General features: G+C 39.8%; 2 protein-coding genes across 2 annotated transcripts; one reads left to right on the forward strand and one right to left on the reverse strand.

Moving 5' to 3' along the window:
* Positions 1–14,959: 14,959 nt before the first annotated feature.
* Positions 14,960–17,212, reverse strand: LOC122671723. The gene is made up of 3 exons (XM_043869110.1): positions 17,033–17,212; positions 15,886–16,071; positions 14,960–15,225 (listed from the first exon to the last, which is right to left on the reverse strand). The coding sequence occupies exons 1-3, from the start codon at positions 17,093–17,095 to the stop codon at positions 15,043–15,045; spliced, it is 432 nt and encodes a 143-aa protein (XP_043725045.1). The 5' UTR covers positions 17,096–17,212; the 3' UTR covers positions 14,960–15,042.
* Positions 17,213–23,062: 5,850 nt separating this feature from the next.
* LOC122638246 (protein PTST homolog 2, chloroplastic-like) lies at positions 23,063–58,829 on the forward strand. Its single transcript, XM_043831116.1, has 8 exons — positions 23,063–23,764; positions 23,876–24,045; positions 24,447–24,638; positions 24,722–24,954; positions 48,490–48,635; positions 48,720–48,867; positions 58,388–58,456; positions 58,573–58,829. The coding sequence occupies exons 1-8, from the start codon at positions 23,100–23,102 to the stop codon at positions 58,678–58,680; spliced, it is 1,731 nt and encodes a 576-aa protein (XP_043687051.1). The 5' UTR covers positions 23,063–23,099; the 3' UTR covers positions 58,681–58,829.
* Positions 58,830–67,248: the final 8,419 nt, after the last annotated feature.

The following is a 67,248-nucleotide window of genomic DNA, read 5'->3' on the forward strand; positions in this document are numbered from 1 at the left end:
GGTGTCACTCTGGCTATCGTTAGATCTGTTTAAACGTGGGTACCACAGAAAAACCCTTCTTCAAATCTCACCGTAGATATTTGCATCAAATAGACTCAACTGTGAAACTATAGGATACTGTTGGGAGGACATCAGATTTATGTGCAATGCCACTCCACTGGGTAATTCCATGACCAAAGCAAGCAAGCAGCAGGGGTAATGATGTGGGACCCCAAGGAAGTGGGGTCCACATCCTCCAAAGAAAGCTGACTGGGCAGGAAGAGGACCTATCAACATCTGTATTGGTACCGAGTGTCGTGCTGGTTGTTGCCGACCGACTACGGAACACGGCTTATAACTTGTTGTCTCTTCTTTTGTTTTCTACTCAAAGGAGGGAGGATTCTCTGAGCCCTCACTTGAAAGGAATCTCTAGGCCATGGTTTTAGTGCACGATATCGGTTTTAACCGATATAGAAGATACAGTATCGGCATAGATTAGTCGTATCAGAAAATTTTAACTTTGGTTTTTCTTTAAAATTAGGTTGTTGTTTTTTTATGATTTTACCCTTTGTCCGTACTGTTTCACTGATATAATATTGGCCAGGTATCAATATTAGTCACTTTCAAAACCATGCAATATTGGCTGTATCAAATGATCCAATACCTCAAATACCTCAAATCATGCTCTAGACAACACGGCTTGCAATTAGGTTGGGTTCAAAAAATTGTATAGACAAATAGTTGATGGTAGATCTCAAGGTCCCTATTTTTTTTTTTTTTTTTTTTTGGTAAACGAAGAATTTATTGATGAGAGGGGTGAATACAGCCAGTGGCTTCAGTCACACATAAGTCCTGAAGCCACTGAATGGAATTTGGCCAATCTGTCATGCACCCAACTGATAGCACCTTCTTGGCTAGGGCATCCGAAACACCATTCATTACCCTAGGAACAAAAGAGAAAGAGATAGAAGAGAAGGAGGATTTTAGTCTAACCACATCAGCCACTAAATCCTCCACCTCCCACCCCGGGGATTTTGACCCATCACAGAACGCGATAGCATCCCAACAATCTGATTCCACAATTAAGCGATCAATGCCCAGCTCTAAAGCAAAAATAAGAGCACTACGAATCGCCATAATCTCTCCTTGAATAACCGAACCCAACTTCTGAGGGATGGATCTCGCCTTAACCACAGCACCAGTATGGTCTCTGAAAATTACTCCCAAACCCCCTTTACTCAAATCCACAGTGAGGACCGCATCGCAGTTTGCTTTAATAATGCCCACCATAGGGGGAGACCATTGAGAGCACTGATGAGGTCTACTACTTCTCGAAGTGTCACTTGGCTTCTGCACTGAACTATTAAATTCCACAAAAGCCTTATCGGCCAGTTGAATCACCTCTGACGGAGACCAAGCCTTGCCATTAAAAACAAGCTCGTTACGAGCGCGCCACAAATACCACCCTATAAAGGATGCTCTCGAGAGAGATTCTCTAGCAAGCTTTTTATCTTCCCTAAACCACACCTTCCAGCCTTGTATCCAGTCAACCAAATTTGGCTTATCACCTGGAGGGGAGAATTGGAGAGGACTGCCAAACCAAACACTGCACGCAAAAGGGCAATTGAAAAAGATGTGGTCACCAGTCTCAGGGTGGATACCACATCTAGCACAACTTGGATCTATATTAACATGCCGAGCTTGAAGACCAGCACCGGTTGCAATAGCTTCGTTACAAGACCGCCACAATAAAGACTTGATCTTTGGGAGGGTTTGCAACAACCAGATGCGATTCCAAACCTCGTCAGGTATGTTTTCCCACCGCCGGCTCCTAGAAGAAGAAGCTCTAGCCGAGAGGTCCTCCTCCTCCCTCTTAACAAGCAGTCTATAGGCCGACTTGACTGAAAAATGCCCATCATTTGAAGCACCCCAGCACCTTTTGTCCTAAACAGTAAAGTGACTTAGGGGAATTTTAAGAACTGCATCTAAATCAGAAGGGTGAAGCACAGATTGCAACAAGTTGCAAAAAAAGGGGTTTCATAAGGTTTGAAAAAAAGGCTGGGCAGCATGTGTCATCCTTTATCCTTTTCTTTTGGAAAAGACCCTCTCGCCCTCATGTGCCCAACCCTGTGATTGGTGGATGTCGTTAGCTTATTGAAAGCTTTTTTCCCCAAAGCTAGGTCTATGATGAAAGCTGGCATCATACTCAACCTTCTACCATAAGTTTCAGTCCAATTAGAACATAACAATGAAAAATGTGGCATATACATGGGACTTTGGGAGCGCTTACCTCTTTTTAATTAGGAAAAATAATCCCTATGAAATGATATCGCTGCCCTTATTGGAGGAGGACAGATAGATCTTATGAAATGAGATCTTTACCCCTATTAGAGGCCGAGAGATAGGCCAAACGTTATGGGAAAGTGTTTTTTGGGGTGGGGGGGGAGTACCCCTTATATCTATCTCTCTAGTCTCCCTATCAATTAATATATCTGTCCCCATGGAGATAGATAGACGCAGCGGTGCTAACTGTGCCTACCTGGAACATTTTCCCCTATTTTCATTTAAAGAGAGGGCTTGATTTGGTATGATTTCTATTTCAATTTCATGTGGTGATCTCTATTTTAGAAATTGTTTGGTTTGATTTTTACACCTTATTTCAATGAAATAGAAATTCTTAAATAGTTGAGAGATGTTTCAATTTTGGAAATGAAATTGAAATTGATTAATTTCACTCTTACTCTTCAATAAGCACATGGTTAATTTGGTGGGCAAAGAAGTAATTTCAAATTATAAATAAAACACTACTTTTCTTCTTCTTCTTCTTGTGATGGTCTCACCACCACCAATGCCACAACACCACCACCACCATGCTGCCACCGCCACCGCCACCGCCACCGGTCCACCACCCTTTTCCTAGCCCCGCCCATCTCCGCTCCTACCACCACCACCCTCCCCAAAGAAATATATAGAATTTGTTCTTAGAAATTGAACTACCAAATGAAATTCTTATTCTTGAAACATTTCAAATTGATGCAATCAAAACAATTTCAATTTCTTAATAAAAAATCTATTTGTTGTCTACTTCATAAAATCAATCTGAATTTGAAATAGAAACCATACCAAATCTGGAGCATATCAATGAAATGATGGTTTCATACATTAAGGGATAATTTTTTATTTTTTATTTTTTATTTTTATTTTTGGTGCAATAAGGGGTAAAAAGATCATTCAATATGAAGAGGAGAGATAGAAAGAGAGAAAATTTCCATGTTGTTAATGGAAACGCTAACTGGTTATGTGATTCTTGGATAAGATACCCCTCGAACTTTTTCTCCTCCTTCGTGAGTGCGTTTTTTCCTCCTTTGTGAGTGAGCTTCCCCTCTGCTTCCATTATTGCCTAGGCAAATGGAGCTTAATCAACATCTCTCAGTACCACTTGATCCACCCATACCCCCACTTCCACCGGATATCCAAGATGATTCCGAGGATGACGCTATTTCACTGGAGGATGAGTTTGAGGAACTTCTTGCGGAAAGCAATGCGCTTACTCTCATAGGCGGCTCCTAGAAAGGAAACCATATCGCCGTCAGGCGATCTGAAGCTTTAGTCGCACTGGAATCTAAAGTACGGCGTAGAGATCACACCACTACTCAACCACAAGTTCTTATTTCATTTTCACCATCCAATTGATATTCAAAATGTTACGGAGGAGGGCCCGTGGTCGGTCGCGGTAATCTCCTCCTCCTTGAGCCGTGGAATGGGGATAGTGCGAGTGGTGTGAACTCAAGCGAGTTCCGGGTACAATTCCATGAGATTCCAAGGAATTATTCTCTCTTGAATTTGCCTACAAGCTAGCCGGGAAGATTGGCAAACCCAAAAAAGCCATGATTATCAAAGGCAATCACATGGGGATACTCGGAATATCTACGTGAGAATCCTTCTAGACATCACTAAACGCTGAAAGCAACTCTACAAATCAAGAGCCGCTCAACCTCTCTACGACCAGTCCAGGTCGGTATGAGCGTCTACCAATAGTCCGTTATTACTGTGGAACTATTGGTCATGAGGACCGAAGATGTGATGCCTTATTTGAAGCCCGCCAACTACATCATCGCACTCATGGTTGCCCCTCGATAGCCTCTCGCTCGGAGGTGCCATCCCCTGCTCTTGGATCTCCGCTAGAACACTGCTCCCCCTCTCCGTCTCGGTTGAACACACCCAATGCATCGTTCGGACACCAAGCTCCACAACCTCACCCACAAACCCACCAACCCAACCTACTCCCCATCACCCTCACTCGAGAGAACTCCGGCCACCATTCCATGGCGTCGAGGGCATTGGCACTCGAATTGCCCAAACCGAATTCCCCGCCACGGAGATCACCACGTGGCAACCACAGATTGGGACTAGTGCACGCTGTCACGACCACCACTCTGTTGACGGACCGTTAGGCCGGACCCACCTGGCATACCCCCTCTCCATCATTCTCGCTTTTCCCCGCACGTGATTCCTTCCACCCCTCCTCACCTTCTACCCATGGCTAATCGGATGGTGGTCCCCTCCTCGCATGGCCAAGACAATGCCACACGCATGCTCCTCAATCACCTATCTCAACACCCCGACACCGCCACAACAATTCTCTCCTTACTCCCCATTTTGTCTAATGTCCATATCTCCCAAAGAACAGGTAGCCCACCGGTGGCGTTAACACAACCTACAAACCACCCACCACCTCACATAACCCAACTCCTCAATTCAGTCACATATCCACCACACCCGGACCTGCACTCCTAGCTATTCCAACCAACATAAATCAATACCCTATTCACATTCAGCCTGCAACCTCACAAGTGGCAACCAACTACAACCCAACTCCCTTAATTGCGGAACTGGCCAAAACCAACTGAGCTCGAACTTTTTGATACAAAGCAAAGGTCCAAGCGCGAAACCGAGCTCTAAACAACATCTTGAACCATCAAGACAATCCAATGCAAAGCAGAGCATTTTTATACTACGCCCTCTGGCGGCACGGGGAAATCAGCCCCAGTGGATCAATGAGATACCTAAGCTGGAATTGTCGGGTCTTGGGAGCCCCCGACATCCACATCACTTACAAATCTCTCGAGAAGTTCTCGGCCAAGTAATTTTTCTCATGGAAACTAAAGCTAAGGACACAATGTTGGTTAGTTTGTGTCGGAAGTTAAAGTACTCAAATTTCTTTTCGATTGTACCCCAAAGGAAAGTGGAGGTCTAGCTCTTGTGGACTAATCAGGTTATGGTGGAAATTGTTTCTTGATGATCGGATTATTGATGCTCAAATCACCAATCCGGACTCTTCTATCACTTTCATCACGGGGTATATGGGGACCCGTTAAGAGCAATAGGCAAAAGGTGTGGGATAAATTAATCTCCATTGGTCACCAAAGGCATGAGCCATGGATTTGCATGGGGATTTCAACTCTTATATGGCTTGGTATGAGAAATGCGGGGGCAATCGCAAAGGGGCTAGAGACAGTGCTAATTTTAGGAATATGATCAATGCTTGCCACCTCATGGATCCGGGAGCTCACGGACCTCAATATACATGGAGTAATAGACGAAGAGGACATGCAGGAATTCGCATCAGATTGGACCGAGCACTAGCAAACTATGCTTGGCGTGCAATCCATGGAGACGCCACTGTGTGTATCAAGGCTGCTATTGGGTCTCGATCATAATCCACGCTCATAGATGAAGAGGGAGGTATCTCTCGGTCCTCGACCCTTCCGGTTCGAGTCCATGTGGCTCCGACACCCGGATGTCTCAACGATTGCAAAGAAAGCTTGGGCAATCAAGGGCAAAGGGACTGCAGCTCAATCTCTCCATGGAAAAATGACAATTGTAAACCTGTGTTCCAACAAAGTGGAGCAGAGAAGTGTTTGGAAAGGTGCAAGCTAAGATCCAATCCTTGTTAAAAGAGTGGAAACACTTCAAGACCGCCCAACTAATGAGGCGAATCATGCCAAGGAGGTGGAAATCTCCAAGTTGTTGGAGGAAGAAGCGGCGAGGCAAGCGGCGATGTGGCCAGAAATCTCGTATTGCTTGGGCGCAAGATGGAGACAAGAACACCGCATTTTTCATGCTTCAACGCTGATCCGGCGGCAAGAACAAAATACTTAAGTCGCGTCTTTCATCGAATCTGGTCCTCTAATGAACATGAAATTTTTTATGAAGTTATGGATCATTATAACTTCTCTCTCGCTGATCCTATTCTGAACCGGCCATTGAGGAGGTTCTCTCGGTGGTCCCCTCTATAATTGATCATGACACAAATGCCACCCTCTGCTCCATTCCCACTTTAGAAGAGATCGAAGGCAGTCTTTGCCATGGGCCCTTTGAAATCCCCAGGCCCCGATGGTCTACCTCCCTCTTTTACCAACATTTTCGGGATATGACCAAGGCCGACATTGTTAGATTCGTAGAGGAATTTTTACCACTTGCCTCCCTTCCCACGATATAAATGACACTCTCGTGTGCTTGATCCCCAAAGGTGCAAACCAGAAACCATTGATCAATACCGCCCCATAAGCTTATGCAGTGTAATTATGAAATTAGTTACAAAAATTATGGCAACCCGCCGAATCGATTCTTAACTCTGTCATATCCCCTCCCGTCGCATTTGTCCCCGACCGTATGATCTCGGATAATATTTTGACAACGCATGAGCTGTTTCATTACATTCGGGAAGAAAGAAAGGAAGACCAAATTTATTGCCATTAAGATGGACATGAGAAAAGCTTATGACAACATGAGTGGACCTTTATTGACAGAATGCATAGAGCTTTGGGCTTTTCGGATCATTGGATATCTATGGTGATGAGTTGCATAACCTCCGTGAGATATCATATGTTAATTAATGGAGCTAGTAGAGGCACAATCACCCCTTCCAAAGGCCTCCCGGCAAGGGGACCCCATCTCCCCCTCTATCTTCATTATTTGTGCTCAAGCCTAAAGTTGTGTTCTCTCTAGGGCTGAAGCATTGGGTACCATTTGCATTAAGATCGAAATCGACCCATTCCCATTTGTTATTTGTTGATGATTGTATTCTCTTTTCTAAGGTCAAGTGCAAGAAATCCATACTTTAAAACACTTGCATTGATACTTATTGTAGCCGCCGGGACAAGCCATCAACTTGAACAAATCCTTGATTACATACACCCAACACTCCTCCACGTATCAAGAGATGGTTCTCTAAGATCTTGCATATTAAGTATGGCGATGGCCCTAGGAAATATCTAGGTCTCCCAACCGAGTTTGGAGTGTCTAAAGTTCAGCTATTTAGAGAGCTTGGGGAAAGAACCAAACAAGAGACTTCAAGGATGGAAGAACCATCTTCTTTCTCAAGCCGGTAAGGAAGTGTTGTTAAAGGCGGTTGCTTTTTCAATGAACAATTTCGCTGCCTCTCATTTCAAGCTACCAACCACTCATCACACCCAACTTAAAAAGATGGCTTCGGATTTCTATTGGGGTGGCCAAGATGCGAATAAGAAACTCAAGTGGATCTCTTGGAAAAGGATGTGCCTTTCTAAAGAATCGGGGGGCTTGGATTTCGAGATTCTCAACTCGCATAACAAAGCTATGCTTGCTAAGGTGGCCTGGCGGCCGTGGCGCAACCAAACACAATGTGGGGAATTTAATGAAGCAAATCTATTTTCCCAAATGCTCCTTTCTTCGCAAGGTTCAAAACCCTCTTGGGGGTGGAGAAGTATAATTGAAGGGAGAGATGTTCTTAAAGCTGGTCTTCTACGGGTGGTGGGCAAAGGCAACCAAATACTGATTTGGGATGATAATTGGTTACCTAGTAACCTAGATTTTAAAGTGCAACATCGAAACACCAAGATTGCCCTCTTATTTGGGTTTCTCAACTTATTGATCCTACCAACATGGTGCGGAAAGAAGAAGAGCTTAATAAATGGTTCCATCCGGATGATATCGAGTGATCTTAGAAGTCCAACTTCCTTTATTTCCAAAAGAGGACATTCAAATTTGGGGTGGTACTCGAAATGGGATATTCACAGTTAAATCGCTTATCACTTTTTGTGTAATCAACAAGCTCTCAAAGACAAGCTTAAAGCCTCACCCTCCGGTACTATTATCCCTCAAGTGCCCAAGCCGGTATGGAAATTAATTTGGGGTTGTAAGAGCATTCCCAAGATTAAGACTTTTCTTTGGAAGGCTGCGGTTTTGGCTTAGCAACAGGAAGGCCTCCACCATCGGCAGATTACCGTGGACCGACTTGTCATCGATGTAGTGAACCTATTGAATCCATCGATCACATTCTCTTTCAATGTGAGTTTGCTCGGGCGATGCAGTTCGGCTCCCCTCTTACTATTAACTTTGGATGTGAGAATATGACCTTAGTGGAGTGGATATCTAGTGGACCAAACTTCTCGCTAAGGATAAAGCTAATGGTCATTTAGTCATTAGTCTCTGTTCCTTTCTCTGCTTGGTTCATCCGGAAAGCGAGGAATAACTCCATCTTCAATCAAACAACTACCTCTCCTTCGGTTTGCTCTATGGCGGTCAAGGCCTATGAGGAATTTTGGAGCTCAAAGAGATACACATTGCCAAACCAAGCTTCACCTCATAGCACGCCAACAGATACAGTGGACCCCTCCTCCTTACCCCTCTATGAAGTCGAATCTGACGCGTCTATTCATGGAGAAGGTAAGCTATCCGTATTGGCTTTGTTGTAAGAAACTCAATGGACTCTGCACTGGCGGTATCGGATCCCCTGCATTTCACTACTCCTCTTCAAGGAGAAGCTTTGGCTATTAGGTCCGGATTACTACACGCATTGGGTGATTGCATTGAGGACATCATGGTAGAGTCGGACTGCAAAGAATTGTTGGATCTTCTTTCTCGTGGCAAGGATTCCTCTCCTCCCATATACATTCTCCCCATAGTTGAGGACGGCGTATACTGTCTACTATGTTTTGTAAATGCCGGTTTGTTTATATTCCAAGGTTAAGCAATGTTGTCGATACGATACTTGGCCAAGAAGGCGTTGTCTATTACGGGTATGACAACTTGGCGGTTTCCTCTTCATGGTTAATCAACCTTTGCAAAGGTGATACCATGTGTAAACCCCGTCCCTCTGAATAAATGCTCAGTTACCAAAAAAAAAAAAAAAAAAAAATGGACCTTTGTTTTCTACCCCAAAAAAATAATGTACCTTTGGTTTTTTCCCTTCAGTTTGTGAGCACCGTAGTGCTCTAGTCGTGTGGTATACGGACTCGGCTTTTGTCCAGCACCTTGCCCAGGTTGCATGTGCAGTGTCGGACACAATGAGGCGTGACAAGATCGTCTCAGCCCTACCTAAGCACCTTGCCCGAGCAGGGGGTGAGGCGGTCTTTTCATGCCTCATCAAGTCTAACGCTGCACATGCAGTCTGGGCAGGGTGCTGGACAGAATCCTTTTGCATTGCACACAGCCACACACAGTCTAACTGACTGGGAACTTGAAAAGACGTATCAAATTCCAAAACAAAAAATAATCTGCCAGTTGTTACAGTGAAAATGTTGAAGACTGAAGGGAATCCTGAAATCCTCAATGTATGATTTGAATCAGTTGAAATGAAATGAGAAAAAGGGCAAAGGGCATTTCCCTTAAAAATGAAAAAGATATTGGAAAGAAGATTGTTCTCATTGCGGGTTTCATAATCATGCTCCTTTTACATTTTCTAATTACCACAATAGTGTAAAAGTTTTTTAAAAAAATTAAAGAAAGGAAAGGGAAAAAGATCTTACATTAGAAAACTCTGAAATCTTAATTTGATGCCTTTATATTCCAGTTGAGTCTCTCCATCTATTAGCTTAAGCTCTTGAATCGACATCCAAAGCTTTTTATTTTCAGTATTTTCACTCCATCAAATTTCCCAAATAAAAATATGTGAAATCGCCTTTTTCAATTGATTTGTAGTAAAAGGTCAAATTCAAATTGCTTATTGTCTCTCCATTTCATCACTTTGAGAATGTTTGTGACAATGATGAGATGGATATTTTGAGACATAGGGTATATAATAAGGGTGTCAATTGGGACGGTTCCCAGTATTTGGGATGGGACGGTACCGGTATTGGTATCAAAAGTACCAATCTCAGTACCGTCCCATTTAGTTAACGGGACCAAATCTAGATCTCAGTCCCGATTACTAGCGAGACGGGACGGTACCGGTTCTTAAACGGTTCTAGGCACTGTAGAAAAAGGGAGAAGAAGTTTAATTTTTTTTAACAAGACGGGTTTATTAGTGTTGTGGAATTTTTTCACTATCATGAAATCTAAGTTGTCTGCTATTTTTTGTAAAATAATTTAAATTATGAAATTATAGTTTTACTTCTTCAAACTCCCTAAGATCACATGTAATAATAAGCTTTTCATTTTTTTAAATCTAGAGAAATCCTACAAAATGGAAGAATCCCGTTGTGCCTCCTCTGTGATTTTCCCAAACAAAACTCTACTTATCACGCGTCACATGGTAGTATGGTACAAAGTACGAAGTGCAAAAAAGAAGAACCTGGTAGATGTAATTGGTCGAGGGAGGAGGGAGGAGGGAGGAGGGAGGAGGCAATAACACTGTAGCAGATTCTGTGTGGAGAGACTTCAAGCTATGACTATGGATTTGTTGTTCCTCTTCGTATTCAAAAGGCAATTAGTGAAACCTTAATGAATCGTAATTCTTATACCTTTTTTTTTTTAAAAAAAAATCTTGTATACGCTTTCTTTTTAAACGGTATTAGTAGTTTCGGTACCGGTACCGTTGGGAATCCCGTCCCAGAATCATCCCGTCCTATTTATCATTCGATACCAAAATTAGATATCAGTATCGTTCCATTTACTAACGGGACGGTCCGATACCGGGTTTTAGCGGGACGGTATTGGGACGGTTCCCTGTTCCGATCCCAAATTGACACCCTTAGTATATAACCCGCTTTGTGTAAATTTAAAATTATCAAAAAGCCATTAGGAGAAGTTAATTAAGGAAAATGCTTTAAATAAAATCTAAAATCCACTAATTGAGTGTATTTTACCATAAAATATCCTCTATTTGAAAATGATGTGAAAACAACGTAACTTGATTTCACTATCATTTTATGTGTTTTTTTATCATGTGGGTCCCATAGAATTTATGGTGTTTAACTTCGAGGAAAGAGCAGATGTGATGACTAATGGGATCTCTACAGAATGGATTAGTGCATATCCCATGATGACTAATGGGAACTCCATCTGTACCTTTTTTCCATCACAGATGAATAATGTGTTAAGAAAACAATACCCAGATGTGGCGATTTGTAGAAGAAAATGAAAAATTAAATGAGAAAAGCACACAACTCACAAAATGGGAAGCTACATCCTCGTTCGAGCAATATAACAGATTTTACTATTTTTGAAATGTTATAAAACCTCTCATACCACCCTCCCAGAAGAAAAGCACAATATGCCCCATAACCCAAAAAATATAGAATTGAACCACTTTCTGGACCGAAATCAAGTTTCACCAATAACACAATGGAGATCATAATTCCGTTTCACAATTCACACAATGAATCATATACATCAATATGTTTAAATTTTTAAACCAGCACAAACAAAATCAACAAGCCTTCCTCTCACTATTCATAGTGAAGGGAGGAAATGGAGAGAGAGGGAGGGAGGGAGGGAGGGGGGGGGGCACTATATACACACATTCACACATGTGACAGGAGTCGATCCACTGACCTCCCCTGGCGCCTGCTCTTCAAGCAGAAGCTGCAAGCCAGTGCGCTAGACACTGGATCCACACTTGCAGAGTCTGACGGTGGTAGTGTGAAGACTTCTTTTTTTTTTTTTTTTTCTCTTAATTTCTTCATTGAGCACTTCATTAACTGACCCTGTAAACAAGTCGGTGACTTGCATTTTTTTTCCCCTTTGGAAACACCCTTTTACCAAAAAAAAGGGAATACCCAGTGCACGAGGCTCTGACACTGCAAGGTCTAGGGAGGATCATAATGTATGTAGTCTTACCCTGCTTTCATAGAGAGACTGTTTCATACTCAAGCCCGTGACCATTTGATCGCAATGGAGACCAAGTAAGATCCTTTTTTGTTTTACATTTTTAGGATTTCATCTCATGTCATTATTATTATTTTACCCCCTTGGATGGCGAGTTTTGGCATATTTCAATCACAGAAAATTTGTCCAATGAAACCTGATGCATAATGAAGGTGGGTTTTATGTTTATTGCCTTGGTTGCTGCTCATATACATATCATATGTTTCTCTTTTTTATTGATCGACTTTCATGAATGCATATTTACTTTTTATAATCATGTGAATTTGCAATTTGCCTTCATATTCAGGTAAGACAAAATTGAAATGCACAATTTAATTTTCTGTTGAAGACAAATGAAAAGATTGCATATTAAGGCTGTGTTTGGTATGCATTCTCGCAATAAATTCCGGGTGGGTCTTGAACGTATTCTCAAGCGAGAGAATAGAGAAGAATCAGGTTTCAGAATGCGTTCTAGACCCATAATCTATTTTGAGGATGCATACCAAATACAACCTAAGATTAAAACATGAAACAAGGATCTTGTTGAAGTGGACAAGCTTAAGGTGAGCTTCTGGTGAACCCAAATTTTAAGAAATGGGTTAAAACTTGAATTATTTTCCCCCAAAATAAAAATCTAATAGAGAACCCTTCCTAAGAATTTTATTTAATACTGAAATATTTACAACTAATATCAACTACTTAATTCCTATATGGTGTCCTAGTTTAAGGTACTACTAACAGTAAGACAATTTTGAAAAGCATACAAAATAAGATTTTTGAGTTCAGTAAGGTCCTGTTTGGTCAGAAATAAAGTAAAGGGGTAAGAGATCGCTGTCTGGGTGAGTAGCAGCTGCACCTGCGTGGGGGCCAATGAGAACGCAAGTAGGAGGATCAATTGGAATGAGATTTTTGAGTTCACTGGGGTCTGAATGGTAAAAATGTGCGATCCTATGTCTGGACGCAGGTACCACGCAACCGGTTAGCATTCTTTTTCCCTAAGGCTCCTTTTGTTTCGTCTGTTTACCAAGTATCAATACGATCCAACCGATCTGATACCGATCCCTCAATCCATGGTTGGGCCAGCCCGATCCAGATTCCCTCCAAGCAAAGTTGGTATAACTACTTAGCTAGTGGAATCATTGCAAACCATGTACTTTTAACCAACCCCACTACTGAGCCCAGAAATTAAGAAAAAGGGTAGAGAATGATTTCATCCTTGAAGTCCAAGCAAAGGTAGCTGTTGGGTGACTCTGTCTGGTATAAATAAAAGAGCTCAGTCCCTCTCACCATTCCCCAAATAGCTTAATATTCTTTTGCCAGAGCCAAAGGAAGGAAGGATCTAAAGAAGACAATGTTTCAGGTGAAGAAGAGCTTGATCACATCCTTTGTTATCTTCATTCTCATTCTCACCTCTTCAGTCTCTTCTTCTATCCACCCCGTTAATGATGTTGTCCACTCGTCGTCGTTTGAGAAAGAGCAAGTGGGTAAGTCCCAACCAAAATGGCAAAGGAAGCCATGGATGAATCATGGGAATTTTCGTGGTCCAAAGAAACACCTTATTAGTTCATCTGATGAGCCTCCTTCTCAAATCAGAGAGTTGTCTGTCTAGCTTCTGCATCATTCAATGTGGAGGTGGTTTGTGTTTTAGTGTAATCAAAATTGGTTTTTTGTAACCCACCTACCTCATGGGTTTATTACTGAGTTTGATTAGATATTGTACGTTAAAGAAAAGAAAAAAGAATTTGAGTGTTGAATTATGAAATCTGAAGATGGATTAGTTACTCACTTCTGTTGAATTATGAAATCTGAAGATGAATTAGTTACTCACTTCACTCTGTATATTTTCATGTGCAAGTAAAGAAAATAGTAGCCTAACTTATCAACTTGGTTGCTTCATTAATATGCCATCCTTGCCATTCCAAGAGAAGTGGACTTTGAATTGTCTGAAAATTCAGTTTCTGTTTCTGGTTTTTGTTTCGTTTTGTAGACTGTTCAGGTGACTGGTTCTGATACACCACCAAAGAACTCTGATCAAGGTTTTGGAATCTTCTGACTAACTGAAGTCATAAGCCCCACATTTGTATTATTTCCCTCTCTATTGCTCTGGTTTTGCTCTGTTCATGGGTTGGAGCAAGGTTCACAAGGGTGAATTGGGTTTGCCAAAATCGCTACTGAACATGTTCAATAACTGAAAACTATTTCAATGCTCCTAATTTTTGGATCCATTTGATAATAACTCACTTAAAATTATCATCATTCAAGGTTAGGATCCCAGCCTAAGTTTGAAATCAGAATCATGACTGCCAAGTGGATTAATTCTGGTTGAATCCTAGTTCAACTAGATCTTGTACCAGCAAGCCTAATACCACAAGTAAGGACAGTCATTTGCTCAAGTTTTAGCCAGTTTTCCATTAAATTCTTTTGATTTTCTTCTGTTATGATCAGTTTTTTTCAACTACTGTTACAGTTTTTATCTGGTTCCCTAAAAAATGATGTTGTGCTCATAGTTTTAAATATCAGTATCGGCAATACCAATACCAATACATATCAGCCGTTTCGGCCTGGATCAGACAGTTTTATTACTTTATTTTTTGGGGGACAAATTAACCCTTACTACGAACCGTTACACCAATAAGCAGTAGAAAGTATAATGACAAAGAAGCAAATAGAAAGTATCACCAAGTAATAGCTTGTCCATAGAATCAAGAGTCTCTAAAACAAATAATAAAGCAAGCAATCATGAAGATGAGATTTAAATACAAATACATGACATTTGACTTTCCAATGATTTAATTACATGATTACAGATAATCTACCTTCTTTCTCTTTCAAGTTAACTAATACTAAACAAGAGTATGAAAAAATAAAAAAAAAAGGGAAAAAGGATTAGGAGGAGAAGGGGAGGGGGAGAAAAGAAAAAAATACATGGAAGCACTTAATAATAAGAGGATAGTGAAGACAAATCTCGAGAATGACCAGCCAATAACAGTCATTTTAGACCACAGATGTATTACATTCTTCCAGCAGATTGATGATATTGTGCTCTGGTGCACTAAGGGAAGGTAAAATCATGCGATTGGATGCATCAGATTCAAGGCTCGTCCCTTCCTTCATAACTGGCAAGTCAGCCCTCCTTCGTGTATTTGCTGGCATTTGTTCCTTCCATATTCTCGAATCCTGAAAATCAAGGCACTAAAGATCAGAAGCACAAGAAGAAGCCTTTGCTTGCCTGAGGCAAAAGTTTCTTAACAAAGATTTTACTGGCATTTTCCAAGCATATGAACCAGAGGTAGCAACATGTAAGGAATCCATGAATGGATCAGAGATCTCCAGTAAATTAAAGATACAAACAGAACTTTATAGATTCAATAATAATAATAATAATGACAAAAGAAATGTTTTAGCATGAACACCCAAATCAATGTCTAATTTGTTCTATCAGATAAAAGGTCCATCAATAAATCTGGATTACATCACAGTTAGAATTTAGGAAGGTCACCTCTCCTTACGGGCAAAGACAAACTGCCCCCAAAATGAATTCTGAAAATTTCTAGGCTTAGTGGAAAATATTTTCTTCATTCAACAACCTTCATAGTTCAGGCTTGTAATTTATGACAAAAGGTTCACACAGAGTAGGATGGTACACACACACACACACAAACAAGTATTTTTTGGTCTCCAAATCCGACATAAGAAGGAGAAAAAAAGAAGAGAGAATATTCAAAACAAGTGACTTTCATTCTTAGTTTTACAGTATAATTAGTGAAATTCCTAGTTACTGTCAATAAGCAAAATTTAAGAAACATCAAAGAGTTCAGTAAAACAATTCAAACTTACATTGAGAATGGAAGGTTCTGGTAAGGGGCATTTCACTGGCCGATCATTGTCCAGAGGCTCAATTGGGTGTTCAACTGGCTTAAACTCTACAGCCACTCCAATTCCATGAGAGGTAGCTGCAGCAGCAGCAGTAGTAGTAGGACGAGTGGCCTCGGAATTCAGTGGTGGAGCCCTTTGCCTCTCATCCTGCAACATAATAAGTTCTCTCAGTTTAATAAAATTAATCCTTACATGTATGATTCATAGATGTATAAGACGAAGAAAGAATTGAAAAAAGAAATATGAACATAAGTGAAAACAACCAGAATGAACAAGTTTTGGGGATAAATCAATGGAAAAATGAAAGTTCAGTGGTTTTATAGTCTTCCCAAAGGATTAAGAACAAGATTCAATTATGATACCCAAAGAAATTTATAAAACTCCCCTCAATAAAATTAACATGACTGATCATACAAGGAAGCAACTAGTTCAGATAATGAAAGGCCAAGAAACTAAAAAACAGACTAGATTGAAGCAATTCAAGACGAAAATCCCCCCCCTCCCCCAGTTTCAATCTTTCAGGTCAATCTCTTTCAACTTATGTACAAAGAACAGGGCTAACATTAGATGAAATAAGTCAACGAAAAAACACAGTAAAACCAACCTATCATACACATTGAAATGGAAACTAAGTGCTCACTCTCCAGAAATAAATGAACTGTCAAATATCATCCAAGAGAAAGAGGAAATTTAATTACAGGGAATCCAAATCAATTTGAGAAAATAGAGGTCAAAACTGTACACTGAAAAGGTTCAAAAGTTGAGTTTAGATGAACAAATTAGACCAAATTAGAATGAAAATAATGAATGGAGAGAAACATTCAAAGTTAGTGGAGGAATCAAAAAACAGCCTCAAACAAAGACTAGAGAAACAGAAAAACAATCACGGAGGATCAAACGAGAAGGGCCACAGAAAAAAAACAAAAGAATGAAATTGGGGATTTTCATTTAAAGAAATGAACCCACAACAAAATCAAGAAGTTAGCCATTTAAACAAAAAACACCCAATTCACAAGTCAGATCAATTAAAAATATAATAAGAAAAAGGGCAAAAAAAGAAAACTGAAACGCCTTTCTAGCAAAGAACATCAAGAGGTGGGATGCTTACAAGTGTACTTTGAGTCCGTCTGAGCCCAGTTCTCCCAGAAAATCGTGAGAAGATACCCACCATCCTCTTCCCTCTCGTATCCAATCACTAATTACACAAAAAGGGTCTTCTAATCTCTGCCTTTCTTCTTGTTGTACAATTAAATCTCTCCCTCTCTCTCTTGGTGGAACGGAGAACTGGACAGACTTTTTTATATAATCTTCTGGGTTCTGATGGATGCTTGCTTGGTGTAACGGGTTTTGTTTGGATTCTCTCTCTCTCTCCGTCCCTCTTGATCAGAGTAGAGAGTGAGAGAATTACCAATTATGTATTATTGTATTAGGGAACATATGAAAAAGCTGCAAGAGAAAAGAAAAGGACGGTTGGCAATTGAGAATCCCATGACAGAATCCATGAAAACTTGTAAACGCTCCAATGGATTAACATAAGGCAAAGCAAAGCGAAACGAAACGAAGCGAAGCAAAGAGACGTCAGCAATACACTCAATCAGAGAATATTACTATGTGTCAGGCCTGGCCTGGCCCGCCTGGGAGGATTGATTTTACATCCGGAAGTATTTCTTTCCATCCGCATCATTCCGTATATTAGCGGAAAGAGGATCTTTATCACCACTAATTGGCTGTCCGATCCAGTTCCTCAGTTCCTCTAACAAAAGGGGCTGAAATGACCTCTTTATTCATGCCCATACATTCTGTCCGGGTGGGATCAACCATCCCCCTATTAGAGGAACTGGGGAACTGAGCTGATCAGTAAACTGAAGGAGATAATTTTCCACGGAAAGAGCCCCTGGGAGATTATAAAACAAAAATGTAACTCTTGACAAGAGTGACAAAACCCGGCCAAGAAATCAGCACAAACGTTGATTTCTCGCACATGATGGAAAAAAGTATAGCAACTAAAGTTGGTACGTAGCTCTTGGATATCGTCTATTATCCCAATCACAAACCACAGGGTAGAAAACCGATCTTGGATGATTTGGATTGCCATTAGCGAATCGGATCTGATCTGGATCTGCGAGAGGTTCATAGCCCTGGCCTTCATAAGGGCACATCGAATCGCCAGCAACTCCATACGAAGGACACTCCCATCTCTAGCTGCTCCAGCAATAGCAAAAACTGGCCAACCGGTTGCATCTCACCCAATAGCACCGTATTCCCCTAAGGAGAGACCCATCGCAATTAATTCCCACCCAGCTCGGTGGAGGTCTGGGCCAAGTAAAGGCCTTTGGGCGACAATGGAAGAAGGGAACACATATCTTCCAACGATAAAAGAACTCTCTACTACTGCCTGAGTCCTGAACTTGCACTTCCATATCAGTAAAGCGGGCCCTAGTGTCTTAGATGATCTGATGTAATGTGTATTCAAAACTGATGCTATGTTGCCGAAATGCTCTATTATTCCTTTCACATCAGATTCGATAAACCACATATATCATGTTGAACCTTCGAACCTTGCTGATTAACGAATCACCACTGAAATGTTGAACCATCCAAGCTACCTCCTCGTGCCAATTGAGTAATGGAGGTCTCACATAGCCATTTAGTTTGAGGATACCCTCCCATACAGCAGCCGAAAAAGGGCGTTGGAAAAATAAATGGTCCAAGTTCTCAGGGCCACCCTGGCACAAGGAACAAGTTGTATCTGGGTTGACTCTCCATGCCGCCAATCTACAACGGGTTGATAACCAGTTCCTTAACACTAGCCATAAGATAAAAGAGAACCTTGGTTGGGCTGTTTAGAACCAGACAAGGTTGTGCCACTCCACCCTGTTCCCATGAGTTCGCACTGCGTCCCATGTAGATTTGAGAGAGAACCTGCCATTAGAGGTTGGTGTCCAGATCGCCAAGTCCTCTTGAAGGCGAATGTGCATCCTGGTGTTGGTAATCTCCTCCTTGCTTAGAATTGCCATCATCCATGGTTTAAATTGATATGGTTTTGGGTAATCAGTCCAGTTTCTAATCAATCTTGGTTCTAAGGGGTTACGGATAAAATTGGTCCATTTATCTAATTGATTCTAAACTAAGATCCGAAGCCATTTATTAATAGGTGGGACAGATCCGATTCTTAATTGGTTTCATGTACTATTATCATGTTCAAAATTTTAAATTTTTACCTATGCATACAAATAACCAAATGTCAATTTATAAGCATACAAATAATAAAATATTTCGTTTATTAAAAAAATAAATATTTATTTATTTGTAAGCATTGTAATAATTAAATATCCATTTATAAGTATACCAATCAATACTAAAAAAGAAATCTACATTACTAAACATACCAATAAATTCAAAATTCCAAAATCCTAATCACCACCCCAAATATATAATTATATAAAAGACAAATGAGGGTCAAGCTTGGAGAATCTCAAAAACACCTATGAACTTAACTTAGAGAAATCGAGCGAACGATCTTGAGGAGAAGAGCTAAGCCACATGAGCTTCAATGGAATATGCACCTTCGAGAGGTAAATTGATTTCTTGTGTACTATTTGTATATCCACCTTAAAGAGGTATTTGATTTGTTCTTAAATTGTTTATCTCTCTATCAAGGGGGATTTTTATAGAGCTTGTATTTTTACAGAGAAAGAATGCTACTTGGGCGCGTGCAGTGCGCTGCTCCTGCGCCCACACACAGGGGTGGGCAAAATGACCACCGTGTCCCCATGAAAAGGCAGCATTTCCCAGGGGCGGTGGTTAATTTGTCCGCCCCTATGTTTGGGCATAAGGGCAACGCACGTACGCGCCAGGTAGCATTCTCTTTCCATTTGTATATTATCCAAGGGTGTCAATTGGGCGGTTCCGTATTTGGGACGGGAACCACACGCACCAAAAGTGTCAATCGATCCGTCCCATTTAGTTAATGGGACCAAACCTAGATCCAGCCGATTACTAGCGGGACGGGCGGTACCGTTTTAACGGTTAGCCTGTAGAAAAAGGGAGAAGAAGTTTGATTGTTTCTAACAAGGTGGGTTTATTAGTGTTGTGGAATTTTTCACTATCATGAAATCTAAGTTGTCTACCGCTTTTTCTAAAGCAACTTAAATTATGAAATCATAGTTCGTACCAAAAAAATTTTGAAACATAGTTTTACTTCTTCAAATTCCTAAGATCACATGTAATAAGTTTCTCATTTTTTTAAATCTAGGAAGTCCTACAAAATGGAAGAATCCCATTGTGTTTCCTCTTTGATTTGTCCAAACAAAACGTTCCGGTCCCAAATTGACACCCTTAATATTATCTTGTTGAGGCTTTGTATGGTTGAGTTGAAAATCTCAACATCTCCTTTAATGAAGTTTGTGAAGGTTTGATGTGGATCTTAAAACGCCCATGTTTGATATGAACCGACGAGAAACACTGCTTATGATGGTGAAGTTTAGAATATCATTGGGTTTATTGTGAATCTGGAAAAGTGGCTACGTAATGAGTTATATAAAACTAGCTTGTAAGGGTTAGATTGCTAACTGAAGTAACCAACTTATGAGATGAGTTGGAGTTGATTAACAAGGTATCAAACACTACAAATGCTTATGTCCCTCTTGCACTTATTTTCCCTTACATTGTATTGAATGTTTGTTGAGTTCTAACTAGACCTATTACTTCCATTATGAAGTTTCCCTTTAGTTTAAACTCAACGTTTTATTTGAACAAATATTTTTCGTAATATTCAATATCACTCCCTCTAGGGTTGTCACCCAATCCAACAAATGGTATCAGAGCAAGGTTGTTCTTCACATATGAAGTAAAATTCCTTAGAGCATGGCATGATAAGAGAATATGACTTATTATCGGCTGTAACATTTTTTTTCTCCTTTTTGTCATTTGTTTAAATGTTACTTTTCCTATATATATTGTTTGTTGATGAGCCATCGGCATGACTCCATAAACATATGAAAAAAAAAAAAAAAATAGGTCAAACAAAATTGATGGACAACATGACCCAAAGCGTTGAGTGGTTTTGGAATGCACTACTCAACGAAAGTTAGAATTGGGATTTCACTCAAGCTCACTTATGGTAAATTGTTAGTTTATGCTTTCATGTTTAGGTTAGAATTTTTCTACTTTGCATGATAGCTTAGGTTTTTACATGCTTTCTTATTTTTTGGTTTTTATAGCATGTTAGCTTGGTCTTGTTGTAAAATGTATTTAAAACTAGAGTTTCAAAATATATTTCCTTTTGAATTTGGTTTTTGATGTTTCCCTCCACATGATTGCTTTTGTTGGAAGTTACCTTGTTTATTAAAGCTCTCTTTGTGTGGAATTTTAGTCCCACATTGGAAATGGAAGAGGATGTTGGGAGGTTAATATATGGAAAATGGAAGCTACAATGATATGATTCATTGGAAAGAGGTATCTCTCCTCCCATATGTTTGGGCCTTTGGGGTTGGTCAAGGATGCTTTTTTCACACACATTCACATGTTGAGTTGAGTCGGGTACTCACATGGGGTTGGGGTGAACATGAACAACTAAGCTTGGGGATCACTCGTGATCAAACAGGTCCTTTGATGTATGCCTAGATGATCTTCTAAATGAAAATTTCACAAGCCTTCTCAAACATGATCTTCTTATCTTGAAGTTTTTATTTAGGAGCCATTATTTAATATATGGGGAAGTAAACATGAGTTGGACCCTCTGTTAGCAAAAATGCATTTAAAACTCCGTTTTAAGCGTGTTCCCAATTTTACCGTTTTAAACATGTTTTGTTGTATGTTTCCCAAACATATAGAAAAAAAGGGCAAACAACAAACATTCTCGTTTTAAACGCATTCTCGTTTTTTTGGTGTTTTTTTAAGACCTTGGATTTGTTGAACAATGACTTACTTAACTGACCATCTCTCTCTCTCGAACTTTGATTGCCCTAATTCTTTCACCGACGTAAAGATGACTCAAATGGCTACATTTTCTATGATATCACTTTCAACTCAAAGTCAATGCACAAACACCGAAATTATAAGCATGTATTTCAAATAAAAATTCCTCAATTTATGTGAGAATAATGCCATTTTTTTGAAATATAAATGTTTAAATCCGTACCCTCCATTTTCCATTTTTTACCGTTCTTTGCTTTTTTAACCATTTTATTTGACAGTCCATTTGTAATTTGTTACCTTTTAAAACCCGTATCATAAGATTCCGTTTTTGCTAACTATGGTTGGGCCTCAGTGATAATAACAATCTCAGTGGTATGATTCTTTTGACTCGAAGCCCTTACATGGTTGATACCCCAACTACGTTGGTCAATAAGAACTGGCCGAGCTTGGCATTCTTTTACTAGTCTACTTTCAAATCAGTTGGGTCTGGGCGGGTAGGGAAATTGGGTCTGGGCGGGTAGGGAAATAATCTCCTAGCCCCTAGGTCAATTTAGCACTTTATGAATGGTTATGTGATGGCATGTACTCTTTTCATTTTCATAAATGCCCCTCTATGGTAGGTTAGACATATGTTATGTTATCAAAAAATCATAAGGGTGTAAATCGATTCGGTTTTTGGTAATTGGTTTGATTCCTAACCGATCAAGACTAGAAACCGGTCCATTTATTTAATCAATTCCAAACCTGAGATGTAGAACCTTTTGGTAATGGATTTACTGGTTCTGGTTCCTAATCGATTCCAGGCACTAACACAATGTCCAAAATTCTTTTAAAAAAATTGTCTTATACAAATACCAAAGATACATTCCTAAGTATATAAATAATTAAATATTTGTTCTTAAACATATAAGTAAAAATATGAAATAAAATACTTAAAAGAAAATCTCTATTACTAAGCAATATATCCAAAATTTCAAAATCCAAATTACCAACACTAATTAAATAAAAATTTGAAACAGATCTTGACGGTTTTGGTTTTTGTCGGTTCCAAACTGGTCCTTCGGTTTTGGAACTGCTGGGCGACCCGTCTCAGAATGGACCCGTTTCGTTTACTAATTGGTTTAAAAAAGAGGAAAGATGGAGGAGGTGCCCCGCTAACTTAAAATGCCCGCTTCCTTATTCCCCGTGCAAAACATTAATTGTACGAGAGTTGTTCGTTTCTTTGAGTCCAAATAGTTCGAGGAAATGCGGAAAAGATGGTTTCGTTCATGGCGACTTCGAGCCACTTCATTTTATCGTCTCATCCCGTCGGACATTGCCCCGACTTTCCTTCTTTGCCTTTCTTGAACCATCCGAGAAGACAACCACCTTGTGTTTCTTTTAGTCTCCCTCCGGCGATAGAATGCGGTTCTATGTTGTCTTGTTGTTCAGAAAAGAGGAGTTTGGGTCCTCGTGTTCTCTTGTTCCAGAGGAACTATCGTTCTGGTTTAGTCAGAAGGTGCAAGAGTTGGGAGACTGAGGGGGATGCTGTTCTAGAGGCAGAGATTTTGGAGTTCATGGGGAAATCTGATACTCCTGCTGTTTTTCCGACCAAGAAAGAGTTGATTGATGCTGGGAGAATGGACTTGGTGGAGACCATTGCCAAGCGAGGCGGTTGGTTTGCATTGGGCTGGGACATGGAGGAGGAGGAGCTGGCGGAGTCGGAGTCGGTTCAAGAGGATGAGTTTCAGGGTTCAATTTCTTTAACAGCAGAAGAAATTGATGATGGTTCAGTCCATAGCAATACTAGGAGAAGCTTGAAACAGAGGGCTGACGGCAATAATGAGAGTCTTTCTATCGAGGGCATCAAAGTTGGACGCTCCGAGGTTGCACCTTCCTCTAGCTCTCCTTCTTATCTAGCTTCAGCTTCTGATGGATCACCGTGAGGCTTCTTTTCTTTACATCTCTTTCTGTGTTTCTTTAATCCTCTCAAGAATCCTGATTTTCTTGGTGAGGCAATCGACTCAGGACATTCTTTTATTTTTTTCCGCAGCCAAACGGAGGCTGGAGTGGAGGCAGGGATCGAGGGTATCTTGAGTCGCCTGGAGAATGAGAGAAGTCTGCGCTTTGGTGTTGACTCCAGAGCAAAAGAAAGTCGTAGCACTTCTGACGTGAAGTATGAGGAAGAAGATGACGCGCAACCCAAAGTCTCAGCAGATGCGGGTAAGTTGGATTTACGAGTTACTTCCACTTGTTTCAATTTGTGGTTCAGTCCGCTTGAAAATGTCTTGAAAGTGAATTTGAAGGATCTATTTTTAGCAATTTTAGCGTCTGTGGTTCAGTCCGCTTGAAAATGTCTTGAAAGTGAATTTGAAGGATCTATTTTTAGCAACTTTAGCGTCTGTTGTCCAGTATGTATTGGGCTTCAAAATGTAATCCATGTCCCTTTTATTATTTCAGTAAAGATTCCTAGTCTTTATTGCTTAATCTTCTTAATGATGGCTACTCTTCTGTTGTGTTGCACACACGTGCATGTTGGTCTGCCCTTAAATTGTTCAAAACGATTTCATTATGATTGGTAAGTAAACGGGCATTCTGAATATTTGTCACCTTGACGAAGACAGTTACTAGCCTTGGAAGAAGCAGCAGATCTACATATTTGAGCACCAGCAAGGAGTTTCAAGGGGATACCCGTGACCTTCATATTCAGAACAGTTATTTCCTGAATGCTGATGGCATAGGAAGCTCATTTAAGCCTGAAATGCGGAGAAAATGGAGCACTCAAAGGGCAGCATTTTCAAATGCTCAATTTGAAGGTAACCTATTTCCATATTTCTAGAGTTTTTTGGGATATTTGAATCAAGTGACATTTTCCTTTTATGTCATACATTATTTGCAGCCTTTGACTTTGTTCCCAGTGAAAGTAGAGCGGGGAAGATAAAGGACGATATGGACAATGAGATGTTCACAAAAGTAAAAGATGCAAATGATACAAATAATGTACTAAAAGATCCAGTTTCTGGTGATAAAATGAATGGACCTAATCATATACGATCTCGCCTTCAGAACCTGGAGGCTGAGCTTGCTTCCGTGCTTCACTTGTTGAGATCAAATGCCGATGCATTGCATAAGGTGGGGATCTAATCCGTTATTTTCCTTTTGAATGCTGTGGGATTTTTATCTTATTTCTTTAAGCTGCAATTCCCTACTCAAATATTACCTTCTCTTTTGTTTGTAACTTGGCTTATTGAATCAATTTCAGCAGTAATCTTGTTCAAGTTATTGCTGGATGATATGTATGTTCCAATAAGTTGTGTCAACCTGTTCCTTATAGTGTATTAGTGTTGCATGAAATATCTATTAGGAAGTCTAAGATTTTACTATTGTTCACTTTGTTAAATTTTATTTTCCGCTGTTGATCTCAGATGATTCTGAGACTGACATTCTATACAAAGAATAAATGGCCTCTGTGCTTTGCGACTATTCAAATCATTCTGTTTGAAAGTCTTTTATATCCAATTTAATTTATGTATTTCCTCCATCCATGCCATTGTTATATGCATTAGGTGCAAATTGCGCTCTTATTCTGTCTTTCACTTATTATTACTTTGCTCGGACCTTATTAGGTATTACTACTTCAAACCTTCTGCTTATTAACTCTGTTGAGGTTTGTATCTTCTGTTATCGCATAAGTTTAATCTTTTCCTTGCTTCAACTTACCTCCTTTCAAACTTCCTTTAGTCCTTTTAGACCCTTTGAATTGCACCAAATTACTCCGTGTTGATGACGTCAATGATCAATATTTTCACATTAGCGAAATACCATAGTAATTTTTCCTTAGATGCATTCGTGTTAGATCTTTTATTTCCTATTCATGCATCCCATCCTTCCATACAAATCTTGACCATGTATTTTGTTTAGTTGGAAAAAGTCTCCCGGCATTGGCAATATTTGTTTCTGGTAACAATAGCTATTTATTGCCAGATGGAAAATGATTTGGTCGTTTTGGTCATTGGTAGATGACGAATTCTTTGGATTGGTCATTGTTGTGTTCTTCCCCTTTTTCCATCAATGGTCCATATTCTACAATGCAATATGACTTTTCCAAAGCGTTATTCTCACATGTCAAAATATAACACATGACTATATGATGATGTGGACAATATGTCCATCTTGTTGAGTGCTAACCTATCTATATCTCAGCAGACAGAGTCAACAGTGCCAGAAATCTACCCCCACTTTGTTTATTTATGTTTTTATTATTGTTGGACATTTGGATGGCTATGCTTTAAATGGGGTGCAATGATGAAATGGGATCTCTGTAGGATGTGTTTGACTGAAGATTAGTTGGTACTAGGCTTAGTTGATCTTGAGTTGAGGATATCTGCATGGATAAGAAAGATATAGTAGACCTCTGCCCTTAAGACATGGTCCAAAATTTTGATTGAAATGTCAAAATTCTGGCCGAATATTTCAGTTTTGACAAGGGTCGAAACAAAATGACTACCAAAATTTACATGTCGAAATTTCCGAAGTATTTTGGTTTCGGTATTTCTTGAAATCCATCAATAAATCCGAAATTTTAAACCTTGCCTTAAGATGAGGCAGTGTTCACAATATAACATAGGAAAAGAATAGCAATTTTCATAACCCAATGGTTGGTTACATGTCCCCTGTCATCACCATTTTTTTAACTGAGGAGTCTTGCCATGTTTTTAGCAGATTGTGGAACCCAGGAAAATGGAATGTTCAATTGGGTAGCTCTCTACGGATCACTCTGATTACACCAGAAAACGGCCACAGGATGTTACCTTCTTAAAACCCAAATAGCCAAAAGCACATATTCTCCATTGTGAATTTGAGATGGAAAACAATACCTAAATGAGAAACAGCATATGAAGTGCCTAGATGTGAAACCCCAGATTTCAGAAACTCTGAGTTTCAACCTTATGGGTAGACTCAGAGTTTACATTAATGTGGTTCAATTTGAATGATTCAATATTTCAATGGTGATGATTCAGTCATGAACCAAATCAGATTTTGGTTCGAGTCAAATTGATTGGGTTCAATAAGATATTGGCTCAGCTAGATGGGGTAATGTAGTTCTAGATAGGGTAAAGCCCTACTAGAAGCCAATTAAACCAGGACCAATAACAAGAAACAAAGGGGCTGCTGGTTCTGCAGTTTCAGTAGGACAGAATTGCAGTTTTAGGTCAAATCTAGGGCTTAGGTTAGGATAATGGAAAGGGGGCTTAGGGGGTATGGCTAGGCAGGTTTATAGGACTTTAATAATGTAGGTATTATAGAGTTTTAAGTGTTGTGAAAATTCTGTAAAACTGGACAGCAAGATCTAGGGTTTAATGGAGCTAGGGTTTATGGGATTCAAACAAAAAATAAAGGGGATCAATTGGGGGAAAGGATTAGAGGGTTAGAAGAAGAAATTGGGTGTCAAACTTACTGGAGATTCCACTGGCAACAGCTTGAACAGATGTGAAGGATAGAACCACCTTCGAATTGAAGAAGATCCTCCCAGCCGTCACGGCGTAAGGAGTCAACCGGATTCCACCAGTCCCTTTCCACCTTGATAGAACCACAAGGATGCACACTCAACACCCAATAGAGCAGGGCAGCAGCTATGGCAGCAAACAAAAAGCTTTTCATTAATCAAATTCGTGTTTAAGGCTTTGCCCCCTTACAACCTTATATAAAAGACTCAAAAATAGACTTTTACTCTAAAAAGGAAAGCCCTAACCCAATTCCTAACCTATTAGGTAACTTAAACTGACTAGGAAACTAAAATAGACTCAAAATAGAGTCCTAATGACTTAAAAACAACTTAAACTAATTAAAATAAAGACGATTCCCTACTAGCCAATAGGATATAAGAACCTCTTAGCCAATAGGATCACTTCACTTAAATTAGGCCAATTGAACCAATTGGATGAACCAATTTAAACCGGTTCAATTAAAAACATAAAAATAGACTAAATATTGGGCTAATCCCGTATGCAACCTATGTACCCCTCTTTTAGGCCCATAAAAGTGGCCTATTACATAGAAAACCCATGGGATTAAAGGCCCAACATACATATAACCCAACCCTAGACTTATTTCTAAAGAAATAAGCCCATTTCGGTGACGAATCTGCATAAACTCTCCCCAACTTGAAAAAATTCGTCCTCGAATTTTGTAGTGATGAGGGGGAAACAACATATGCGTAGCAGCTTCAACCATTCCCAAACAAAATTCTGGTGATGCAGGAACATTAGGGATGAAGTCTTCAAGGCGTGGAGCTTTCTCTTCAAAGACCCATGGTGGCATAACAAACTCTATGTGTTCGACCTTTGAATCAATATCAACTATGTATGTTGGGTTCATGGAGTCTTCAACGTTGATAACCTTCTCATCTAAAACTTGAGGCACAAGCTGTACCTCTTCAAGAACAACATCTTGAATGCCAACGATTTCCCGTGGAGTGTTGTCAACCACCTCTTCATCTTCTGCTGTTTCAGCTTTGTCTACTTTGTTTTCTTCAACATTGACTGCTTTAGTAGAATCTTCTGTTGGCGCATCAGCCGTTGGTGAAACTTCAAACACAGTCGATGCCACTTGCATTTGAGTTGACATGTTCGGCAGTCCCTGTGGCTGTACAGTCGATGTGGTCACCTTTGGTTGTAACCCTTTTAGAGTAAACAAACGGTATAGACGGTGTCGATCAGGTAGGACACACGAGTTGTTTTCAGGTTCAATCCAACCTTGTCGCTCGTCCAACCAATTACAACCTACTGCAATAACGCTCCTTGGAGATGGTACCGGCTTACACCAAGCACCGTCAGAGTATGAGGAACACTCAAATTCAACAAAGACTTGACCTGTAGGCATGATGCAAATCTCTCCTGACTGGGACAACATATCCACCACAGATTGTGAAATAATGTTGTTACGTCGCCTCTCATCAACAACTAATATGGCTGTGCTCCCATTGGGTAGACGAACTCGGGTCTTGAAAACGAAGGGAGGTGGGTCTTTTGAGGCTTGGTTGGAGCTTTCCTCCGCCATAGCTCTGATACCAAAATAATGTAGTTCTAGATAGGGTAAAGCCCTACTAGAAGCCAATTAAACCAGGACCAATAACAAGAAACAAAGGGGCTGCTGGTTCTGCAGTTTCAGTAGGACAGAATTGCAGTTTTAGGTCAAATCTAGGGCTTAGGTTAGGATAATGGAAAGGGGGCTTAGGGGGTATGGCTAGGCAGGTTTATAGGACTCTAGTAATGTAGGTATTATAGATTTTTAAGTGTTTTGAAAATTCTGTAAAACTGGACAGCAAGATCTAGGGTTTAATGGAGTTAGGGTTTATGGGATTCAAATAAAAAATAAAGGGGATCAATTGGGGGAAAGGATTAGAGGGTTAGAAGAAGAAATTGGGTGTCAAACTTACTGGAGATTCCACTGGCAGCAGCTTGAACAGATGTGAAGGATAAAACCACCTTCGAATTGAAGAAGATCCTTCCAGCCGTCACGGCGTAAGGAGTCAACCGGATTCCACCAGTCCCTTTTCACCTTGATAGAACCACAAGGATGCACACTCAACAGAGCAACACCCAACAGAGCAGGGCAGCAGCTATGGCAGCAAACAAAAAGCTTTTCATTAATCAAATTCGTGTTTAAGGCTTTTCCCCCTTACAACCTTATATAAAAGACTCAAAAATAGACTTTTACTCTAAAAAGGAAAGCCCTAACCCAATTCCTAACCTATTAGTTAACTTAAACTGACTAGGAAACTAAAATAGACTCAAAATAGAGTCCTAATGACTTAAAAACAACTTAAACTACTTAAAATAAAGAAGATTCCCTACTAGCCAATAGGATATAAGAACCTCTTAGCCAATAGGATCACTTCACTTAAATTAGACCAATTGAACCAATTTGATGCAACCAATTTAAACCGGTTCAATTAAAAACATAAAAATAGACTAAAAATTGGGCTAATCCCGTATGCAACCTATGTACCCCTCTTTTAGGCCCATGAAAGTGGCCTATTACATAGAAAACCCATGGGATCAAAGGCCCAACATACTTGTAACCCAACCCTAGACTTATTTCTAAAGAAATAAGCCCATTTCGGTGACGAATCTGCATCATGGGGTGATGACACAACCCATTATATGATCTCATGCTGTCACATGCAGCCCATTATGTGATGACAACAAAGAGTTTTTTTTCAACAATATGTCACATTATTACATGGGGGTATACGGTTACAAAAATATAGAATTTATATTTTTACTTGTGATATATATATCTACAAGGTTTCGGCCACAGCACATTTAGAAGGCAGCAACCAACTTGGAGTCTTGTGTGGACTTTAAGATTAAGTTTTAAAAGATAAGTAAGAGGTGCTGTCGAAATAATAAGAAAAGATCACAGCAAGATCGAACCCAGTTTTTTTTAAAAGAAATGATGAAATCCTCTTTCAGCTAGGAATCTAAGGAGGAGTTCAAGGGAAAGTCTGAGAGCATTCTTGAATGCCCATTTGGAGTCCTGGAGTCTTATGACTGTTGTGCGGAATTAGAAGATTCTACTGTTGTTATTTCTTGACGCGTCCGGGTTCTATGGATAAGAATTTAGTCTAATTGGGATTTTATATACGATATAGAATGTCCGAGTGAAAAAGAACCTTGTTGCTTCTACTAATCTGAAACCTTGTGGAGTTTCAAACTTGTTTTGGACATGATAGATAAGGTTTCTTGTGGACTTAACTGATTACATTTTCTATTTAATCTGGTTCAAGAACTCTTACCTGGGTAATTTAAGAGCTAGAAAGGAAAACAAGACTCTAATTGCGTGGACTTATATTACCTGAAGTAGCAGTCGAGTTATCCATGCCAAACCTTGCTGCTGACCTATTATATATATATATATATATATATGTATCCTATAAAAGTACGTACTCAACTTTTTTTGTCAAAATTTTCAGATACCCAAAATGCCCCTGATATCCACCCATTCAAAGACCAAAATACCCCTCCGTACCCTTTCAATCTCACTTGTCAAATTTTTCGCATACCCAAAATGTCCCTGATAACCACCCATTCAAAGTCCAAAATACCCCTCAGTCTCCTTCCAATCTCACTTTCCCACGCCTATCATTCACCATCAGGACTTTAAAAATAATAATAATACTTTCGTACATGATTCCGTGATTAGAGATTAAAAAAAAAAAAGATATAAATAAAGAGACATTCCAAAGCACATTCTTTCTATATTATATATTATTTTTTGGGTCCGTCAAAGTTAGGGAGATTATAAAAAAAAGAAGAAGATATAAATAAAGGAAAACCCCTTGATACACATATTAATCTGACTGATGACATGATGGATTGCACTATCCCTCTCAACAGACGTGTCCCCACAACTCTTCTCACTATCCCTCTCATACACAACTTCCGTGAGAGAATCTAAGAATCCCTTCCAACGCACAAAATACCAGAATGTAGGAAACCCCTAGAAGTCCCAAAAGATCCCTGAGTCCTCTTTGAATCTGTGCTTCCCACGCGAACAGACACACTCGCTCTTACTCAGGAATCCTTGGCTGTATAAAATCCCTTTCCTAGCCTCTCACCCAGCATATTTTGATTTCTTCAGGAGGCTCCAGAAAGAAGGGAAGATTGCAAAAGTGATTCAAGTTCAAGTTTGGTACGTGCATGTTTTTTAAACAAATGGTTTCTTCCTCTTTGAATCTCTTACGGTGTTCTTCTGCTCTCTGCCTCTGGTTTTTAAAATGCTCTGAAAATTATGGTTTTATTCCTTACATGGGATCCTGTCGCATGCTTCTCTCACACTGGATTTACTGGTTCTAACTGTATGTGAACCGACTTCAACATTCCAAAGATAGAAACTTAAACCCACTCCAAAGGCATTTGGAAATCGTCATCCAAAAAAGAACAACTAAGATGTAGCTCTTCCGAAGATTCATCACAAAGAAAGCCTCAAATAAAATTGGAAGGAAATGAAAAAAGAAAACTCACCAGATAGCGAGATCTCGATGGAAAAAAGACGAATCGCAAGAGAAGCAATACGGCCACGGCCTTTCGTGCCGTTCGAAGGAGGACAAATACAGAAAACCAAGGGTTCTGACCCGAGAAGCAGAAGGTTAAATAGCCTATAAAATTGAATGCCTCTGAAACCTCTTCTCCCAGCCAAAATCCTCTCTTTCTCTCTCACTGTTCCTCTCTGAGTCTCGTTCTTTCCAACGTTACGATCATTTGGCATTGTAATACAGGAGAGAATACAGGGAGGGAGAGAGAATACAGGGAGGAAGAGTAAGAAAGAGAAAGAGAGAGAATTGAAGAGAAGAAATAGAAGATACCCTAATCAGAACTGAAACGTAAGCAGCAGAAACCACTCACAATCTATATTCAATCTCAGGTAGCCATATGGCACAGTACATAAGCTTATTTAAAATTCTCAAAATATGACTCCTACTACGACTATAACTTGCCTAATCCTACCACAACTAAAACCACAACTTAATTGACCAATAATAAACTAAAAACAACATAAACCAATTCCTACGACTCGAGACTGGGAGTTTTTTTTCCTTAGACTTGGTCGCTTTGCTGTTTTCTTCTTCTCCTTGAGAAGCATGGTCGCACATACTGCCATCCTTCGACCCACTTGTTTAACATCCGTTTCAAACCGCCGTCGGCCCTTTCGCATCCCTGTTTGGGATTTGTCTTGCTGCCATCCCTATATGGGATCGTTCACCCAGTTTAAGCTTTGGATCAGCTTCACCGAGCCGCAGATCTACAACAACAAAAGTTTTTTTTCCTTCCTAAACCGAGAGAGAGAAAGAGATTAAAAAAAAAAAAAAAAGGTCGTTGCCGCTGTCCTTGAGGAAGATCAGAAGCCTGAAGCCGCTATCCATTTTCGCCGTTGTCCATCTGCCGACCGTTGCCGACACTTTTAAAACTTGAAGTTCTCCTCTTCAATCCTCTATCCTTGCCCACAGAGAGGTAAGAAACCCTTTTTTTCCTTTCTTTAGTAAATATTGAAGGGGTATGTGGGGTTAAATATAATAATGAGAAAGGGAATTTAATATTATATTAATATGTGAATGGAGAACAGGACATATGCGTGCATTTATGATATGTATATAATAATACCACATGAATATCTTATTTGAATATAATCTTGAAACTATGACATATGGGTTGATGTCATTCTTATATTCTTATATTTTCATCGATTCATGCTATTGTATATATGTCAATTGATCTATTCAAATCCTTTACTTAGTATCTTTTCAATATGATGTTTGGCATATGGCATCTTTATTATATGTTTTTTTTTAATGTTTTGTCTCGTTTTGCAACATTGAGACAATAACTATTGTTTAATTTGATTAGTTAATGATACTAATGCATCTATTGAAATATCAATCTATTATGTTTTTTATGATAATTGGTAAGAGGAATAAGCTCCACTATAATGTTTATTTTGTAGAGGATAAACGCTGATGCTGCTGTACTCCCAAGAGTACAATGCGATCCCAGGATTAAAAAACCCTATTGGGTTCACTATGGGCCCACCCAAATGTATATATAAGTTGACAAAAGTAGATAGAAAATGGCAGTTTTGGTAAATATAACAAAGGTTGCAAAGGGGAGTGGCATACTTGTAATAAATCAAAAAATGAATGAATCTAATGGGTACTTCAACAAGAAAATGGGTAGGCCTTAGGATTTATTGTAAAGAGCAAAACTTGGAAGGGAAATAAATTAAAGGGAAAAGTGGAGATAAAGGCAAAGGGGAAGGAAATTCTAGATAGTATAGATAGAAAAGGGAAGGGCTTTAAAGTGATAGATTGTCTTCAACCTCCGCCCTAAACAAAAAACAGATTACCCAGGCATAAAAATTAGCAGGCTTTGAGTAAAAGAACTCACTGGTTTGACCTTGGATTGGCCTGAAATTTCTTGTGGAGGTTGATAACTAAAAGGCCTCTTGATTTCAACCAAAAACATTTAAGTTTAAGCAGCCCACCCACAAATAAATAATAAATCAAAGATAATCTGATTCCTGTAGTTCTTTCCCCTCCAGTAGTAAATGATGACAGGAAGGGCTTCAAGATAGCCACTGCTTTGGGATCTTCAGTCTACCCGGGATTGGCCTGATCGGGAGGAGAGAATGATACCCACAATAAGACCATAGAGGGCGAGCCCTTCCGCCAAAATTAGGATAACGATCATTCCAACAAAAAGCTTTGGCTGTTATGCATTGGCCCTGAAAATTACAAGAACCAGGAGTGCCAATAAGTTACAACAATAGGATCAATAAAAGAATGCTTCTGAACATTAATCCGTTTAGCACAATAAACTAATGACTCAGACAAAGAGCAAAATATAATTATAGCAAAGATCATAACTGCATAAGTGTCCCTCATCCCCTTCGAATGATGTCTATGCTCTCATCAACTCCCACCCCCCCAATCCTATCCATGCTCTCATATATAAGTGTTTTCCATTATTGAAATATCCCCATGAGAAGTCCCTTTATAATTTGCTAAGACGTTCCCAGAAATTATCTTCCCATAAAGAGAGCTGAGTCAAGACTTGATGAGGACCATTGTCCGTGCATGTGACAGTATTCTAGCCTTCCATCCCTCAAATTTTCAACATATTCTTCTTTACACCAACGTAAACAGTGAAAATAATTATCTACATTCTTCCAGGTAGTACACATTTTCTGGGGCTGGGAAGTTGGTGCATTGTTCAGATACCTGAAGTTGGTGCCTTGTTTACTTACAAGGCTTAGATATTGAAGGATAAAATGCTAATAATATGAGACTACACAACATGCTTTCTCTCTCTCCAACATACGGCCACATGTGCAAATGCACATGTGAGTTTACTAGTATATATATATAAGGCTTTTTCTTGCGGGCATTAGAGCGCTCCTCCAATTGAAGCAGATTTGTGAGAGAAAAAGTAAAGGACTGCAATGTTGAAACATTGAAGAGAGAGTGATAAGCAGCAGAACCACACGGAGAGGTTTCTACACCAACTGGGTTGCACAAAGAATAAGTTTTTCTATAAACCTAAAGTAGTTTATGTCAAGGGTGCTGAGGGCCTTTTGTTTTCTTTGGGGTTGGGAGGTTTGACCCTAAGAGATTGTAGACCATGATGAGAGGTTTACTTTTATAGGATCGTATTCTAGGACCTTGCTTTGCATGCTTGTCAAGGATGATGGTCTTTAGGAGATTACTATTCTTGATATTCCCTGCACAGAAAACCGTTTTTGGAAAAATTTTAGTTTTCAAACGGCTTAGAATTAGGATTTGAAATTTACATGGTTGTGAAGTAGACTGTTAGCACTTTTTATACATGTATTTTAAGCCCCTAATTCATTCAGGAAGTGCATGTATTTTGGGTATCATTATGAGGTTAATGTAATTCTGTCCAGCGCATATGCCTATGGGCCGAATCCGAAGATGACCTCTTCTGATGAAATGTGGCTCTATCAGTCTAGTTTCACCCATAAAAAGACTTGATTAAATTAATTTCTGGAAGGGACAAATTATATTTTTGCCGCACTCTTGAGTGCAGGTTTTGTTATAGTTTTGAACCCAAGTTGTGCTCAATTTTTTAGCAAACATAGAGACCTTAAAATAAGTTGATGTCTTCTGGTGATTTGTGTATTTATGAGTCTAATTAACCTATAAAAAACTGAGTTATTTGAATTTTGAACAATGGAGTTAAGACACTGTGAGTGCACGGTGGTCGTTCTGTTTGGGCAGAAAAGGTTCCTGTCAGTATCCTGGTTTGGGCTTGGATTTGAAGGGACTTAGAGGTCTAGTTTGGAGATGGGTCCTTATGATGATTGATGGGATTTTAAGTCTAGTTGAATAATATATAAGTTGTATATCTAGTGGATCTCTATGTTAGAAGTTATGGCATTAGGAATTGACTATTGGTAGAGTGGGATTGTACATCGTATGAGAGAGAAACTAAAGACTTGGTAAAGGTGTAATTCTATTCAAGTAACAAAGTGAGTGAATCATAGATTTTTGCATGATTGATATGCCTTATATACAATGTTATGTGAGTGAATCATAGATTTTTACATGGTTGATATGCCTCTTATACTATGATATGAGCGAACCGTTATTCTCTTATATTTCAGATGCTTTGTGATTGTTTATGATGTTTACAAATATTAGATATTGTTTCATGCTTTACTATGAGTGACATTCCATGTATGCGTCATAAGTTTAAAATTATATGAATGTGATGAAATGCCATGACAACATATGTTAGAATCTCATTAAGAATATAAAGAAAAAATTGGCCATAAGTTCTCAGATCCAGACACTTAGAATTCAGAACTAGAAGCCAGACTGCACCCCTTTCCAGAAGGGGCTTAGGTTCTGGATGAGGACACAAGAACAAAATTGAGGATAAAACCTCCCACAAGGGAGCACACTGCCCTCTAGAACCAGAACCAGAATGAGGGTAAGGATGGGAATTCCCTTACTCTTCCAGAACCGGATCATGACTTCCCATAGGGGAGTTTGTTTGACCCCAGACCTGGTCCAGTCAGCCGGGGTAAAAGTGAAATGACTCTCGGTGGTGTTTAGCCGGGTAATACAAGAATCATAGATTTTTGGTATTCTTGAGAGATCTCCATTGTATTTTCTTCCATTACATAGTGAATCATCTTCAGCTTCGTCCGTGGACGTAGCACATCATATTGGTGTGTGAACCATGTTAAATCTCTGTTTCATCTCTGCTCTGTTTTGTTTCTTCATGTTTCTTGGTGTTTGCGTTAACACTCATCCTTAGTCCTTTGCCAAGTTTTAAAACTAGATTTCTTAGCCTTAATGGTTGTTTGAACTTCATCATTCCATCACCAAGTTTTCTTAGATGAATACCGTTTTTCTTTAGATTCGCCTAGAACTTCTTTAGCTACATTCTTAATATAAGCAGCCATCTCGTTCTACATCATATTAGTGTTTCCATCAAAGTCCCACCTTCTTTGTTGTACTAATTTCAGGCATCTCCTTTTAAGTTCCACCATCTTATCCTATGGCAAATAATCTCACATTTCCTATGTTTCAATGTTTTAAAACGCATTTCTATGACTATTAATCTATGTTACGTGGTTAGGCTCTCTGCTTTTATAACCTTACAATCTTCAAATAATAACCTATTGGTCCTTCTAGTTAAAAAGAAATCTATTGGGCTACTATTATGCTCATTTTTTTAAGGTTATTTAGTGTTCTCTCTTTTCCAAGGTTCAAAAACTCGTCTCGATTTGGTGTCTCAACCTGGTCGAGACGACCGAGATCTCACCGAGATAGTGTATTTTTTATTTTGTTTATGATGTTTCAGTGGGCAAATGGCCATAGTTGGCTCCACAACTTTAAGGGAAGCTTGTTTTAGGCTTATTAAACATATTTAAATCTTCAAATTGTAAAATAAAAGCACCCAATTTGGTATTTTGGATTTGCACCCTTGGTTGGCAGTAATCATTGAACCCTTAACGTAATATTGCCTATTCTACACATTGTTTGAGTGCTATGAGACATAATTGACAAGTAAAACAAGTAAATTATGTAATAATGGATGAAGACACATAATATTGAATAATTATTTAAGAAATAGTTCAAGACTTAAAGTTTCTACTACAAACCACAAGATACAGTGTTCACAATGCATATTACTTGGACACCCAACCCAAGTACAATAAATAATCATAAGTCATAGACACTTTACTACCCTAGTCTTCCACGTCTCAACTCCCAAGTCCCAAACAATACATACTATGACTCTATGAGTACTGAGGAGGTCGAGATTCTCGAAATATTTGAAATTTTGGTTGAGTTATTCGAAACTGTGCATGTTTTGTGTCTCATATGTCATCTCGTCTTGAGGAGCTTGAGATTCTCGAGATATTCGAGATCTCACCGAGATTTCGGCAAGTTTTTGAACTATGCTCTTTTCAAAGCATGCGTTTACTATTGATAGATCATAAGCCATAGAAAAATCTAAAATGGGAGTGTCCTCATTTCTATCTCCAAAACTATATCCTCTATTCTTCCATAACTTATACTGTTTTTTCCAACATGTCAATTTAGATCTCCCCTATAATAATCTTTTCTCTTTGATTAAATCTTTGAACTAATCTATCAGTGTTTTCCCAAGATTGTTTCTTAATATTTTCATCCAATTCTATTTATTATACAACCGCAATTTTTAAATCTTTATTTACTACTATTCCCACCCCGCTTCAATTATTTTTATCTGCAATATACCAAAGTTTATAGTCATCTAATTCCTTAGTTTTTTACCCTTCCATCTAGTTTCTTGTATACAAGTTATGTTAATTCTTCTTCTTCCCATTATATTTATCAATTCTAAATTCTTTCCCGTTAAAGTTGCTATGTTCCAAGATGCTAATCTAATCTTACATTTTTGCACTAACTTCTTTACACACACTTGTCCATGGTGCGAGTACCCTTGCCCACTTGTCTCCATATCCGGGTACTGAAGCTGTGTGTCGCTTACAAGGATGCCCTAGCTAAATCCTTGCTCACTATTCATGACACCTGATCATAGTGCAACACGTCACTTCCGGGGTATGCTTTAGTATAAGGTCAAAAATATAAAGTTCTAGGATCCATGCAAAAGGGTTTGGCTAATGTTTTTATGATGCCAGCTGCCGACCTAATGCACCAACCCTCCTTTTTCTGGGCTTGGGACCGGCAGGAGAAAACACTGGCGGAGTTTAATCCAATTTTCTAGTGTTGGATTGTATGGGCCAGAATACTGTGGGGCTATTCTGGACTTTTTACCTATTTTAGGATATGTACAGCCATGTCGGCTTAGTTAGGGACAGTTCTGTCCATGTAATATTTTCTATTGATTATAAATATATGGCTTGGGGTCTGCCTTAGACTATCCAAGCATTCAGCTCTAATTTTATTCCTGTTAACATGGCATCAGAGCAGGTTTCGTATTAGGGCCTCTCCTTTCTCCTTTTTTCAGCCTTCTCTTTCCCTTCTTTCTCTCTCTCTCTCGATCTCTTCCTTTCTTCCCTTGTTTCTCTTATCCCAATAGGGCAGCACTGATGAGGTGATCAATAGATCAAGTTGCTGCCCTTTCTCACCTCATTCAATGCAAGAAAAATTCTGATCGATAGGAACCTCCTCCCTGTCTGTGATATTTGAAGCTTCAAGTTCTTGGATTGTTTCCCCATCAATTTATTAGAACCAATTTCTCTTATTGAAGATCAAGACCTGCAGCAGATTTTTTTCCAAACAAGTTTCTATCTACAGCCACCTATTGTGAAGACCTCCTGGTATCGATTACTCCCAAAATCAGGGTTTTCTCAAAACCCTGACATATATCAATCTTGGAGTTATAGGTTTCTGTTGGTGCTGATATTTGAAGGACTGATCAAGCCCCTTTGGAACTCAACTCGACCAAAGTTTCGGTGCCAAACAGTGTTTTTTTTGAAGGACTCTCCCCTTCATCGATTTCAGCCAAAACAGGGTTTTTTTTCAAAACCCTAACAATGTCGATCTAGGGGATTCCCTTGTCTGCTACTGCTGATTTTTGGAGACATACATTCTCCCATTGAAAGAGGATTCTCCACCAAATTTCAGCCCTTACCTTGAAGGGATTCTTTGGTTTCTCATCCCACCAACTTCTCTGTGATCATGGGTGACTCAGTTAATTCGACTGCAACTTCTGTTGGTGATGACCAAGGCAAATCAAAATTTCATACCTTTCCTCCTAATCCAATCAAATTGGGTTACTTGTTTTGATCTCGATCTGCTTCCTTTGCCATTGCTGGCCGTGGCCTCACTGGTCACATTAATGGCACCACTGTTATGCCAACTGAGACTGGTCATACTCAAGATAGATGGCTTGCCAATAATGGGGTGGTCATGTCATACCTCATTGGTTCGATGACTTCAGATGTTGCGCATGGATTTCTTGTCCTTGATACAGCCTCTCAAATACGGGTTGCTTGCAAGGAAACTTATGGGCAGCTTGGCAATGATGCTCAGGTGTATGAACTCTGGCAGAAGGTCCTTCACACTACTCAGGGAGAGTTGTCAATCTCTAAATACTATGCTACTTTGCGCAGCCTTTGGCAGCAATTGGACCACTTCTCTGATTATCACCCTACTACAGCTGCTGACATTACTTCTTACAAGAAGCAGGTGGACAAGATTAGAGTTTATGGCTTTCTAGCTGGTTTGAATGTGGAGTATGACCAAATTCAGGTTCAGGTGTTGGGCCATAAACCTTTTCCCACTCTTGAACATTTCTATGCTTTGGCCTGCTCTGAGGAAAACCGTAGGGCTGCCATGCTGCAGCTACCTATTACTGACAGATCAGCCCTCAAGGCTGTTGCCCCGGCTACTCTTGCACCTGTTGGCACTGCTTCTCTTGGTGATTCTACTACATGTGTTGGTTGAACTGTGGGTTAGAGAGAGGGAAGAAAGAAATAGAATTGATTTAATGAGAGAAAGACCCCCTCTAAATAGAGGGGAAGTTACAACTTATATAAGCTAGGCGATGTGGGACTAAACCCACACAGCCAACTAAACACTTAATAACTTAAAATTAACCCCAAAAGGACCAGAATACCCCCACGGTATTCTGGTGTACATTATTCTAACACTCCCCCTCACGCTAGATTATACAAATATGAAAGAAGGAAGATCCAGCGTGGACTAAAGAAAAAAACTCTACTAAAGAAAAACTCTCTCCATAACAATGTTAACACTCCCCTTCAAGTTGGTGCATACAAGGTACTATTACCCAACTTGAATAAAACGGGAAAAATAAGTTGTAGCAGAATCCAGCTTCAGAATGAATGCAGCTCCCAAATAGACCTTCAAGAACTTGAAAAAAAATAGACCTTCAAACTTGGACAGACTTGATCAGCAAAAAAGGCATCTCTCACCAATCTTTGTCCAATAATGAATCTCTGAAGTATAATCTTGAACATAAGCAACTAGGGTAGCCGGCAAATGAGTCAAGCAGCAGTAAAGAATATTAAGCAACGGAAAAAGCTACCAAACTGTAGGATCTCATATGGACAGGTAATAACCAAATATCTTCAAAACTTTTAAGGCCAACCTCCCCCTTATGACAAACTTTAACCCAATAACAAAGTAGATACCCATTGGCAATGGTGAAACCTCTGACCTTCTATGTTTTGCACCAAGTGTCCCTGCATGTTCTGCTCTCTGCAATGGCTGCAGGTATACTGTATATAATCCCCCCCTCACGTGTAGTGCACGTGGACATAAGAGAGATTAGGTTAGAGATAGGGCCAAACATAACATTCCAGAATGGTGCAATGGCTGCCAAGTGTAATGGAAAAAAGAAGAAAATGGTAAAGAAGAGAATACCATTAACTTCCAAGGGTGTTATGGGTAATGCCAAAGGTATGTTTTGGGAGGTGGTGAAAGAAAAACAGCAGTGGGGTAATGGAGTAGGATTAACTTGGGCAACATAGAAAGCTCCAACCATCTTCCTTCAATCAACTAAACACTTTGAATGGAAACCCCTGTAGGGGAGAAACTCCTAACTCCAATATTCAGATCTGAAAAATATACAGATCTGATTCGAAGTAAGGAAATGCTCCAATTGTCAAGGCTTGATCAATCTTCAAACAGGGAGGAGCAATTGTGCAAATGTTTCCATGGTAGAAACTCCCACATGCAAGACAGTACTAAAGATATCTGGACAAACTGAATGGAAGTAGCCTCAACAAAACTAGATTAGATTTGAATCTATAACAACGCTAGTATGCAAGCTCCAAAGTATGCCGGATATTAACCAGAAAGGCTCCACATGACTGAATAGGTTCGTAGGTGTAACCAAAAAAATCGTGGAACACTGGTGTAATCCCAAAAAGGCTGATCTCCAGGGTAGCAGATTCGAGTCTTCAATAACGAGAGAAATTCGATCTCCAATAAAAGGAAACTTAGTTATAATCATAAGGTAGCAGGATTCCACATGAAGGCAGCAGTAACACATCAACCAGGCATGCTTACAGAAGCCAATCAATAACACCAGCCAGGTAGGTAGTGAAACTCAAAAAAATAACCAGCAAAATAAGATAAATAACCAGACACATCCATAGGCAGTTGAAGCAGCCAGCCACATAAGAACAAGGAAAATAGGTTGATAATTGGAAAAATCGAGCCATAAGAATAAACCTGAATTTTTTCCAAAAATAACTGATGAATGACGCTGAAATATGGGTTGAATACTCCTCTGATATGTATAAGACTCTCCTCAAAATATGAGCGTGATAGGAAAACCCTAACCCTAAAATCGATTGTTGTCAGGGTTTTAGAAAACCCTGAAATTGAGATTGATTTAGGGAAAGGGGGCTGTAATTGCTGATGTAGACATGTAATAGATGCTGACCAAGGCTATTAGAATGGAACCTCCAAGGTGAACAATCAATCTCCAGTAAGAGTGAGACCTAATCTTCAAAGGGGAGAGACTCCAAAAAATCGTAGAAGTAGAGTAGGGCAGCATTACAGCACTACACCAGCATAAAGGACCTTCTTCAAGCCTTGAACTGATGAAGGAGAGTTCTCTTTTAATGTTAGAACCACCTCCAAAGCACTCGAACAACAACAAACATCCCTAGCCTAAATCGATTTTTATCAGGGTTTTTCTAAAACCCTAAAAAGAAGAGATCGATTGGGGTAGGGGTCTTCAAAAAACTTGGATAGGTGCAATATTGAGGTCGATTGGTCCTTGAAGTGGGAGTAATCAGCCCTCAAAAAATTAGCAAAAACTGAAACCTGAAAGTCAGGGTTTTTGGCAGGTTAAGGAATTTTTGCTGTAGAAACAAATCCAGCCATCTGAAAGGGTTCAAACTTAGGTCGAGTAGGGCTTGTAGTAATAGGGAATCGCCCCCAAAAGATCAGTTGCATCTGAAAAAGGAAACACCAAAATCGATTGGAGTCAGGGTTTTGAAAAACCCTGACAAGTTGAGATCGATTAGGGTATGGTGGCTAGAATTAATTAAAGCTTGGAGAAAAAGGAAATAGGGAATGAGGATAATGGAATAGGGTAGAAAGGGGCTGGAGAAGGGTGCATAGGGAGCTCCAATGGTGGAAGGTCAGCCTTCAATAGTAATAGGAAGTCGATCTCCAAAAAATTATGGAAAACCCCAAATTGCAAAGATAATTCCAGCAGTATTTTACTATAGAAAAGTAGATAGAATTGAGGAGGGCAGCAACTAAATCATTGATATGATGTTTACCTCATTAGTGCTGCCCCTGTTTTTGTGCTGAAAAGGAGAAAAACAGGAGCAGGAAAAAACGAGAAAAAAAGGGAGAAGAAGAGGAGAGATCGATTGGAGGAAAAGGAGGGAGAAAATAGGATTTTTCTCTCTCTAACCTAGATCAGACCAGCTTTGATACCGTATAGAAACCGCTTCCTCTAAAAGGCCGACCTTGTAGGAAAGGAAGGAAACAATATGTATATCATACAGGAGCTCTAACACGACGGACTATCCAAAGGGGGACACAGGTGGATAAATAATTTTTTAACACCTGCCCGCTCCCAGGGGGACTCGATACCGTAACCCCTGCCTGCTCTGATACCATGTTGGTTGAACCGTGGGTTAGAGAGAGGGAAGAAAGAAATAGAATTGATTTAATGAGAGAAAGACCCCCTCTATTATAAATAGAGGGGAAGTTACAACTTATATAAGCTAGGCGATGTGGGACTAAATCCACACAGCCAACTAAACACTTAATAACTTAAAATTAACCCCAAAAGGACCAGAATACCCCCACGGTATTCTGGTGTACATTATTCTAACACATGGGCTGTTGTTTGTGAGCAAAGTCACAAATCCTACCACACCAAAGAGAAGTGCTGGAAATTTCATGGGAAACCAGCTGACTTTGAAGCTAAAAGGGCTGCCAAGACAAAGACAAAGACAAAGCCAAAGAGTAAGGCTCATCACACTGAGATTGTTACTACAACCCCTGTTACTGACATTGGTCTATTCCAATTTCCAAGATGATCTATAGGCATTCCTACATGTGCGAAGGACTTTTGTTGCTGCTGTCTCTACTACATCTGCTGATACTGCCAACTCTTTTGCTCCTTCAGGGTCACACTTTGCCCGGTCAGGTATTCCATTTGGTGGTCACTGTGCTTCTGTAGCTTCCCATCCTTGGATCATAGATTCTGGAGCTACAGATCACATGACCGGTTCCTCTAGCCTGTTCCATCGTTATTCTCCCACTTCTTGGAAAGACAAGGTCAAAGTAGCTGATGGTTCCCTTTCTTCCATATCTGGAAAAGGAATCATCAACTATACTTCCTCTCTTCCTTTGTCCTCTGTTTTACATATTCCTAATTTTACTACTAACCTTCTATCCATTAGTAGTATTACTCGTGATCTTAATTGCAAAGTAACTTTTTTTCCTTCCCATTGTGTTTTTCAGGATCTGGACTCTGGAAAGACGATTGGATTGGGTAAAGTACATGGTGGATTGTACCTGCTTGAAGATGGTCGTCCCTCTCCACCACCATTACCTTCTCCGCTACATCAGAACTCCTTGGTCTCTTATGAACTTTACCAATGGCTCTTTAGATTAGGTCACCCTCCATTAGGAATTTTAGCACATTTATCTCCTAGTTTTGTCACCCAATGTACGAAGGATGACTTTTTTTTTTTTTAGGCTTGTGTTCTGGCCAAATAGACACGATCAATTTATTCTTTATCAAATATAAGGAGTTCTTCTTGTTTTCAATTGGTGCACTCTGATGTTTGGGGTAAAACATCTCTTTCTGGTCACCGTTGGTTTGTTTCTTTTATTGACTGGCACTCTAGGAACACATGGGTGTATCTTTTACACACAAAAAATCAAGTTTTTGAGTGTTTTCGGCATTTTCATAAAATGGTCCAAACTTAGTTCCAGGCTACTCTCTAAATATTGAGAAGTGATAATGGAACCGAGTATAAAGAATCTCAATTTCAAAAAATCTAGCTGACCATGGTATCGTTCACTAGACTAGTTGTGTTGATACCCCCTGCCCAGAATGGTGTGGCAGAAAGAAAAAACCGCCACTTGTTAGAGGTGGCCAGGGCTTAGATGTTTGCTAGACATATCCCATCTCAATATTGGGGAGATTCTGTCCTCACTGCTGCCTATCTCGTTAATAGGCTACCTTTTCGGGTTCTTGACTCCCATAGGAAGTTTTACTGGGGAATTCCTCCTTTATTGTTACTCCCAAGGTGTTTGGTTGTGTGTGTTATGCTAGAGATACAAAATCTCCAGGCAAACTTGAACCTAGGGGGTTACGTTGTATTTTCTTGGGTTATTCTCCAACTCAGAAGGGTTACAAGTGCTACCATCCCTCTTCCCGCCGTACTTTGGTCAGTATGGATGCTATTTTTCATGAGACCCTTTCCTATTATTCTTCACCACCTCTTAAGGGTGAGAGTTCTAGTGAAGATGTGTTGTCCTTTGAGGTTCCTCTTCTTCTAACCCCTACAGCTGCTGTCCAGGCCCCTACGGCTGCTGCCCAACCTCCTTTGACTGCTGCCCATTCTCCTTTGGCTGCTGCCCAGCCTCCTCTTGCTGTTCCCCCCTCATCCAAAGGGAGTCATTTACAGGGGGAGACCATGGAAAGGAGTGTTGTTGATGTTCCTATTCAGGGGGAGCTGACTCCAGTCCAGAGAACTATTGGTGAGTTTCAGAAGAAGATTGACAACTCAAATATGATCACCTATAAAAAGGGAAGCACCAAAAGGGGATAGCTTCAATCCATTGTAGCACCGATACCCATCCAGTTGCTGGCTCAAGATCCAAATTCTTCCTCTCCTGGTAAGCCCTTTTCTTCCGACCTACCTATTGCTCATCGCAAAGGTACTAGAACTTACACTCTGCATCCTATATCTCGTTTTGTTTCTTATAGTTCTCTTTCTCCTTCTTTTTGTGCATTTGTATTTTCTATTTATTTTGTTTCCATTCCTAAAAATTGGCAGGAAGCATCTACAGATGGAAAGTGGAAGGCAACAAGGTTGGAAGAAATGAGAGCACTACACAAAAATAATACGTGGGATCTTGTGGCTCTTCCTCCAGGGAAAAAACCAGTTGGATGTAAATGGGTCTTTGTGGTCAAACAGAAGGTAGATGGGATAGTGGATCGTTATAAGGCACAACTGGTTGCAAAGGGGTTCACTCAAACTTATGGAGTTGACTAGCAGGAAACCTTCGCACCAGTGGCGAATTTCAACACTATAAGGGTGTTGTTGTCTTGTGCTGCAAATCTTGGGTGGGATCTTCAGCAGTTGGATGTAAAGAATGCCTTCCTCCATGGGGAGCTTGAGGAAGAGGTATATATGGATATTCCACCAGGCTTCTCTGATGACAGGACCAGGGGCAAGGTCTGTAAATTGAAGCATGCTCTTTATGGGTTGAAGTAGTCACCTAGAGCCTGGTTTGGCAGGTTTCACAAGGCTATGATTTCAGCAGGATATAAGCAAAGCAATGCTTATCACACTTTTTTCATCAGATGAGTTGGTGACAAAGTAACTATTCTTATAGTCTATGTGGATGATATTGTGGTCACTGGTAATGATGGCGATGCTATCAAGAAATTGAAGCACTTCCTTAGTAGTGAGCTTGAAGTAAAGGATCTGGGGACTAAAATATTTTTTAGGGATAGAAGTTGCTCGATCTTCAAAGGGCATCTTTCTTTCTCAAAGAAAATATATCCTAGATCTGTTGTCTGAGACTGGGTTGCTAGGTTGTCATCCTTCAGATACTCCTATGGAAGCTTCTACAAGACTTAAGTAGAAAGAGGGTGCACCTGTTGACAAAGGCCGTTATCAGCGATTAGTGGGCAAACTAATCTATCTCTCTCACACACGACCTGACATAGCCATTGCTGTAAGTTTGGTGAGCTAGTTTATGCATGATCCTTATTCCTCTCACATGGAGGCAGTCCTTCGTATTTTGCGATATTTGAAGTCTGCTCCAAGAAAAGGAATCCTCCTCTCTCCAAATGGTCATCTAAAGATTAAAGCTTATACTGATGCCGATTGGGCTGGCTCTACTAACAGAAAGTTAATTTTTGGCTATTGTTCCTTTGTGGGTGGAAAGCTTGTCTCATGGCGTAGCAAGAAGCAGAATGTTGTGGCAAGGTCAAGTGCTGAAGCAGAATTCTATGCAATGGCACAAGGAATCTGTAAACTTTTGTGGCTTAGAGGATTGTTGCAGGATACTGGTGTTGTTGTCCATCTTCCCATGATGCTTTATTGTGATAATAAAACAGCCATTAGCATTGCTCATAACCCTATTCAGCATGATCGTACCAAGCATGTGGAGGTTGACCGACATTTCATCAAGGAGAAGCTTGAAGCCGGACTCATCTATGTTCCCTTTGTGAAGTCTGCTGATCAGTTAGCCGATGTGTTCACTAAGGTACTAAGTGGAAAAGTGTTTTTTCCTATCTTAGTCAAGTTGGGCATGCATGACATATATGCTCCAACTTGAGGGGGAGTGTTGGATTGTATTGGCCAGAATACCGTGGGGGTATTCTGGATTTTTTACCTATTTTATGATATGTACAGCCATGTCGGCTTAGTTTGGGACAGTTCTGTCCATGTAATATTTTCTATTGATTATAAATATATGGCTTGGGGTCTGCCTTAGACTATCCAAGCATTCAGCTCTAATTTTATTCCTGTTAACATCTAGAAATTGTAAGAAAATAGAAATAAACACCTATTTCGTATAGGCTTTAAATCCCTATTTTTGGGCTTATAAACTTTGCTCATTACAATAGAGAACCCAAAAATATTAAGCCCAGTACCCCATATAACCCACAGGGTTTTTGAAATTAAGTTTAACATGAACCAATCTTAACCGCAGGTTCAGTTTGACCAAGAAAAATTAACCAAACCCAAAACAATACTCTTCTTCTTCTCTTCTTGCTGGAATTCTCCATCATTATCCTTAATACAGAATTTTATTATGGCTCAGTCTTGTTGAGAACAAAGTGAAGGGAAGGGCAATGAAGTCAAAACAAAATAAAATGGAAACATTTGTAATTATTACCAACATTAATGGATTTTGAATTAGTAACTAAATTTTACTTTTCATCCAAATTCCTTAGATTTGAAGAGGAAGATAAGGATTCAGTTACCATATTTGATAAAATTTTATGATACACAATCATGATTACAGAAGTTTCAAAATATTTTTTCCTTTTCCCAAATTAATGCCACTTTTCCCTCATTTCCTTTTAGTTGCAACAGGTGCATCCTATGATCTGTTATTTCTTTTCCTTTTCTTTTTTATTTTTTAAATACATCCTATGGTGTATTATTTCTTTTCCTTTTCTTTTTAAAATTTTGAATACGTGCAACGGTAAGGTTGCTCCATTGCGACCTATTGGTCGTGGGTTCGAGTCCAGAGCCTCTCCGTGAAGCGGGGGTAAGGCTGCATGCATTATGACCCTCCCCAGACCCTGCAGTGGCAGGACCCTCATGCACTGGGCACGCCCTTTTTTATCTGCTGGATGTTGTAAAAATTAAGCAGAATGAGGTTCAGATTTTATGTTTTATTGTTGATTACTGTTATGCCTTTTCCACCAGGATCATGAAAGCTCATTGGAGGAGTTGCAGAGGCTGCCTGATGATTGGGAATTCCAGGAAACTACAATCATGAAAACTCAAAACAAGCTGCGGTCTACCCGTGCAAAGTTAGCAGTACTAGAAGGCAAGATAGCTCTATCAATTAGGTATGCATACCCTTCATTTTGATGCCCTCATCTTTGTCCTTTCTTGGTCCACTGACAATGATTGATTCTTATCTTCCGTTTCAGTGAAGCACAAAAAATGGTAGATGAGAAACAAAGGAGAATTGATAGTGCTCAAAGGGCTCTACTTCTTCTCCGGACTGCATGCATAATCTGGCCTATGCCAGCCTCTGAGGTTCTATTAGCTGGATCATTTGATGGTTGGGCTAGTCAGGTATGTTTGAGCTTTCAAATAACTAATTACTTGAATATTGTGTTGCCCAAATTTCTACTAGTGCAAATAAATAATGTGTACATACAAGGCAAAAGGCTATGGTTATGCAAGGTAGTCCAACTGCAATAACGATACTTTATGTTTGGGCTCAATTTCATAGCTTACTTAGGCAGCATATTCCATTACAACTAATAGGTTGTTAAGAGTGAAGCTAACCCACTAAAAAGTTTTAAAAAAGTTTAGGCCAAATACACAAGAAATGTCTTTTTTGCTTTCTGGGTTGTATTTTACCTTTACTTCTGTTGTCATCTTCCTAATTTCACTGCTACTAAAACAATGAGCTGATTGCCCCTATATTTCCATGTTCAACCATTGACCTCCAGAACAACTCTCACAGTAATAAATATTTATCTCAGATCAAGGTTTTAGATTTTGGTTTTGAAATATTTCAGGTTTTGACCGAAATTCAACCAAAACTCTGCATGTTTCGGCTGGCCATTTGTTGGGCCAAATGACAATTTTTTTTGCCCGGAACTTCAGGGAAACCCGAATTAAGCATTTCTAAACAAATTGGAACCTGTAGATTGCAAAAAAACCACATCCAAAATGGTAGTTTAGTTTCATACCTTAGGTTGGTAGTGTATGCCGTATCCTGCTGTATACTTTCTCAAATATAGCTAATTCTACACATAATGTAGCATTAGAATACACAAAATTCAATGTAAACAATTAAAATATGCATTAGGAATGAAGAAAAACCATGTAATATTTCACAATGTCAAAGCGTTACAAGTGTTTCCAGTATTGAAGTACAAATGTAAAACCAAGGTTAAAACACCCCTACAAAACCGTTCCTCCAACTCTATGTCAGTACCACATAGAAATCCGGGAAGGATCGAAACTTTTGGGGGAAAAGGGTATACCTCTAAGTTTGAATCTTACACAACTCTTGCTTAAATGTGGCAAATCGTTATTGTAGATGCATTGTAGTAGTCCTCAATGCTTTGTTCCACCAAGAAATGTGGTTGGGAGGGGGTTAGGTAGGAAGAACTCTAAAACCCTCCCCGATAGGATCCCAAGACAAACCCATCTGATAGCAAACCCCAAAATTGACTGAACTCTCAAACCTCTCAGATTAACACCAAACTCTAGGAAACAATAGTTAATAGGAAGGATAAGAACCTCTCAAAAGATGGGAGTGATCTGATGAGCTATTTGGGAGTAACTAAGGAAACAATGATCTCTCGGGCTGAGATCCCAGAAACAATGAAACTGAAATTAAATCCAATCCAACCAACTGACTGGCCTGAATATTGGATCAGACCTTAATCTCAGCAGTTTAATTCAAAGGCCTATGGTATTATAGACATTAGATGGTTGAATTATAACTAATTTGAAAAACTCCATATCTGAAATAGTGAAACTGAGAAAAGAGAGATTTTAAGTATCTCACAAACCAGAAATCAGAAGGGCCCCAAACTGTGGTTGAGTAGGGGTCTAGGGTGAGGCTATATTGTCCTGAAGTTGCAGGTGAAACAGATCTAGGTTACGGGACAAACAATGTTGGCTGAAACTGGGGAAAAAACAGAGCATGCGATTGAATGATAAAATAGAAATTTTAACCCAGAAAGTTGATTACCTGGTGTTGGAATTAAATCAATAGATAGTAGTCCAATAACCGTCTGGAATTCAGCAATCAAAACAACCGCAGCAACAAGATATCGATCACACTTAGACACAAGCTTCAATCTGGAGGCAAACAGAGTTTGGGGGAAGGAAACTTGAAGAAGTTAACCTATCTCAGCTCTGGGAATCCCTCCCAATCAATCACTCACAGTCATAGATCCTTAGGGCTCAAAGCTCGCAAATCATCAATTAATCAAATTGTGAATGTCTTTAGCAGCCTTGCAATGTTTATATAGACTGAAATATAAATTCCTATTCTAACTATGTAAACTGAATTATACTCCTATGAATAGGAATGCTTGCAACTTAGCTGAAAATAAAAAAATGACTAATAACTAACTATTCCTACTTCAACTAGAAATGAAAATAAGCTAATACTAAGCCTAAGCCCGTATGCCTACCTTGTACCTACATTTTAGGCCCATTAAAGTGGCTTCTTACAAAGAAAACACATGGAATCAAAGGCCCAATGCATATATAACCTAACCCAAGGCTTATTTCCGCTAAAATAAGCCCTGTATGTGACTTATCTGCATCAAAATGCAGGGGATTTGGCAAACAATACTGTAGAGAGACTTGAACTTAGGGAAAGGCTTGGATGATTTGAGTCACCCCAAGCACCTCTTTATTTATAAGAGTAATAAAAGAATAAACATATGTACATGAGCAATGTGGGATTAAACCACATACAAACAACTAAATAAATAAAGAAGAAAAAAGTCCAGAATACCCCCCAAGGTATTCTGGCCCATATCTAAATCTGGGTTTTTATTTTTTTGGAGTTTTTCCCCCTCTAACAGGCGAAACAACTCAACATTCATGAAATGGGTGGAAATTTTGAGCCATTTCTAATCTAATGCAGAGCATCCAACTGATCCAATCAACAGCCCACCATCAAGAAGGCCTGATCACTACTTTGTTAAGAAGTATGCTAGGCTAAAGGCCCAGTGCAAGCCCACAGTCCAGCAGAAGCCAAAGGCCCAACCCAACTAAGAATTCATGTGCATAGGCCCAAGTCTGGCCAACAGTAGCAGGCCTAGCCCATGGCTAATCCTCTTGGGCCTAGGACTAAATCAGACCACCTTGGCTGGCCCTCTTTATTCTTGTCTTTTTAGTTTCCCTAAAGTCATGTTTGTAACTTAAAGTCATTAGTGGTAGGTTACTAAAGTCTTGGTTGTAACTTAAAGTCTTTGGTGGTAGGTTACTAAAGTCTTGGTTGTAACCTAAAATCATTGGTGGTAGGTTACTAAAGTCATGGTTGTAACCTAAAGTCATTGGCAGTGGGTTACTAAAGTCATGTTTGTAAGTCATTGGTGGTGGTTGTAACCTATAGGCATTTATGCCTCTCTCCTCATACTATATAAAGAGACCATGGCTGCTCATGGAAGCATGAATTACAACCAACAAATCAATCTCCTTGTGAGTTCTTTACTTGATAGCAAGTGGCCTTGGGTGGATCTTCCTTGGTGGTCTAGGTGGGACTCCTACGACTGGGACACTAGTGGGACTCTAGTTGTCTAACTTATCTTTTATTTATCATCCTTATCCTCAAGCATCCATCATCCATTACAGCAGATCATCTTCAAGTAAGTTCTCAAGATATCTTATATTCTGTTCCTACACCCTTCTTCCATTCACACCCCTTTGCTGCCTTTAAACCCTATACATAACCCTCTAGCCGTGCCTTTTCTTTACCTCCATCAAAACCAGCAGTCAACCATCCTAATCAACCTTAGCCTAATTAAACCCATTTTAGTTCAGACCCTATCCCCTACTAGTTTTGATCTTGGCGTGCTAACCATTTCAGGTTTGCACCAATTTCGACTGAAACAATGCTTTTGTATATGCACTGTTTTATATCGAAACCAAAATTCTGGATGAAATGTTGAAATTCCGATCGAAACCTTGCATTCCTACTGAGTTGCACCTAGTTTTGTTTCGACCTTTGTCAAAACCAAAATATTTTGCAAAATCTCGGTGGTTTCGACTGGTATTTCGAACTGTGTCTCAGATTAGGTATGCTGCAAGAATATAGAATCTACTGCCTTTGAGAATCTCTTGATTGTAGAGACATTCAAGATGTTAAAGTTTCTGTTGAAAAAAATTATTTCTCAATTTAAACTCCATTTTGGAATAGTTGTTGGGATTCTGTTGGGGTTGAAGATGATGCTATAGGATTTTTATGGCGTTTTCTTTTATCAGGAATTGTTAGAAGGTTGCCAACAATGATCTACTTATATTATAGTTTATACCTCTGTCCCTTCTCCCCCTTCCTCTTTTGCTTATCCCTTGAAGTCCTTTCCTGCAGTATTCATTCCAAAACTGACCATCATCTTATCTACCCCATTCCCAAATGCAACCCCACCAACCTGACTCACCGTGCCTTTGCTGATGACCTTATGATATTCTCCAAGGCTGATACCCTCTCCATTGAGTCCATCATGTCCTCCCTCCGCCTTTTCCAAACCCTATCGGGCCTCCGCATCGACCTTATCAAGGCCCGCATTTTCCTCGCAGGGGTCCCCAACTCTACTAAAGCCTTCCTCACCCACCTAACAGGGTTCACCTGGGGCGCCCTCCTGTAAGATACCTCGGCCTCCCCCTCATCCCAGCCAGACTGACTGCCCACCATTGCTCCCCCATTTTAGACCTTTTACGAAAAAGGCAACAGCTCTGGAAAGCTAGACTACTCTCCTATGTAGGTTGCTTGGAGCTTATCAGATCAATGCTCCAATCATTCTACATCTATTGGTGCGGGGTAACGTAAGACTAGGATATTAGTCTCAAAAAACCCACAAAAATTCAAAATTAGAACAAACTCAGAATTAGGAAGTTAGGGTTTCTAGCTAAACCAGCCAAGTGATGGTTACCAAACTTGGATCGAGTGTAGTGACTGGTAAAGGGAATCCTTGCTCCAAATTTCACCCAATTGTGATGGTTGGATCTTGAGATATGAGCAAAACGCCAAAATAGAAGGTTATGGAAAACCTCCAAATAGTGCTGGGACTTGAGCTCCAGTACAGATCGAGTGAAGGAGTGGAGAAAAACCTCTGCTGAAAGTCTCAGCCAATTGTACTGGTAAATTGTGAGATATGAGAGATTTCCCAAATTAGAAGGTTAAGGCCTACAGGACTAACTAGCCGGCAGAATCCTCTCAAACTGGGGTCGAGTGGAGGAGGTGGTGGGGAGGTTGTTGTGTGCTCCAAAATTCAACCAAACCTGATGGGTATTTGCTTAGATATGATCTCCAAAAGTCACAGCATCAAATCTGGAATTGCAGGGGCAGCAGCAAGGTGATTCGATCCTCCTTACTGAAGAACAGCAGTAGCACTCGAGTGGTATTCTCAATGGTTGGAGCAGTCACAATGTCCCAGCAGCACTCAGGGATCGATGATGGGACAGAGAAGATGGAGAAGATAGAAAATAGAAGGTTGGGGGATAGATGGATTAGGCTCACACAGCCAGGCTCCTTCAGCCCTTCAAGTCACAAACTAAACTTAAGAGAAGAATCATATTTTGCTAAAAGCAATCTTCATTCAACTATAGAAATCGTGGGAGGCTTCTAAAAGCCATTACAAATATATAGAGGGCAATGCTTGCACCTCAAGTTAAAAGAAAATAAAACTTAACATAATAGACTTGCAACATGAAAATAGAAACTACTTTAATAACTAGGACTGAAAGAAAATAGTAATAAAATAAAATCTTCACTCTCCAAAAGGTGCAGCCAAAATCTTCATGTAGTCCCCACCAAAGATGCCATTCGGCCAGCACTTTCAATTCAAAATTTGTCAATTGGCTGTGACATTGTTCACGTGAACAATGTTTTGATCTACATCACAGGCTCTTTGGGCTCCCCAAGGCTATCATAAAGGCTGCAGAGTTCATTATGTGCGCCTTCCTCTAGAAAGGGTGGAATCCGCTAGATTTCTTCATCCCTAGAGCTGGGCATCCTTTTACCTCTCCAAATCCAAAGGGGGTCTTGGGCTCAAAAGAATTAAAGAAGTCAACTTTGTTGGCTCTCTCAAGCTGATTTGGAAGCTCATTACCAAGGACAGCATATGGACATCTTGGGGTCTATGCTGGCCCCCTCTGTAGGGACTGTATCTGGTCGGTTGGCTCCTCCTTTGATGCTTCGTGGGTCTGGTGTAGAATCCTGCAAGTCAGACACATTACCATTGATGCCATATCTTGCAGGATTGATGATGGCCTATCCACTTCCCTTTGGAATGACAAATGGCACCCCTCTGGTGTTCTCTCTTCAGTAGTGAATAGTGATTCCCAGGGACATCTACTCAGGGCTTGATAGAAGCTCCATGGTTGCCTCCATCATCTCTAGAGGCATCTGGCCCTTCCCTATACTCCCCCTCTAGCTGATATTTGGAGCTCCCTTCACCCATCCCCTTGGTCACTGTGGTAGAGATGATGTGACTCTTTGGCTCCCCTCAGCTTCATGCATGTTTAGTTCCCACTCAGCTTGGGACTTAGTCAGACACATAGGCTCCCCCTCCCCTTGGCACAAAGTTGTTTGGTTCAAAGGCCACATCCCCCACCACAACTTCACCTCTTGGCGTGCCCTCTCCAACTTTCATCTGTCGTAGGCTTTTCTCATTCATCGCCACATCCAGGTCTCCTCCTCATGTGGCCTTTGTTGGAATGGGCAAGAAGATGCGGACCACATGTTCTTCTCCGGCCACTTTACTGCCTCTGTTTGGAAGAAAGTCTTGAGTTATTGCTGGCCGGGCAGAAGAAGACATCTACCCCTTCAAAGAGAGTGGCTCTGGATCGACATGACTTTTGGAGGGAAGACTATGTGACTCTGCTGGCAAGCTAGCTTTTTGCGCCATTATCTCATATTTGGATGGAACGTAATCTTCGAAGATGGACTTCCAACTCTCGCTCTCTAGATCAGAGTTGGAGTGCCATCTTCTTTGATGTTTCCTCCATAGTACTAAATCTCGTTTTGTTTCGGTGTTTCGGTCTGACCAAAATTTCCGAGATATTGAAATTTCGTCGAAATATGGTATTTTTTCTGTGGGTGTAAAATGCCAAAAATGACCGAGATTTCCGAAATTTCCGAAACGAGATGACCAAAATTACCGAAATATTCGAAATATTGCATTTTTCAATTCAATGTTGCATTTCGTTTCGACTCGACCGAGATACTCGAAATTCTCGAAATCTCGACCGAGACAAAACGAGTTTTAGTACTATGGGTTCCTCCAAGCTTGCCTCGTTCCCCTAAGCTCCTGTAAAGGACTCCCCAAGGAACAGACTCATTGTTGTGTCTTGGGGTTTACCTATTCCCCTTTTGTAGCCAGCTCTCCCTTAGGCTAGCGCCTTGCCCTGAGGCTTGTATATTCTTCCCTTTTCTTTGTAATATAATTTTTATTTATCCAAAAAAATTCCTTTAAAATTATAGCTTTTTTTAGAATTTTAATTTTTCCACAAATTAATTGTGACTCAAGTAGGCTCAGAATGGTTCTTCATTTCTGTTGTGGTTAAAATAATGTTTTCAGATGCTGATGTCCTTTGGATCATCTGAAGGCCACAGAACATGATTTACTTTTGGTTTTAGGGTTATACCTCAGACACATCCTCACACTGTGTACACCAGAATGCTTCTGATCCTGTTCTGATGTATTGGTAGATATCTAAGTTGATGTGAAAATTTTGGATCCTTCCATATGGTAAACCGAACAGAACTTTGGAAAGCTTAAATTCAATATATATTTTATTGTTGGAGACTGTCTGCATAATGTCTGAGTGCTTGCAATGAAGTACGCATCATCTGGCTTGAGAAGAACGAAGCCTTTTGGGACCCACAACTTTTTTTTTGACCATGAAAAGAGAAGGTGACTCGTTTCAAACTCAACCAACCTACTGAGAGGAGATACTTTGTTCTCAAGCATCCTTGATGTTCTTTGCTTCATGTCAGCATATCTGAAAGGACTGCTAAAGCCTTTGCCGAACATCCCAATAAGAGACAATACCCTTGGAAAGCTCAGTGAATTCTACACCTCCTCAAAGAAGGGGAGACTTGATCTGGAGTCCCACAAAGGCTCAGTGAGCTCCAGTGAATGCAGTATTCAGTTCGAAGGAAGAGCAAGAAAAGAGTTTTCTTGCAGTTTTGCTTATTGTGGGTTTGTTTGGTTGGGTTTGGATTGGATTGGTTCACTTATGAACCAGTTTTTTAGTTCAGTTTCTGGCCTAAGATCACCCTATGGTTCAAGGAATATTTAATCCTAGAAACCAAGGATTTGTGGGACCCATTTGAAGGAGGTTTAAAGCTTGCGATTCTGGAGTTCCTGGGAACCTTAACAGCATACAACTTGTGGGCCCAGTAGGAGTTCTTTTTGTTACGAGACATGTAGTCTCGGGATTAGTGCTACTGTGTTAGCACTAGCGCTAATACCGAGAAAGGTATTTTGGGGTTTTGGTTGAAATTTTTGTTGCCCTTGTTATCTTTTATATATATATTGAATTGTTGTGGGGAGTTCCATTTTAACGGCTGGACACCCCAAGAGTTGCAGCCACATTATTCTTCTTCTCTCACTCTCCTCTTTTCTTCCTTTTCCTTTTATTCTTTACATGTTATCAGAGCGAGGTTCTTAGGTATTGTTACACTACTATCCTAGGATCTTGTTCACTTCTCAGTTCTCAATCAAGGATTTGTGGTTTCTCAAGGATATCTAGTTTGCGATTTTATATGGTTTCAGGTTGAACCAACACCCCCCCCCCCCCCAAAAAAAAAAAAAAGAACTTTATCACAGATGAGGTTTTTTATTATTATTATTATTTTGATAGGTAGGCCCCAAGGAGAGTTGAACTCATAACCACCTAATTATGAGGTTAAGCAATAGGTCAATGCATATTAATCTTTGATTATTCACATTATTATTCTGTACCAACCACTCATACATATTGTCAATGCATATTAATCTTTGCAATGTTTTTTGAATTCTGTAATTTGTGTTTTTGAAGGAGTGAAAAAGTTGCAATGCTACCACAAATACCTATGTGGATGAGAACAACCTTCTTTCGTTATATGCAACAAATTTTGCATCAACCTCTAATTAGTACAATTCCAAATACTCTAGGTTGGAGGATACCAAAAAAAAAAATGATGACATTTTAATATTCGGGCTGGTGAGTAATCTACGTACCCTTGGGAAAAAGGAATGGTGTATGTTCCACAGTATTTCTACCCAAAAAAAAAATGTGCCTCAGTATGGTCTGTTGTTGAGGCTGTGTTTTGTTGCACTCCTAGGACAATGTGTAGAAGGGGAAGGCAAGGGAAGGGAAAAAACTGAGGGAAGAGGTTACCTCCGGATGTTGTTTGGTTGCACTTGGAAAGACAAGGGAAAAGTGAGGAAGGGGTTTCCTCCACAATGGTTCCAACTTATTTTTCTGTGGAACAAATATTGTGGGGAACATCTTGCCAAAATTTTCCTAGGGATTTCTTTTCCTCGGGAAAGCAACTAAATGCCAGTGCCAAAAATATTGAGAATGGCTTTCCCTTCCTAGTCTTTCTAGGAACGCAACCAAACACAGCATCAGGGACACATTCCACCCACTTTTTTCACCTTGCTTGCCAAGCTGTCTCAATGCTGTTTTTTCAATTTAGTTTCAATCTCTCCTGGCAATCCAGTGAATTTTCTAAGGTATCTCAGCAGTTGTTCCTCCATCCTTTTTCCTACCCCCACCCTCAACCAACCCCCCCCCCCCCCAAAAAAAAAGTTTTGGAGAGGCTGAAGATCATATTTGTTTAACGTAGAGAGAACGGTTGCTCAGCTAGAGGAACCATAACCTTACTTGTTTGATTACATTGCAGAGAAGGATGGAGAGGTCAAGTGGAGGCATATTTTCGTTGTGTCTGAAGTTGTATCCTGGTATATACGAGGTAGATCCTGTTCTTCACGTGACTTTGTCAGTTCTATCAGTTGATGTTGGTAATCTGTTTCTCAGCATTTGCTTTGTAAGATAAAAAGTAATAGGGAAATTTTATGATGGTGGCAGATCAAGTTTATCGTGGATGGTGTATGGAAGATTGATCAACTGCGTCCTATTGTACATAACAACGGATATGAAAATAATCTCCTCATTGTCCATAAATGCAAACAATGAAAGCCAAGCAACAGGTCTCTTCTTGGCCTCTGTCATCTCACAATGGCACATAACAGGCATCACATTCTTTCTCTATAATTCATAACTGGTGGAGGATACTTTTCTCATCACTTGAATTCATATGATGAGTAATGTAACTCTGTTCCCCCAGCCCCTCTTACCCATCCTTTATTCTTGTTCCCCCTCCCCTACCCTCGTAGATGTTAATCGAATGTTCTCTCTTCATGGCATATCCACACATCATTTGTTTACCTTACCTTCTACCCTCATTTGTAAACATCATTTGTTTTAGTATGCATTGACAAATTGGTACAGAATAATAATGTGGACAATCTCTTCCTCCCCCCCCCCCCCCCCCCCTCCCCTTTTCTTTTTGGGTAAATTACATGTCACCCCTTGGTTTCAAACGAAACTCAGATCACCCCCTGGATTTCTAAATATCTTTTTAGAATCAGCTATGAATGCACTTTGATCTTTAGTAATCGCCCCGGAACCCTTAATAGGAAAATGTTTGCTTCTTCTTCCCGATTCCAGTTTCTAAGGTTTGGGCAGATTCCGACACATTCTGATAGTGGATCTGATCCATATCAATGGATTGTGGTTTTAAAAAACTTGGTTGTACAAAATAAATTTTGGGTGAGGGATAGGCAGACCATCCGCGTGCGACACCAATGGAGGTGTGAGGTAGGGGGTCATTTCAAAAGGGAAACAGGTGAGAAATGAGCTTGCAACCTAATTCACTACCCTTATTTTATAATACAATTATAGCTAAATATAAGGGTAAATATCTCAGTTTTGGAAAGTATTTTGAAATGCCACGCAAGCACATACTGTTTTTTTTAGTGATAGCATGAGCACATATTCTTGTCAAGGGTATTCATGTAAATTTCTATACCCTTGTAAACTGATTTCCTACTGGAGCTCTCTTCTCTACCTTCAATGCTGCTAGAGCAGGTTCTGCTGCCTCCGCAGGCTTAGTCTCGCATTTCCCGTATCAGGCAATACCTACCGGTTTTGCAAATGACCAATCTTGATAATGTGACGATGCCGTATCGGTGAAGTAGTACGGACAAGGGGTAAAATAGTCAAAAAAATTCATTTTTAAAGAAGAATCAAGGGCAAATTTGTCCAAAATGGCTGATCCGTACAATTATCGATCCAATATAATATCGATTTCCGGATTGACCGATACCTATTCTGATACTGTGCGTTAAAACCAAGTCCACAAGAGCTTGAAGGATAAGAGGGAATTATGGTAGTTGAGTACTAGCTATGGAACTTCAAGATGGGCTAGCCCAACCCCCTAGGGTTAGGTTCACATGTACGCTCTCTTTTGGAGGTTGGGCTAGCTCCAAGGGAGGTCATCTAGGGGGTTGGGTTAGGTTCAAGGTGAGACTTAGTTCAATAAGTGGACTAGAAGTTGGGTAGGTGGACTGGACTTGCATGCTTATTATAAAATTCATAACTACTTCGATACAACTCATATGGACCTCATTCCAAAACCACTGGAAATAAGATTCAAAGGGCTACAATTGTCATGTTTTGGATTTTCTCAAAATCACAATTCAAGTAACCAAAAAATGGACCTGAAGTTGATATATGTGAATAACTAGAATTCTAGATTATATTATGGATAGCTTTGGACTTTGGTTGGGATTGAGTTTTTTGAATTTGAATGCAGGCTGATCGTCTAAGAGCATGGCTACGATCCATTTGAGCAGAGAGATAGTTACGATCGGCCACATGGGTGTGGGCGTGGCAGACATCAGAGAGACAATGTGCTGGTAGTGAAAAGAGAAGCACACCATTCTTTCTTTTACTGACACCATGTACTATAAGCCTCTCTCATGTGTACGTCAGCCACTTGTTCACATGATTCCCTCTTTCTCATTTATTTAACCACTCGTTCACACAATTCTCTCTCTCTCTCTCTCTCTCTTTCTCATTTATTTAACCACTCGTTCACACAAATCTCTCTCTCTCTCTCTCTCTCTCTCTCTCTCTCTCTCACTTATTAATTTATAGCAATAATCTTGGTGTAACGATGGAGGGTGATAAAAAGCTGTCACCATCCTGCGGCACACAAGAGAGATAATATCATCCTAATTAGGAAAAAGCATTAATGATGCTAATTTTTTGTTACCCAAAACCTTTATAGGATGGGGTTTCGAGCCGACTGCAAGACCCTTGTTGGTCTTGCGGGTGGCTTAGAGTTGAAACAGTCTCTAAAAGAGACATTAGTCTTGAGGCAAAGATAGTGGGAGGAGAACATGAAAAAATCAATCTTTTTCTCATGGTTTCTCTCCTCTTTCAATGGCTTTTTCATCATTTCTTCTATGTTCAAGTTGTCATCATCTTTACTCTCATCACCCACCAAGAAACTGAAAGCTTAGGAAATGAATGCAATGGTAGCATCCAAATCAAACCAGACTCAGAGAAAGCATGGTAGGTGGAAAAAATTTGTTCAAAGAACAAAAGGAGAGAGAGGGATTCTAACACTCGATAGTTCTGAATAAAGAACAATACTGGTATTCAAAACCGGAGCTATCAACCATTCAATCATCTCTCCGAAAGACAATCTGTACTTTATTTTTTATTCTTCCGAATTGAACATGGCATATGTGTGAATACCATCATTATCTCGAATCATTATACTCCACGGTTTGCTGATCGGTGCGGTTCCCTAGTTCCTCTCACAAGAGGGGGGTGGGATCCACCTTGGGCAACTGACCAATACTCTACCCGGGTGGGGTTCACTCCCCTCTTGTGAGAGGAACTAGGGAACCGCACCGGTCAGCAAACCGTAGAGAAAAAAAATTCTCATTATCTCTCTCTCTCTCACAACTTTCCGTATTGACACCATACCCTAGATTGTCCTTTAATCTATTTTTTATGGGATTTTCTTTTTGACCCCATTCTAGATATCAAACAATTTGATTACTGATCTTTTGCCTTTTTTGTATGATACACATTTTTTCCTAATGAGAGCAATATTTTCATTTCACATGTATACTTGAAAAATGTTCATGACAATGACACGTTTTTATAATGACATAATGATATGTCACCTATAAATTATTTTGAAAATCCTTTTATACCCTTATCTTAAAAAGTTTTGGGAATAAGACAAAGGACAATTAAAAGAAACTGTCAAATTGTAAATACACTTATAAAGTTGTCATTCGGACACTCCCATTTTTAATTGTTCATTTGTTTTTCAAAATATGATGAATCATGTTTTATTTTTTTTGGTTATAAATATAATTAATCTTCAAAGCTCCCTACAATAGTAAGTAGTAACGAATCTCCAATGCACAAAGGCTATCGAGTTTTACTCTTTGTACGTACTGTGGTCCTCCCGAGATGCGGGGCATCCCTGGTCAGGGTTTCGTGGCCTCATGGCGAGAAGTGATCTTCGATTAATTTTGGCATATCATTTCGATACATCAACATAGGGGGTTGGGATCATGCTTCATAAAAATGGAATCACCACCTAGGGTTTAGGGCCTAGGACGACCCAATGAGCGTGATTCCATCTGGTCTGGTCAAAGAATGGGTAAGGGGTCAGGTTACAAATATGGGAAGGTATTAGCACCCCACCTTGCTCGGTTAAACCGATCTTTCTATCATAGATGTTAATCGAATGTTCTCTTTTTATGGTATATCCACACAATTATACATAACAAATAATTATACAATATATGTCCTATTAATATTTATTTACATGGGTTTTAATAAATACTATGGACACTAACACGATAAACTTAAAAGACTACATTATGCCGTCGTAAAATGCGATAATTATACCTATATTCAAAGATACCGAGATTTCAGACTATCGGTGGACCCGGGCTCAAGTGGAGATAGATGGATGAATCGTCACTACTCCTTGGACAGAGTAATGACTGTAAAGGGGACTTTTCGTTATCCGTATACAGACGGAATAACGACTTGGAACAAAGGCTCAAATTGGGTTTGGAACCATTATTCTTCAAGCGGGGTAATCGACAGATTTACCATGGCTCGAAACAACTTCTCAAAATCGACCCAAAGAAGACTGATGGGAGAAAGGAGAATCTCACAAAAAGGGCCTGGGACCCTATGAACCTCCCCTCACTCTCTTTTTTTCGTGTTTTGAAGGGTGGGCGACCCTCAAGGGGGATGAACCTCACATTCGCGGCGCCGTGGAAGCCCTCCGGGGCGTCGTGGAGAAAATCTCACGGTGCTACGGATGTTACCCGGATGACGCAAGTCTGAAGATTTGTTTTTTTCCTGGGTTTTGGGCTTTTTGGGCCTTTAAGCAGTTTTCAAGGGTTTTTTGAGATTTTATGGGGTGTTTTTTTAAGGGTCATGGGTGCGACTCCTTCCATCCGTGTCCCGTTTATCATCATCGTCCAGAGTGGTGATAAAATTTCAATGGCTATAGTCTTACGTTTAAATCGACTCTGTTGCCCAATTTTTGATACGTTTGGGAGGGAGGGGAATCTGAACGTACATGAAGTGATTTTTACTTCACGTATGCTGCTTTACTTGACATGTGTCAAGGAGATAAATAAAAAATTAACAAATTAACAGTGGGACCCAAATCTCCTTGATGTACGTGAAGTAATTTCTCAGACTCGAATTTTGGGGGATTCGGATTTGGGGCGGGGAGTGAAAAGAGAAACGCACCCAACAGTACACATTCTTCCCCCCTGTCTTTTTTCTTTTCCAGACACCATGCAATGTAAGCTTCTCACACGTTTGCGTCAGCAACTCGCTCACATAATCCTTTCTCTCAATTATTTATATTGATAATCTCGGTGTATCCAATCCTACGTAGCACACAAGAGACAAAATATCATTCCAATTACGCAAAAGCATTAATGATGGCAGTGTTTTTTTTCTTCGTAAATACACTTATTGTATGAGGTTTCGAGCCAACTGTTACACCAAGTAAGACCCTTATTGGCCTTGGGGCTGACTCAGAGCTGAAACCGTCTCTTTAAAAGGCTGTGAGAATGAAATCAGGTTATCAGTCTTGAGGCAAAGATGGAGGAGGCCCTGAAAAAATCCATCCTTTCCTTTGCCTCCTCTTTTAGTTGCTTTTCCGTCAAGTCTACTTTGATCAAGTCGTCATCATCATTACCCTCATCGCCTACCAAGAAACTGAATGCTCAAGAACCCAGCACAATGGTAGCAGCCAAATCAAGCCAGAATCGGGGAAAGCATGGTGGATGGAAGAAATACTTTCAGAGAGCAAAAGGAGAAAGAGGGATTCAAACCCTCGATCGTTCTGGATGAAGAACTATAGCGGTTTTCAAGACCGCCCGCCCACACACCGAGAGAGACACACACATTTTCTTATTGACACCATGCCCTCCATATGCCTTTAATCTATTTTTAATGTGATTTTATTATTTACACCACTATAATTTGTAATTTTATTTTTTTACTTTTTTAGTATGATGCATATTTTTTTCTAATGAAGGTAATAGTGTCATTTCAGATGTATAATCGAAATATATGTATGGCATTGACACGTTTTGATAATGACATACTGATATGTTATTTTCAAATTATTTTGAAAACCCTTTTTATACCTTTATCTTACATAACTTTTGAAAATAAGACAAAGGACAATTAAAAGAAAATGTCAAATTGTAAATAGACCTATAGAAGCATCATTATGACTCTCACTTTTAATTGTTCATTTATTTTCCAAAATATAATGAATCTTCAAAGATCCCTACAATAGTAAGTATTAACAAACCTCAAATGGGCAAAAGTCTATCGAATTTTGTTCTTATGTTTACATTGACTCTGTTGCTCAATTTTCTAAGATGTTTGGGAGGGAGGGGAATCTGTATGTACGTGAAGTGGTTGTTGACTTCACGTACACACGCTGGTTTACTTGACATGTGTCAATGAGATGGCTAAAAAATTAACAAATTAATAGTGGAACCCACATCTCCTTGACACATGTCAAGTAAACAACATACGTGAAACGCACCAACAGTACACGTTCTTGTTATCTTTCCTTCTTTTACCAACACAATATACTATAAGCCTCTCACATGTTTGCGTCAGTTCACACGATTCTCTCTTTCTCACATATTTATGGCAATAATTTTGTTGTAACCATGGATAGTGATAATAAGTTGTCACCATCTTATGTGGCACACAAGAGAGAAAATATTATCCCAATTAGGCAAAATCATTAATGATGCTAATTTTTTGTTACCAAAAATACCCTTGCAGTATGAGGTTTTGAGCCGACTGTTACACCAAGCAAGACCCTTATTGCCTTTGGGGCTGGTTCAAAGCAGAAACAGCCTCTATTAGAGACAATGAGAATGAAACCAAAAAGATGGAGAACATGAAAAAAATCCATCCTTCCCTCATGCTTTCCGATCATCACCCACCAAGAAACTGAAAGTTCAGGAACCGAGCACAACGGTAACAACCAATCAAACCACTCACAAAAGCATGGTGGGTGGAAGATCATGCCCTACATATTCTTTCTCTCTCACACACACACACATGCACATAGAGGCACACAACTTTTCTTATTGAGACCATGCATTTCCCTGTAATCTATATTTAATGGGATTTTCTTATTGACACCACTTAAGGTATCAAATAATTTGTAACCTTACTCTTTTGTCTTTTTAGTATTATATAAATTTTTTTTTATTGAAGTTAATAGTGTCATTTCACATGTATACTCAAAAAATATGCACTACAATGACACCTTTTGATAATGACATAATGATGTCACTTTCAAATTAATTTTGAAAATTTTTTTATACCCTTATCTTAAGGAACTTTTGGGAATATGACAAAGGACAATTAAAAAAAGCTATCAAGTTCTAATTAAATACGCCTTCGTATCAAAAAAAGATGTTCTAAATACGCATATAGAGATGTCATTCTGACATTGCTATTTTAATTGTTCACTTGTTTTCCAAAATATAATGAATCTTCAAAGCCCCCTATAATAGTAAGTAGTAACGAACTTCCAATGCACAAATACTATCGAGTTTTGTTGTTACGTTTAAATTTACTACTTTGCCCAAGTATGTGAAGATTTATCGGACTCGACTTTTGGTGAGTTGGGAGGGACCATTATCACCCTCAATTCTGACACCCTCCAATTCCCCTCCAATCCCTCACATGGGAGTTGAAATGACCACTTACCCATTGCCTGGACACACTTCCCAAAGCAGTGGGTAAGTGGTCATTTCACTACCATGTGAGGGATTGGAGGGAATTGGAGGGTGTCAGAATTGGAGGAGATAAAAATTCGAGCTGGGAGTGGGGATAGGGGGAGAGAGAGAGATAATGTAATGATAGTGAAAAGAGATACGCACCAACAAACACGTTCTTCCACCTTTCCTTTTTCTTTAGCAGACACCATTTCACTACAAGCCTCTCACACGTTTGCGTTAGCCACTAGTTCACACAATTCTCTCTCTCACTTATTTATAGTGATAATCTCAATGTAACCATGGATGGTGATAATAAGTCGTCAGAATCCTATATGACACACAAGATATAAAATATCATTTCAATTATGGAAAAATATTAACGATGGAAAATTTTTTGCTACCCAAAATACCCTTATTGTATGAGGTTTCCAGCCGATTATTACTCCAAGCAAGACCCATATTGGACTTGGGGGCTGACTCAGAACTGAAACAGTCTCTATAAAAGACAGTGAGAATGAAACCAAATCATTAGTTTTGAGGCAAAGATTGTGGGAACATGAAAAAACCATCCTTTCCTCATGGTTTCTCTCCTCTTTCATATGCTTTCCCATTCGTTCTTCTTTGATCAAGTCATCATCATCTTTTACCCTCATCAACAGCTCAGGAACCAAGTGTAATGGTAGCAGCCAAATTAAACCAAACTCGGAGAAAGGATAGTGGATGGAAGACGTACCATGCCCTACATTTTGGGTCTCTTCTTCTTTCTTTCTTTCTCACATACACATAGAAACAACTAATTGTCTTTTCTAGTAGTTCTCATTTTGAAACTTGTCTCATACTAAAGAAGGTTGTTGAGAATGAGGATGGTGTGTTGAAGCAGGGAACGAGACATTTGAGAAACTAGCAACGTTCGGGTTGCTTGCCAACTTCATGGTGTACCTACTCACATAGTTCCACATGAACCAAGTGTCTGCCACCAACATCATCAACATCTGGTCTGGCACTACGAATTTTTCTCCCCTTCTTGGCGCCTACATCTGTGATGCCTACCTAGGAAAGTTTCGCACTTTAGCCTACGCCAACATCGCCTATTTCCTGGTATATGCCTACCCTACTTCAAAGCTACGCTGGATTATCTTCTTAATTACAGATGAATTGTGAAGAGTTCGGTTCCTCTGCACGTACCACAAGTGAACGTACATGTGAGAGCCAACCACATGTCCTAATTTTATAGAAATAAAATTAAAATGTGATTGTGTAGGCGCAACGGACGAAGATCGATCCACGATCTCTTTTTGGCGTGGTGCACCCAAGTGTGGGAGCGGCGCGAGGATTGTAGTTGATGGTGTAGGGAGTCACCACCTAGATCAGAGTCTAG

This window comes from Telopea speciosissima, chromosome 8, assembly GCF_018873765.1.
Source record: "Telopea speciosissima isolate NSW1024214 ecotype Mountain lineage chromosome 8, Tspe_v1, whole genome shotgun sequence".
Taxonomy (NCBI): domain Eukaryota; kingdom Viridiplantae; phylum Streptophyta; class Magnoliopsida; order Proteales; family Proteaceae; genus Telopea; species Telopea speciosissima.

What these genes read in the sequence shown, in the direction of transcription:
- LOC122638246 (XM_043831116.1), top strand. Translation starts at nt 23,100, where the DNA reads ATGGTTTCGTTCATGGCGACTTCGAGCCACTTCATTTTATCGTCTCAT. An exon ending in TTCAAATGCTCAATTTGAAG is followed by an intron (nt 24,639 to 24,721) that starts GTAACCTATTTC and finishes CATTATTTGCAG; the next exon opens with CCTTTGACTTTGTTCCCAGT. An exon ending in TGTATCCTGGTATATACGAG is followed by an intron (nt 58,457 to 58,572) that starts GTAGATCCTGTT and finishes TGATGGTGGCAG; the next exon opens with ATCAAGTTTATCGTGGATGG.
- LOC122671723 (XM_043869110.1), bottom strand. Translation starts at nt 17,095, where the DNA reads ATGGTGGGTATCTTCTCACGATTTTCTGGGAGAACTGGGCTCAGACGG. An exon ending in GACGGACTCAAAGTACACTT is followed by an intron (nt 16,072 to 17,032) that starts GTAAGCATCCCA and finishes ATTATGTTGCAG; the next exon opens with GATGAGAGGCAAAGGGCTCC. An exon ending in CAGAACCTTCCATTCTCAAT is followed by an intron (nt 15,226 to 15,885) that starts GTAAGTTTGAAT and finishes CTTGATTTTCAG; the next exon opens with GATTCGAGAATATGGAAGGA.